The sequence below is a fragment of the Pinus tabuliformis genome, chromosome 8 (assembly GCF_031772625.1).
Source record: "Pinus tabuliformis cultivar Carrire ecotype Pingquan chromosome 8, CPIR1, whole genome shotgun sequence".
Taxonomy (NCBI): domain Eukaryota; kingdom Viridiplantae; phylum Streptophyta; class Pinopsida; order Pinales; family Pinaceae; genus Pinus; species Pinus tabuliformis.
The window spans coordinates 279,671,572-279,743,660 of NC_142294.1; the positions used below are offsets into that span (position 1 = coordinate 279,671,572).

Genomic DNA, 72,089 nt, shown 5'->3' on the forward strand with positions numbered 1-72,089 from the left:
GCATGAAAAATCTCAAATATAACAAATCTACTCATTAATTCTGGAATTTCTGCTAAAATAGTTGAGTTTGACCAGCGTTGACCAGCGACCTGTAGACTTCGAATTCAAAAGTGGATCTAGGTATTTCACCATCCTTGGACATTTAGGAACAAACCCCAGATCTTCGAATTTTCTAATATGTCATGCAACATGTCAAACCATTAAGCTATTATAGGAAGTTGCAAGAACTTGTAATTTTATGGAAATTTCATTTTTGTTCATGGACTTGTTCTTTAGAATTTCTCGTGAAATTAGTCTTTTGAAGACCAACTGTGTACACAATTAGTTTCCTTAATGATGAGTTGATCATCTAAAATTTGCAAAAAAAATTGGCATAAAGAACATAAGTATGTTCAAAAAGAAATGGCCAATTCCTTGATGATTCTTACGCATAAATTAATGCCAATTGAAACAATTTAAGGAGAATCAAAAGCGTAATTTTAGTCCAATTCCTGATGTTGATAACAGTCCATTTTCTAAAAATACCCATGAAAAATAAATTTATTCCTGTTTGCGTCAGATGGTTCATGGAATGTGCATGGAAAAAAGCTTGGCATTATAGATTTGTTGTGTTCTGCAGATTAGTGCGTCACAACAAGAATAAAAGCATAGATTTTAATGCCAACTCTAAGCATAATCCTCGAAATGTTTTTTAATTGTTTTGATTATTTGAATTTTTTCTTTGTTATGATTTTTTTTTAATTGTTTTGATATTCTTTATTTATTTATTTATTATTATTGTTTTGATTTTTTTTTGTTAATTGTTTTGATTTTTTTATTTGTTTTTAGTTATTTTTATTTTTTAATTGTTTTGATTTTTTAAAAATTGTTTTGATTTTTTTTTAACTAAAATTTGTATGGTATCGTTATAAAAGTCACACAAAATTATTTTGTATTGTTTTGATTTTTATTTATTTTTAATATTTTAATTGTTTTTTTTTATATTAAAAACACTAAAATTTATTTTGTATGGTTATTAAAAAGTAGAAATAAATAAAAACATAATAAAATCAAATATTTTAACTTTTGTGAAAAACAAAGTGCAGTGAGCACTATCCATCGATTTTTATGAATTAAAAAAGATGCCTCTATTGACTCTAGCAACTTGAGAATCAACCCATGCTCCTTCATTGCTGGCCAAGAATCCCGTCATCATTTCCACCATTGGCTTGCTAGTTGAGAAGAGACATGTCAGTGTTGGATGCATTACCTTTGGCAATGAGCATTGTAAGGGCAACCTGGTTCCCCAATAAAGGATTGCTTGCCTCTCCAACTATGTTTGGATCCGCACCTGACTTCTCTCCAGAGGAAGTCCTCCACTCCGATGACTCGTCCACAGAATGAGCTTCCAACACTAGCTCACAATCCATGGACATTGTGCCTTCTACGTATTGATCAAACACCACCTCTGTCATCATCATAATACTGATAATACTTATTTTTTAATCGATTGTAATGTCGCATATGTATTCGTCAAAATAGAATTCTAGATGAAGTGTAAAATTGATGAGCTCCTTAAGCTTTTTATCTCCAAGGAATGCTTTAAAGCTCTGATTACCAATCATTTTGCTACCTTTGTGAGCTATTTGCTGAAAATACATAATCATAGTCGGAGATAAGAATTTTTCCAAGCTGCTGAGTTAGTTTTGCAAGATCTGAGCCACCTACAACTCCCACTACTTTAACCTTACGTAATTCTTGCATAAATTCAAACATTTCTTGGGAAACGACCTTTCTTGTAGGGGTGAGTTTGCCATCCATTCGCAGAACTTGGCAATAGCAGAAGGACTTCCAGTGCTTCTAGCCACTCAGCCATATTGTTAATTGGGGGTGTCTACTCAAACTGCAAGTATGGTACATATGGTATGACTTCATCTGTTAAGAAGACCTGGAAATTATTTCAATTTGAGAGAAACCACAAACTTGGATGCACAGTGAGATTGGGTTTTGTTTCTTTATTGGGCCTGGATACTTTTTCATATGGTTTTGCAGTGACTCTATAAAAAATAATACAAGCATGCCTACCTTTCTTCAATCCATCTCCGTAGAGGTTTTAAAAAAACTAAAAGACTGAAAGAATTGGCAAGCAGATTTTTCGGGCAAGTCAAACCAGATATCCCAACTAATTAAAAGAAACATATCATAAACAAACACAGAAGATGCAGAGAATGTATGATGCCCCGATGCTAGGCTCACTCTCATCACCCAGCAATCCCAATAAATCCTTCGCCATAGAGCTCGACTAGGCAATCGAGATTTTGGAGATCACTTGAAATCAGCAGGAGATCACAGGAAATCCAAGAGCCCAATTTTTCAGTGAAAATGAGGAGTTTTCTCTGATTAAGCTCAGGGCATGCTTGAAAAATTGTGGGCAGTTGGAACCGCCATAAAAGAATTTACATCATTGGTTATTCTGGAGCTGGACATTGTTCAGATTACATAGGAATATGGATTTTGTTAAAGGGATCACGCATCATCATCAGAATTCATCTTTGAATCAAGAGAAATATAATATTGAAGAGGCCATTGTTTGTTAAAGGGATCACGCATCATCATCAGAATTCATCTTTGAATCAAGAGAAATATAATATTGAAGAGGCCATTGTTTGTTTAATGAACTTCCCATTACAGCTCCAATTCTGAAGCTCCAAAGCTAGTCTCACAAGCTGGTTGTTTCTAACTCTCAAAATTTGGCTTCACACACAAATGAATCTCTGGGTTGCATGTTCATGTTCCTAGTGAATCCAATATGATATTAGAGTTCTTACTGAGCGTAGGAACTCAATAATCCTTCACTAGCTGGAATAAGTTTCACAGTTTACTCAAGCACATTCACACCAAACATTTACTCAAGAATGAATGGAAGGGTCCCGAAGTACTGCAGTTTCCTCTCAAACCGTTAGGAATCCTTGAAAATGATTTCTGGGTTATGTAACCTATTCTGTTCTGGAAAAAACCCATGTCTTCGTTTTTTCAATTTCATGCCCGTTCGATGAAAAACGACTTTTTAAAACTAACACTTTTACAGAGGTTGCGTTTTTGTGCTACGTTTTTGTTCGAGTTTGGGCAAGTGTCTTTTGTTGGTGCTAGTGCGGTTTGATAGATCAATATTTAGATTCAAATGCTCGTGATCAAGTTGCTACCCAATCACTGGATAAAGAATTTATTCATATGGATGTTAAACCCATACAAAAGTTCAACATTGGGAGCTCGGAGATATTGTTCAACGCATATTCATATGGATGTGCCTTCCCTTTTAGCAGAGTAGAAGAGCAAGAGAGTGAGAATACAGTGCAACAGGATTTTACACAGCAATTTTGTACAGTTTCATATGGATCTGTATAGCTAAAATTGTAAAACAAAGCCATATAGGCACAGGAATATAGCAAGTCATACAGTGGTTTGCTATTATTTTTCAATTTATATGTAGGTTGTTTTCTCGATTTCCATGTAGGAAGATTTATCATTTTCTATGCAAATTTATTTTGCATTGATTTGATTTACCATGCAGTATGCTTGTTCAGCATAGTGTGGAGGTTTCCTTGTCAGATTGAGACCTGGAATCAGTCAAAGTCTATGGGAAGCACCAGTCTTATAGTAGGGAGATATGATTCAATGATGGTAAAAGTCGTACATGCAAATAAGTGAGACCCTTTCTAGTGGCCAACAGAATCTACACTACACTTTGGCAGCACAAAAGTATAGCCATTGGCATTTTCCATATATTTCCAGTTCCTTATCGGGAATATTCATTTTCATTTGTTGTTTACAAAACCCATGTTTCCCATTGATGTAATACATTATGTAATAAAACAAATTGGAAATAGCTTTGATATGATTTATGAGTATTGAAAGCATTCTCGTGTAGTTTTAATGATTTGTGCAAATTCGGAGCAAGAGTTTTTTTATTTAATTTTGAAAATAAATCAAGAGATTTTTTGATATTTCTGATCACTTGAAGTGCAGGAAGAGAGCATACTAGCCTATTGATTTGTTTTTATTTTTGTTTTTGCAGGTTAGCATGGATGAAGTGGCTTTTATTGTGCTACTGAATTTATTCATGAAAAATGATAATGATTTTTTTTTTTTGGAAAACAAGACTAAACGAAAACCATATGAGATCTCATTTTATTTTTCTATTCTATTCTATCTTAACTTGAAATTTGTTTATTTTTTATTTTCTTAGGTAAAAGAATGCTTCCAATGAAGCCATCTACAAACTAAAAATTCAAAAATGCTCACATCAAGATTTAAAATTTTTACCTTATGATTTGCAAGCATGTGAGTAACCTGTCTTATTCTTGGAGTTGGCGAAGGGTTCTTCTGAAACTAGTCTTCAATACTGTTCTTGCTCCCCAAGAAGTTCTTGTTCAACATTTCCAAGTTTCTCATCCGTAGATGAATTAGTAATAAATGGGGGTTTTAAAAAGAATAAATTTGAAACTAACTAAGTACCAAAAAAAATGCTCAAACTTGAACTCCATTATGAATATCCTATTGTCACTAGGTTTCACAAGTTAGTCCATAAAAAGAAATTGCAATAAAAATAACTTTCTAAGTTTATCTCCAAATCATCCTCCCTGGAAATGGCACCAAAATTTTTGGTCTAAAATGCGAATGCAAATTAGAGTTTCATTTACTATCAATTCGAGTAAGTAAACTTCGAGGATCATCCAATATATATGGACTTAGAGACAAACTAAACTAAGCTAGGTGAAGAAATGCCAAAGCTCCCTTACAGGAGGTCTTTCATTGGGATCTCCAACACCTATTTAGTCATTTAACAAAATGAAATCTAAAGACATTGTGACAAGTGTAAGAAATATTAAAGCTCCCTTTTAGGAGAACATTCATTAATATTTCTAATCATATTAATCAACAAACTATTTAAACTAATGAAATTAAAGCACTTAAACCTAATTCTGATTGATTGCATGAAATATTAAAGCTATCTTACAAGAGACTATTCATTTATATCTCAAGCATATCAATCAGAAACTTAAACTAATGAAATCAAACATTAAGTAACATATCAGATTCATTGAAAGAAACATTAATACTTTCTTACGAAAGGTCATTCGTTAATATTTCAAAAATATGAACCTAACAAAATTTACAATCAAACATAAAATGAAAGCTTACCAAAACAAAAGTGTAATTCTAGACAATGGGGGCCCTTCCAAGGATTCACAAGCACATCAAAAGAGAGGCAAAATGTAGAAGATCAAAGAAGCTCCATTTTATTTATCTTCAATTGCAATTTGCAATTACAAATTCTGTAGGTTTTAACCCTGTACAGAAATTACCTGCATACAAATCCTAAAACACAGAAAATAAACAATATGAGAGCATAACACATAAAACACATATACGCAGAGATTTTCCCCTAGATCCCAAAACCGGGACTACCAGCTTGATTTTTCATTATGTTCCTTTCAATGTTATAATACATATTTATACATGCCGAAGCATCCAATACCATGGACCGAAAACCATTGCGTCCAATACCATGGACCAAAAACCATCGCATCCAAAAACATGTGCAAAAATCATGCGCAAAATCATACGTGGGTCCACCCAACTTAACATAGGGTCCAAAACCAAAAGTTTCGTAGTTACAGGTACACCTCAAACCCCCTGTGACCTCCCCCCCTCTAACCCCCAGTTAAATATGTGGGCTAGTCATGGAAAGAATATAACACAACCCAACATTCTCCCACTTGTTGTTTTCTTTCCACAGGGGGCCACAAGAGAGTTTAATCATTTATCCAGCCCTGCAATGCCCATTGTTTCTCTACACCAAGAGAACTTCTTAGAGCTCACAGATTTTTTCAATGCATTTCCAGTATTCTTCAAAGTGTCCACCTTTACCAGCAACACCTTTTTGTATTCTATCATATCCCTCACAAAGTGATACTGAACATCAATGTGCTTTGTCTTTGAATGATATGCATGGTTCTTTGCCAAGAAAATTGCATGTTGGCTGTCACATTCTATCCTTATAGCTTCCTGTACTAACCCCATACTTGAACACAATCTCTGCAACCAAACTGCTTCCTTGCTTGCATGAGTGGCTGCCATGTATTCTGCCTCTATAGTTGATAGTGCCACTACATATTGTTTCTTACTCATCCAACTGACTGCACCTCCAAATAGGTTAAACACATACCCACTTGTAGATCTTCTCTGATCTATATCTCCAGCCCAGTCTTCATCAACAAAGCCACGAATATCCAACACTTTGTCCAATCTTGGTCTTCCTTGGTAGTACAAACCATAATCACTAGTGCCACGCAAATACCTGAAAACCCACTTCACTGTTGTCCAATGCTCCTTTCCTGGTTTTGACATAAACCTGCTCAATACTCCCACTGCATGTGCAATGTTTATTCTAGTATAGACCATTGCATACATCAGGCTACTGACTACACTTGCATATGGAACACGGGACATATCCTCTTCCTCTTCTTGTATCTTGGGACACTATTCAGCAGACAACCTCACACCTACAGGAATAGGAACCTTCACCACTTTACTATCCTGTATATTAAACCTCTACAGTATTGTCTCGACATACTTCATCTGGTTTAACTAGAGCTTCCTCTTTGCCCGATCTCTTTTAATTTCCATGCCCAAAATATAGTTTGCAGCACCATTATCTTTCATGTCGAATTGAGAGGACAATTGTGTCTTCAAATCCTGGATAATTTCTTTGTCATTTCCAACTAGAAACATATCATCCACATACAAGACCAGATAAATAACATGGTCACCAATTAATTTAAAATACACACAATGATCTGCGTTGCTTCTCATGAAGCCAAGTACCCGTATAAATGTATCAAATTTCTGATACCACATCGTTGGTGACTGTTTTAACCCATACAGAGACTTCTTTAACTTGCATACCAGTTCTTTCTTACCCTTCACCACGAAGCCTTCAGGTTGCTTCACGTAGATTTCCTCTTTGAGATCCCCGTGAAGAAATGTTGTCTTCACATCCATCTGTTCTACCTCAAAATCAAAAGCAGCAACAACAGATAAAAGTAATCTAATAGAAGTTACCTTGGCAACAAGAGAAAAAATATCACCAAAATCAATTCCCGGCACCTGGGAATAACCTTTTACTACCAAACGAGCTTTGTATTTCTCCACTTTTCCTTCTACATTTTTCTTCTTTTTGAACACCCATTTGCTACCAATGGGTTTCCTTCCAGTCAGCAACTCCATCAGGTCCCAAGCCATTTTGTGCAAAGATGCCATTTCATCAACCATGGCCTCTTTCCAAAGTTTTCCATCCTCTCAATCCACCGCTTCCTTCACAGTTCTGGGGTCATCATCAGTAACAAACAAAGCAAAATTTGAATAGAAAGAAAATGGACTATACCTTTCTGGCTGCCTTCTTTCTCGAACTGATCTTCTCACAGCTAGAGTTTGTGGCTCTTGATCATCTGATTCCTCCTCTGTTGTAGAGTCCAATTCTTCCTCCTTTAGCTCAAACTCTATCTTCTCAGGTTCCTTTGGTTGAACTTCATGTTTAATAACATCTTTCACCTCTCTGAACACCACATCTCGGCCGTACACAACCTTCCTTGTTACTGGGTTCCAAAGCTTATAACCCTTTAAACCATCCTTATACCCAATAAAGATTCACTTTTCATATTTTCCATCCAACTTGGTTCTTTTCTCCTTTGGAGCATGTACATATGCATCACATCCAAATACCCTTAGATGTGAAAGAGAGGGTTTCTTACCAGTACATACCTCTTGTGGAGTCTTATCCTCCAACGTTGATGAAGGTGACCTGTTGACCAGGTAACATGTAGTATCCACCACCTCTGCCCAAAATTATTGTCCTAACTTCGCACCACTGAGCATGCTTCTTGCCCTTTCCATCAACATCTTGTTCATTCTTTCTGCAACTCCATTTTGCTGAGGTGTATATGGAGTAGTCTTCTACCGTGCTATACCACACTTCTTATAGTATTCTTCAAATTCCTTACTGCAAAACTCTCCACCGTTATGTGTCCTCAGCACCTTTATCTTCTTTTCTGTTTGGTTTTCCACCAGAGCCTTAAATTCTTTAAACCTATCAAAGACTTTGGATTTATTCTTAAGGAAATATATCCATGTATTCCTTGAGAAGTCATCTATAAATGATACATATTACACAGACTTACCTAGTGATGGAACCTTCACAGGTTCAAACACATCACTATGCACAAGCTCTAATATATGTTTTGCCCTCTTACCACCAGAGGGAAAACTCACCCGATTCTGCTTCTCATATACACAATTTTCACAGAAATCAAAATCCATAGAGCTATTACTCATACATTCTACCATACCTTTACCATGAAGTATTCGAAGGCCTTTCTCTCCAATATGTCCAAGCCTTTGATGCCATAGCATGGTCTTCTCTCCAGAGACCACTAGATTTTCTGCTCCACTTTCAAGAACCACCGAACTGTTGCACCCATCAACAACAGTGCTACCTTGTAGCTTGTACAGAGTTCCAATCCTAACTCACCGCATCAATACCAGTGCTCCTCGAACCATCTTGCAGGTATCCTTCTTGAACACCTTTTTTACACCTGCATCATTCCAATTTGCTTATAGAAATCATATTTCTAGCCAATGCAGGAATATGCAAAACACTTGGAAGTTTTCTAGCCCTTCCACCTTGCAACTTCAATTTTACTTTTCCGCGACCAACAATTCTAGCCTTCCTGTCATCCCCCAAGAAGACATCACCACCATTGTATTTCTCATAATTGCAGAACCACTCTCTATGGGGAGTGAAGTAAAAGGATGCACCTGAGTCAAGCAACCATGCCTCATGATCTACATGTGTACTTGAAGAAGCCAAGTACACATCCCCACCTTCATCTGAGGTGGTTTTCCCCTCTACAGAAGGAGCCTCATCAGATCCCTTTCCTTTGTCAGGAGCTTTAGATTTACAGTCCCTTTTGTAGTGGCCTTCCTTTCTGCAATTCCAGCACACCACATTTACAGGTTTTCTTGGAGATTTAGATCTCCCTCTAGATTTAGATCTCCCACTCGATGACTTATTTTTGTTTCTGTTTTGGGACCGTCCTCATACAGAAAAGGTATCACCATTTTGGCTCTCCATATTTTTCCATCTCATCTCCTCCGTTAGCAAGGCTGGGACTATTTCATCAAACTGCAAGTCAGTTGCATTGCTACCTATTGCAATAACCAGACTATCCCACGAATCTGATAGAGAACACAACAAACTAATGCACTTATCTTCATCTGAAATTCTAATATCAACAAATGCTAACTGACTTACCACAGCATTAAATGCATTCAGATGCTCTGTCACCAAGTCTCCATCTTTCATCCTCAAGTTATACAACTTTTTCCGCAGGAACAGCTTATTCACCAGAGACTTAGATTGGTACAAAGTCCCTAACTTGTCCCACAAAGCATTTGCCGTATCTTCCCCTGATACATTCAGCAATACTGAATCTCAGACACACAATCGTATTGTGCTCTTTGCCTTCCGATCCAACTTCTTCCATTCTTCATCGGACACTCCCATTGGTTTAGTACCTGGATCTACCACGATACACTGATCTTTATACACCAACAGATCCTCCTTCTTGAGTTTCCACAACTCAAAACTCTGACCATTAAATTTCTCGATCTTTGTCTTGCCACTGCTCGCGATCTTCTTTCACCACCAAAATCGATCTTTCAGATCTCCCATTGAACAGGGTCTACCACAAGCCCGAGCGAAACCCCTCAATGACAAAGGCGTCCCCTTAAAGCCAAAATAGCTCTGATACCAAATGTAGGTTTTAACCCTGTATAGAAATTACCAGCATATGAATTCTAAAACACAGAAAATAAACAATGTGAGACAATAACACATAAAACACAATACACAGAGATTTTCCCCAAGATCCCAAAACCGAGACTACCAGCTTGATTTTTCATTGTGTTCCTTTCAATGTTATAGTACATATTTATACATGCCGAAGCATCCAATACCGTGGACCGAAAACCATTGCGTCCAAAAACATGTGCGAAAATCATGCACAAAACCATAGGTGGGTCCGCCCAACCTAACATAGGTTCCAAAACCAAAATTTTCGCTATAAAGTGGGGTTATGGGTACACCTCAAACCCCCTGTGACATCCCCCCCTCTAACCCCCGGTTAACTACGTGGACTTGTCGTGGAAAGAATATAACACACCCCAACAAGTTCTATATCCCAAGAGGTTCTAAAATCTTCATTACAATGATTCTAAATTCTAACTTCTCATTACAAACTTATAAGATCCTAAGGTACTAAATTCTAACTTCTCAATTCTCAATTCTAAATTCTAAATTACAAATGAAGGAGATAACACTCCTATTTATACAAAAGCTATGATAACAAACTCATAAATGTGGATCCACTATTCCCTCTTCAAATCCACATATCTCTCAACCATTTGTGACACATAACCCTATCTTCCATAATCTTCTCCATGAGGTCCATGATCTTATCCATGAGGTTCATGATCTTCTCAAATTCGAATTTTAACATAGGGTGCCACATAAGGATGCCTTAGAAGTTTCCTTTTTACCTACACATGTCAACAAACTCATTCCAATTGTTAGGTATACGTATAAGCATATTATTTTCTAAAGTTTAACCACAAATTCACTTAAAAATACTAAGAATTAATAATGTTTTGGAAAACACAAAGGTAACCCATATAATGATGAAAGTGAAGCAGATGTGATGACATGGTGGTGGAATAGAGGTGAGAAAATGTGTGAATGGAGTGAAAGTGGATGTATTTTAATGATAATTCTTCAGCCCAACAATGATATGATTGGAAAAAATTCATTTAGCCAGGAACATGGTTTGAGCAACATCTGTCAGACAGCTATGGGCACAAGTGTGAGATTGTTGAAAGCCTGAACATATTTCCTCCCCTTCGTCCTCCACTCTTTAGGTTGTCATATTTCCTTTGCTACAATATTTTTGCAGTAACATCATAGGCATGTTCTATTCCTCTGGTGTATCTTTGCACCTTTAGGGGCAATTTCTGGTATAATTTTCCAATATTTATCAACAGTTTGATGAAATGGAAGTATGCTAAAAATTTGGATAATCTCTAAAAATATAGGAAGCAATGTTTAATGATTCATTTTTTTGAAATTTAGGAAAGTTATTTGAAATGCCACTTTGTTGAAAATTAGGACAATGTGCTGAAATTTCAGCACACTAAAATTGAGGACAATTTGCTGAAATTTCAATAGCAAAGACCTTTTTAGTTAAGTGATTAGGAATTATGGAATAAATTAAGGTTCATGATTTGCGGACCATTAGTGATCAGTCCAAATCAATCCCCTCATTACATAATTAACATGTTCTTGATTCTTAATTAGTAATTCAAGGATATGTTAAGCACCAACTTCATTAGTCAATGAAGGACACTCTCATTTGTCAATCGTATATTAATGTTGCCCAAAGGCATGCACCAAAAAATGATTTTAACATTCATGTATCACAAAACATTTTAGTTGATGGAACACCCACCATTGTTCTATCTAAGCGCAATGTAATTTATGTTTTTCAATTGCTACTTTTTGTGATATGTTTTCTAGTGCAAAGTTAAGATAAAACTCGGCTCAATTTCTTAGGGATAAGATTACATCTATTTAGTTGTATGTATGTCCTATTGTCAAAGGTGCATGCATTAGATGTCTGCAAGGTTCCTGCCTCTTACTCATTTGGACTCACATTTTAAGTTCACATTTTGAAAATTTTGCTTGATGGTGTAATTGAGGGGCAATATTTTGTGGTGAGGATGGCATATTTGAAACCAAAAGTTAAAAACAAAACCAAGAAATCTGGGTGAGAAAAAGTAACCTACAGTACAGGGAAAAAAAGTGATGTGGGAGCATAACAACAATTTACTCTCTGACATGTTTGGTTTCAGCAACATGAAAGGCTTTGAATCTTTCAAGTTTTGGCAGACCGTCCTTTGGGTGAAACTCTGCACATTTCAACCCTAATATTGTTAATTCCGTAGCCTCAAAAAGAGGCCAATCTCTAGCATTTTTATCCAAGATCTCCTGAAATCAACCATCCTCAATGGTTGCTTCAACTACATGTGTTACATCAATGGGTGGTCTTCCCATCAACAATTGCAAAATGATTATTCCCATAGCATACAAATCAAACTTGGGGCCAAGGACACTAGTCCTTTAATACTGAGGATCAATATAAAAAAATGATCTTGCAGGGACTCTGCTATTGTACTGGTTTAGCATGGTTGTGGTCATTGCAGGCACAAGCCTAGCAAGACCTGCATCACCAATTTTATTAATGAAGTTGTGATCCAATAATATATTTGTAGGCTTCAAGTCACAGTGAACAACTGGATCTAGATTTTCATTGTGAATAAAAAGAAACACATATGCCACTTCCTATATTATTATGATCATTATTTTCCTTGTAGAGGAGATGGTCTTCTAAACGACCTACCATTTTCCATATAAAAAATCCATATACCAAACACCCATTCTCAAGTCACACTCCAAGAAAATGTACCATGTGAGGGTGATGAACTTGGCTCAAAATCGCAAGTTGAAGAACTTAGGAAAAGAAAAGCACCCAACCAAAGATATAAAAACAAAACAAGCAACCCAAGTATCAAATATCGTTTGCAGATTCATTATTGAGTTTTATATTTTAAGGGCATTAACCATAGGTAGTTTTTTCAAGAGTTAGTACCTTGTTGAGGGTCTTGTATTCCTTGAGTTGATTCCTTTTTAAGAATCTTGACTCCCACTATGGCATGTTGCAAAATGCACATGTAGGCAACACCATAACCTCCCTCTCCTCTCTTGAGTGAATTAGAGAGGAAATTTGTGGCAGTTTTAATTTTTGCTATTGAGTATATTTTGTATCCTTGATGGGTAGATGCAAGCTCTTCATGTGCTTTCTTTCTCTCTTCTGCTTTTATTGTCACTCTTAGTTCTGCATCTCTTCTTTCTTCGGACTTCTTTCTAGCAATTTGTCTAGTTGTTTCAACCATGCTAATGACCATTTCGCTCCTTTCTTTCTCTTCCACAATGATTGTTTTCGCTATCTCTTCTCTTTTCTTTGCTTCCTTGACTTTTCTCACATCTTTCATCACTTGAAGAGATAGTTCATTAGACTGTCACCGGCGTTGAGCTCCTAAAAATCATCCCTCCAATGTACTACCTAGTACCCACAACTACATATTTGATATTCAACCTACATTCAACTCGACTAGAAATTTTAAAGCATGATAGCCAGATAAAACTCACCATGATTTTCTCTTTCACTATGTCTTCCCTCTCTACAAAAAACGTGCTTAGAGTATGCTTTAGCTCATGCTTCAACCTTTCTATCCCGATCATTATGTCATGTTGAACAAATAAAGAAAGAAATAGTATTAGCTCAGCACAAACCCATTAAATGGCTCACCCTTCCAACCACATTACATTCAACGTATTGCCGGATGACATTATGATAAATAAGGTAGTAGACTTTGGACTTTTGAAATTCATTATTGATGGTGGTACCGATGAAGTTGGAAAAGTCCATGTATCCCCCCAAGGAGAGGAAACATTTTTTTTCATGTTCATTGTGAAAACTCATTTGATACATGTTCCTTAAGATAGTTTTATCTTAAGTTACTTACTGACATTCTCAATTTTTTCTTGGTTCTAAAAGTTCTGGACCTTTTTGCAACACTAATAACAAATAGACATAAAGGTGCTAAAGAAAGTTTCTTTGGATATTCCACAAAATATCTTCTGGACTACCATGTGTGTCTTTATACTAGACACTGTTGATTGCAAATGAGCATAGCCGAATTTTTAGAATTTTTCTTCAGATCAAAACTCATTGGGCCTACAACAGGAGAAAAGCATTGCGATAAACCTCAAAAATAACAATCATTTTCTTCTATAAATTTTCTAAACATTACTATTATGTTCTCTTTTCTCCTAAGAAATGATCGCATCAAATAATCCTCTCACCTTGCCCAACCTTGCATGTATGGCAAGTGCATAAGAGCTAGATCTAACAATTAGCTTTTCACAATCTTATCTTTAAGGTAATCAGATGAGGTGAACAATAAATAGGTAAAGGTTCAAGAGACTAAAATCCGTAATTTATCGATTTTGGTTATTTTTGGGTTATGATGATATGTTAGCATTGTATAAGCCTAATAATAGCAGTTGACTTGGTTTTAGGTGTCATGCATACAACATGGGAAAATGAGCTTACATCTCGTCATTGGAACAAGTTGTTCAAATGCCCATTTCCCATATTACTCAATTTCAAAACTAAATGTATATAACATCAAAATACATTCATGTAATATCAATTTTGAGCATTGAAAACATCAATAAGAGCACTATTTCCCATAGCTAACCAATCTCATAGGAAAATCCACACAAACAGGAATTTGACTTGGTTTCGGGTGCCAATTACAATAACGTGGCCAAAAATGAACTTACACATGGCTATTTCAACAAGCCGTTCACATGCCGATTTTCGAGATTACTCAATTTCAAAACTAAATATATACAATATCAAAATTCATTCAGTAAATAGCGATTTTGAGAATTGAAATAAACAATAAGAGAAATACTTGTCATAGCTAACCAATATCATAGATAAATCCAGTGAAATAGATGCAACTAGGACCTCTCGTAAGCTAAAGAAGAAGTGGGCAATTTGTTGGATCACTTTCTAACTTCACAAAATAGTAAAAGCATTCTCTTCTAGTAACTTCACTAATTTTCACGTACTTACATGAATATGAAGCAAGCACAGTGAATTTAATTAAGTTACTCAATTATTCATCCAATAGAATATAAGAATTGAAGAACCACATCTTTAACCACTCCATATAAAAAATTTAGCTCTTACTTCTTTACTTTATACAACACTTTTGACTCCAATAGTCATTTTTTGTAGCTTCAATTGTTACAAAATTTTATTAAATGCCCATCGATATTAAAATTTGTTCAAACATATGTCAAACTTCACAGTGTGTTAATATCAATGTAAATCATTTCTTTCTGGATGGAAATAGAGATCTGCGTATCTTATATTTTTCTCTCTTTCTTTTTTTCATATTAACACGCATTCTACTTTTAAAAGGGTAGATTCATCAACTCTTTGGTTCTCTTCTTAATCTTCACATAAATACAAAACTCTGTTTCACCCTCATTCTTTTTTTCATATTAACATGCATTATTCTTTTAAAAGAGGAGATTCATCAACTCTTTGGTTCTCTTATTAATCTTCACATAAATACACAACTGATTGTTTATTTATTAGATGCTTATCAACCTAGATTTTGCTATGTTGGGATGCTAATTTAAATATATGAACATGGATTGTATATACGATTATTTAGGCTTTACTGTGAATAGATATGACATTTACACAACATATATCTAAAAACTAATATTTCGATGGTAGCTTGGAAATGACTCTACTCTTGCATTTGCAAGCGCTAAAGGGGAATGAATCAAGGAAAGGTAAGTGATAATGAATAAATACTAAGGGTGCACACATTTGTATTTCAGGTACTCACTACCTTATTTATTTTATTTTATTTCAGTAAGTAGCTCTTTAGGAAATGGTTTAGCAATGGTATAAAAGTTGCCTAACAGGAATTTATTATTTTATTCTTAACAAGAAGAAGGATTGGGGGTTTGATGTGCCTCTAAGAGATGATTAATTGCCCAGAAAAAAGCTAGTGATAGGGACTTCCCTACAACTTCAGCTTTCTATGAAGTCGATCAAAATAGTTCATTATCTGAATTAAATTCATTGGATATGAAGCTTCCTTAGGAACTAGATCACCACAAATTTGTATACCAATTGCAGCAATTCTCGGTCTGCAAACATGAGATGGAACCAACTCGAATTGTGAAAGCCAGTAATGGTGGAGATAACTTCGTAGGTCACCAATATGTTGAGATTTGACCTATATCATGTTGCCAGGAACTGTGCCAATTTTCCATCTTTTGCGAAACCTTCATCAAGATAGGATTGTTAATCAATTGTAGATTCAAATGCATATACATTCTTACAATTTTTTGTTATCGAGGAAGCCAATTCCTATTATACAATGGTATTGAAATTGTGGAGCTAACCACTGGATATGAATTTAATCTTCCACCATTTAATGTGATTCAATCTTTGGATTTATATGTTAGAGAGAAAACTCTCTTGTAGGATGGAGAAATATTAAACATTTTTATTTTTCCTAATAATATGTCCTAAAATGAAGTTCCAAGTGAGGATCTTGAATTTTTAAATTCAATGACATGAATGTATTTTCAGCAAATCTAAGTGTGTTGCCTTATTATTTTCAATATTTCTATCCAGAATTGTTAAGTTTTGGAAATTGTTTTTTCATTTAGATTTAAAATGACTTTGTTGTTAGCTTTAAAATAATGGAATTTTTTTTTTTTTTGTTTTTGTTTTTGTTTTTCCATAAAGAGCAAAGGTTTAAGGTAGTCAAAATCACTATCTGGGAAATTTGAATGTTGAAACCACTTTAAAAGAACATTTAAAATGATTTTGTTTATTTTTTAAAAATAATTTCTCATATTGTCTCTACAGAGACAATAGTTGGGATCATGGACATATAATCTCTATAGAGACAATATGTTTTTAATCTCAGCTACTCTCCCTAAAGAGACAAAAATGTAATTGTCTCTAAAGAGAAAAAATAAAAGTGTCTCTACAAAGACAAATGAAATTTTCTCTAGAGAGGAAAATGAAATTGTCTCTTAAGAGACAATAATTCTCGTGTCTTTAAAGAGACAATAATAATATGTTTTCTATATTGTCTTTATAGAGACAATTTTTTAAGACAATAATACTGAGAGACCAGCTTAAATACAATATTTAAGACAATACACAAGTTTCCTTTTGTGTCAAGCTAAGACAATTGAATCGAAAATTGTCTTAAATATTGTCTTAAAACCCCCCTACATGCAGTAGTGCTAAAATTCTCTGATTTCCTCGACTCATCCATCTTGTAGCATACTCACCTATGTTATGATTAATGGGGTTGTTGGTGTAAATGCATGTTAACATAGCATAAAACACAATTAGCTTTAGTTAGCTTTAGTGGTTGCATGCAACTAAGTTTAACTTAGTTGTCTTATTTATTGATTCTTTTATCAGTAGTAAATATACAAAATTCAATCTCTCTTTCAGTTTTTCTCAATTCTTGCAAGTTTATGCACTTATTATCCATATAGGTACTTAGTTGTCGATGGTCTAACAATTTAACAAAAGGAACCATAAATACTAGTCAAATAATGATTTGAAGAGAATCCATTCTTTCACTCAAGTGGGAAACTAAATCAGAAATACAACGCAATGGTTGGGACAAGGTTAGAGTCATCACTTGCACATTTATTTGTGAAGAAATATCTTGATGAATTATTCTAACTAAAGGAACCTTGGATTCAAAGGTGTAAAAGGGAGTATGAGAATTCTTGGAGATTGCCCTTTTATTAAGTTTCGTGCTAAAGAACATGCATGTGCCTTATCGATTTGAAGACAAGAGGTCGGTCATACTTATCCATATCATTCTCAAACAAATAATTTAGGTAATCTACCCTGAATTCATCAGGTTCATACTATCACAATTTTCTACAATGCATTGTGTCAGGTTTTCTATTACACCAAAATTCTGAGGCTCCTAGGCGTAGTAAATTTCAAAATCATTATTATTATTATTATTGAGTGGTTCTGAGGTGGATCCCGGAGTGGTTACTTCACGTGATCAATTCTCAATGAAGTGAGTGTGAAAATCCAACAACCCACTCAAAATAAAATCGAGGAATTGACTTGGGCCAAACCTTTGATATTATGTTATTTTTTTCATTACACCAAAACCTGCAGGTTTAGTAAACTTCCAAACAATTATCATTACCTTTTTTGGGTGGTCCCATGGTGGATCCCACAGTAGCAGTTAATCCACGTGATCCATTCCCAATAAATTAAGTATTAAAAGCCAACACATTGCAGTTTTAAAAATTGTGTGAAAAAATTTCTAATAGGGGACCTTATCATCTCTGGTTGTGATTAGATGATTGGTTGATCCAGCCATACAATGAAAAATCAAAAGTGCAACTTCATGGGAGCACACCTTCTTTTTTAACATAAAAAATAGAAACATGCAAATGTGCACATAGGTAAGTGAATTGTATAGGCACATAAAAACACTGAACCTCGATTTTGAAGTTAAGGATGGTCTCAATATGAAAATCAACGATGGTCAATCATGTTTATTTTAGTGTTTATAATATTTGTCTTAAGTTTTATATACACCGGGTTTATAATATTAGTCCCTTTCCTTTAATATTATTCCCTTGGGGTTTTAGTATTAATCCCTTATGTTTATTATTCCTTTGGGTTTATAATATCAATCCCTTGGGTTTATTATTCCATTAGGTTTACAATATCATTCATGGTCAACCATGGTTGAATGTCGCATTGTGACAAGGATTGTCTTACCATGAAAATAAACTATGTTTGTTTTAGTGTTTGTAATATTTATATTAGGGTTTACCAATGTTGGTTTTATAATATTAAATGGTTGGGTTTATTAGGTCCTTGGGTTTATAATATTCATAATCCCTTTGGTTTATTAATCCCTTGAGTTTAAAATGTTAATTCTTATGGTTTATTAATTCAAGCATGTTTATTTTAGTATTTTTAATATTTATCTTAGGGTTTGTATACCTTTGGTATATAGTATTAGCCGCTTTTGTTTAGTATTATTCCCTTAGGTTCATAATCCCTTGTGGTTCTAGTATTAATCCCTTGGGTTTATTGTTCCCTTATGTTTATAATAACAATCTCTTGGGCTTATTATTTCCCAGTCAACCATGGTCCAACATGGAATTGTGATAAGCATTGTCTCAATATGAAAATCAACGATGGTCATTCATGTTTATTTTGGTGTTTATAATATTTATCTTAGGGTTTATATACGTTGGGTTTATACTATTAGTCCCTTGGGTTTAATATTATTCCCTTGGGTTCATAATCCCTTGGGGTATTAGTATTAATCCCTTGGGTTTATTATTCCTTTGGGTTTATAGTATGAATCCCCTAGGCTTATTATTCCTTTAGGTTTATAATATCAATCATGATCAACCATTGTCAATCATAGTCAACCATGTTCAGCCATGGTCTAATGTCACATGTGACAAGGATTCTCTCACCATGAAAATAAACCATGTTTATTTTAGTGTTTGTAATATTTATATTATGGTTTACCAATGTTGGGTTTATAATATTAGTCTCTTGGGTTTAATATTATTGCCTTGGGTGATAATCCCTTAGGGTTTTAGTATTAATCCCTTGGGTTTATAATATGAATCATGGTTAGCTTTATTAATCGCTTGTGTTTGTAATATCGATCCCTTGCACTTCTTGATCCCTTAGGTTTTTACTATTTATCCCTTGGGTTCACTAATTCTTTGGGTTTATAATATTAAACAGTTGGGTTTATAATATTAATAATCCCTTTGGTTTATTACTCCCTTGAGTTTAAAATATTAATTATTAGGGTTTATTAGGTAAGCCATGTTTATTTTAGTATTTTTAATATTTATCTTAGGGTTTGTATACCTTGGCTTTATAATATTAGTCCCTTTTGTTTAATATTATTCCCTTGGGGTTTTAGTATTAATCCCTTGGGTTTATCTTTCCCTTGGGTTCATAACATCAATCCCTTAGGTTTATTTTATAATATCAATCATGGTCAACCATGGTCAACCATAACCAACCATGGTCAACAGTGGGCAATGATGGTCCGATCTTGCATTATGGAAAAAATTGTCTCCACTTAGGGTTTATATACCTTGGGTTTATAATATTAGTCCCTTGGGTTTAATATTATTCCCTCGGGTTCATAATCCCTTGGGGTTTTAGTATTAATCCCTTGGGTTCATTGTTCCTTTGGGTTTAAATATCAATCGCTTGTGTTTATTATTCCTTAGTCAACCATGGTTTATTATGATGTCAACCACGGGCCAACATGGACTTGTGATAAGGATTTTCTCAATATGAAAATCAACGATGGTCAATCATGTTTATTTTAGTGTTTATAATATTTATATCTTAGAGTTTATATAAGTTGGGTTTATAATATTAGTCCATTGGGTTTAATATTATTCCCTTGTGTTTATTATTCCCTTATCACAATTCTAATTATTATTGGAACATGATTGTTATTATAAGTTATTATTATTATTCTAATAATAATAAATATATTATATTATTATAATAATAATACAATATAATTGTTATTATTATTATTATTTTATATTATTATTATAACAATTTAATAATAATTATAATATATTATTATAATATTAATGTAATAACATATATAAATATATAAAAATATAGTTGTTATTATTTATATAGTTACTATTAATCATACACTATGTTTAAAAAATAAATATAATAATTAAAAAATAAATATAATAATTATTAATGTGGTTGATATAAGTCTATTCTTTTATGTTAACCATATTGAAAAATGTAGTTATATATATGTTTCATATATAATTATAGGCTTATATGAAATACATTCCAATTTGATTATGGTGATAACAACATTATCATCTCTCTTGTTGTGATTACATGATTGGTGGATCCAGCCGTACAATGAAAAATCAAAAGTGCAGCGTCATGGGAGTGCACCTTCTTTATTAACATCAAAAACAGAAACACGCAAATGTGGACATAGTTAAGTGAATCGTAGAGGCACGGACAGACACCGAACCTCGGTTTTGAAGTCACTGGGAGTGGCGAATCCTCCATGTATAATAAGAAAATATACGAAACAAAGCCATCTATCAGGTTACGGTTTTACCTCCTAATTTTCTTAGATAATTTGTTTCTGCATATTATATGAACAAATCAAATATTCCAAAAACAGATCTATACAAAATTTATCAAAATTGACATAAACATTAACAATTACGGAACGTTGGAGATAATTTCGAGGTAATCTGACAGTTTCCATACTCTGAATGCTCCGGCCAACCTACCAATCTTCTCAATCTTGTCAACACTCGTATTGTAAGCCAACCAATCAGCCAATAAAGTCATATCTATATTGAAACCCGTAGAAGATATTCTTTTCAATTTCAGGATGGACGTCATGATTATTCGAGCATCCTATTAGTACATGGATTGGATCTCAATTATATGTTTCGTGACTTAGGTACCACATCTGAAAAAGGCTCAGGGTTGATCGAACAGAGGCCAGATATTATTATCGAGAAGCCGCATTTCTTATCTTTATTCTGGGCCCATCGCGGTTATTGGAAAGGAGCTCCCCGCTTTTGTGTAGAGAGAATGTAGAAATGCTCCGTTAACTCCGCCCACTCGACAATGTCAATTCAAACGGTCCCTGCAACGGAAAGGAAGAGATGCGATGACAGTAGTCTAAGCGCTTTTGGATTTTCTCCATAATATAGTCAGATAGAAGGAAAATCATACTTTTCATATAATTTATTTGAAAGTTAAAAATATAATTTAAGTATTGTGATATGATAAAAGATGATGATTAAGTGACATAACCTCTGGAATTATAATCAGGTGCCGGATGATTTGAACTGTTTATGGTTATTGGAAGCTGGAAGCTGCTAAAAAGTGGTAGAGGTGTTGATAAGACACAATTTAACAATATAATAGATATTTTGAAATTATATTTTATCGATATTTTAATCCAAATTTAACAATATTATAGAAATTTTGAAATTATATATAATATATATTTTGAAAGTATATTTTATAGCTATTTTGAAGTCGTTGAAGTGTTAATAGCTAATATTAACAATATAACAAATATTTTAAAATTATAAGATGTAAAAGTGTTTTTGTATATATAATGATTTATAATTAAAGTTAAGAAAATTTTAAGAAATAAAATTATTTTTATTAAGTTTTAAAATATTTAATTAATTTAATTTTTTAAAATACTTTAATATTTTATTGTTAATTTTTAATAATTAAAATTTTAATGTTTAATGAAGATTTTAAATGTTTTTAATTTTGAAATTTTATTGTTAATATAAATTTTAAATATAATTTATAAATAATATATATGGTAAGGCATTTCTCTTTGAAAAGAACTTTCTCTGCTATTTTTGTCCTAATCTGTGTTATTCGATCTTTCGACGATTAGATCATTCTTACTCCTTGCATGGATAGGTCACAGTTGCAACTAGCTCCTAGGATTCCAAATTTCATGTCCATCCAGTTACCAACTCCACAAACGACTTTACAAAGTACTCCAACTTTACAAAGTACTCTTGCAAATGGCTCTTGCAAATGGCTCTTGCAAATACATGCCATTGCTTGCCTGCGTCTTACAACACTCACCTCTATTAGGGCGACATTTTCGAGGATCTAATTGTTTCCATTTCAGGGCACCTCTGCAAATCAGGATACTCTTTCCTTACAACTAAAAGCGGGGAACCACCACTCACACTGATTCACCAAATCGGAACGAAGCTCTAGAGGTTTTCAAAGATGTCAGGTAGTTTCGATTTGAAGGCACCTCTACATATTAGTATACCCTCTTCCACGAACTACATGGTTTCAAAGATGTCGCGCAGTTTCGATTTGAGGGCACCTCTGCAGATCAGGATAACCTCTTCCACGAACTCCGCTCCCACTATAGCTTCGACCCACCAATCTTAGACAATTGGATTGTTATAAACTATCGACCTGAAACCCATCACCGCAGACAAAACTACTGAAAAAATCATAACCGTGAGCGCAACACAACCCTCCATCACCACTGTTACGGAGCTACCGAGCATTGATGTTAAAAACTAGACGGATAAGCCTAGGCCCTAGTCCTGAGTATGATAAACCCTCGTTTAGTTCCACGTGGTGTATTTTCACTCGTTCTAAGCATGATAAGCCCCTCCATGATGGTGAGCTGAGCTGTATTTACTACGTCTGCTTTTATTCAGTTACAAAGAAAGAGGTTGCTAGCCTTATCTGTGTCTCTTATTATTCAGTCGGGTGCTTCAAACTCTTGGATAAGGTAAAGAAATAAATACCGCTGAGGATTTTGATCTTTCAGTTTAGGTTTTCATTTCAGATAAGAATCGAACCTGCAACTCGAATTGAAATCATTTTCCTTTTGTGTGAAAAAAAATGTAGGCTTTAATAAGAAAAACCCTTTGTTTTGTGCGTATTTTAGCTAGCTAGGGTGTGTAATACAGAAAAGTCGACATAGAAGACCAAGTCTCTCAACGTCTTATGGTTAACAAACCCACGGAGAAACCATAGTTGTAAAATAGAATGTCACCTAGCACCAATATTACTCTAGAAGATCAATAAATAGGAACTCTTGGAGAAGATCAAGAAATAGACCGGCTAAGGACTTTGATCTTTTGGTTTAGGTTTTCATTTTGGAGTAGTCTACCTAGGCTGTAGAATGGCCCGTTTTCCAGCACCGGTCGGAAAATCGTCCGACTCCGGCTACCGGTAAACTCTCCATCCTCCACCACCATCTCCTAGCTCCGCCACCCTCTTTCTCCGCCACCCTCCCCTGACATTCCCTGACAAAAAAATCTGACATTCCCTGACAAAAAAATCTGAATGCCGCTTGACATCCCTGACCGATCAGCGACGAGCTGGAATTCATGCGGGGAGTATTATGGCCGGTTCGAAATGGTCACCCGCGCGCGATTCTGTTATCTCACATTTCTCGGTCCATTCTGGTCGAGTGTTCGAACCTCAAACAAGGAGATTTAGGCTTCGAATTTGTGGTGGTCTGTTCTGAGATTCAGATTTGCTCGGCAGAGGGTTTTGGCTCTTCCACATACCAATTAGCTGTTTTGAGCGTAAGCGAGAATGGCGGGGGCAGGCAAGTATGCATTTTCGGCTCTCTTGGCCGTTGTGATGATAATGGTGGGAGCGAGAGTAGCAGCAGCAGCAGAGGTGACCGCAGCATCTCCCAGTCCAACAATGGAGGCAAATGCTGCTTCCATGGCCTTCGTTCCCTCTCTATTCTTTGCAATCATGGCCTCATTCATCCCCTTCTTGGTCTCTCGATTTTACTGAGATCTCTTGCGGTTGCTCTTTGGTCCATTTTTTAGGATCAGCGAGGGTCGGCTTTTATTATCAACTTATATATATTTTTGATATTTATACGGCAGTATAGGTACAGGTTTAGTGGAGGTTATTCTTTTCTGGACGAGTGCCAGAGTATTTTGTATCTGGAGGTTTTCTTACTTCATTGTTTATCCATTTAGGAAATAAAGGGATCTCTTCACAGCCCTTTCTATTGAATATGATTTTGAGTTAATAAATTTTGTTTGATAATCTTGGACTTAGCAGGTTACAATGGCTTCGCAGATTTTGCGTTTCTCTGTTGTTTGAGAATCGTGTACTACCGTAGTACACCATATTTATTCTTTAAGGAGCGTATATTATTATGTCAGTTACGGTGTGTTTGTATACATATGTATATATGTCAGACGATAAAAATATGCAGGATATACATCCCTTTCATCATACACATCTCTTACCCTTTTTTGAATGCTTGCCTTACTTTCTACACTTTTCATGATGAATAAATTTTGATATCAATAAGCCATGGTAAGCTTTCCAGCTCTGTATGACCATGAATTCTTTTCCTAATGCATTATAGTATCTTTCCATCTGTGCATATGATCATCATTTAAAATTTTCGATGTGCAGAGTGCACAGATCATCATTTAAAATTTTCGATGTGCAGAGTCATTCGTATTAGGATAAAACAGTACAAAGCATTTGATACCCTGGCATGCGAAAATTTTAAAGTGCTACTCATTTCTCGAATCCGAACAAAAGGGCACACAACATTCTATACCGGACATGGTATCTTTCCGGTTCATGATCATTTAAAATCGAGAAGCATAAACGGGTTACATTTTCCCACAAATTGTGACATGATGGTTTTTTAGTCCGTTTCCATAAGATTTTGATGATGGTGCTGAATTGGTTAACATTTTTGATGGTGTTACAGCCAGTTTTAAAATGAAGTGCCAAATTCTAAAGAGAAATTAGCAGGGAAATTGTGGAATTGTGGCCTCTTAAAGACAAAAATTTCCTAATTCTGATGAGAAATGAAGAGCCAAAATCGAATGAGAATTTAGCAGGGAAATAATTCTGATGAGAAATTAAGAGTTAAATTCTAATGAGAAATTAGGAGGGAAATTGTGAAATTCCAATGCGGAGAGTTTCATTTAAGGATAAAACAGTACAAAACATTTTATACCCTGAAATACAAAAACTTTCATGTGACAGATTACTTTCTTGGCCTATCTTGTAAAAAGGGTACGAAGCATTTTATAGTGGATAAAAAAAATAAAATAAAAAAGTGTTTACCAAGATGGAAGAAAAAAAGGAAAAAAAATATTTATGGAAGGTGGAAGAAAAATATTTATCAAGGTGGAAGAATTGCACTGATGGTTAAAAGTGTTTTAGGCAAAAGATATAAAAGGTTTTTGCATCAACAGTGTTTGAATCATGTTTGTGATGATGGAAGTGGATTCAATCATGTTTTTTTTTATGATGGAAGTAGATTCAGCGCTATCAAAACCCTCCAGGGCACCAAAAACTTTTAAGCTGTCAAAACTTTTAAGCTTGACAGCTGTAACCTGGATTTACAAAAATCTTTGCCGGATTTTATTAAAATCTTGCTAGAATTTTCATCATTTTCAGCCCAAAAAAGCAGCCTTGTTAGACCACTGGATAACGAGGTCAAGGAGGAATTGCTTTGATGGCCAAAAATGACTGGAAATTGGGCAAAAAAATTTCAAAAAATCTTATACCCAAATGTTTGAATGAATTATTTTTGATGATGGAAATGGATTCAGCACCATCTAAAAATTTTGGCACACCCAAAATCAACTTTTGGCATACCCAAAATCTTGAAGTTTAAGAACTATACCTTGGATGTGCCAATTTCTCTTTCATCTATGTGCCAAATTCAAAAAATTCTTTTGAAGTTTAACAACTATAACTTCAATGTGCCAAATTCTTTTTCATATGCTAAATTCGTTTACTTACATATCCCGTCACGCATTTTATACCGGATAAAAAATGGTATACAAGTACATTTGTCCACAACTATAACTTTTAATTGTTTTTAATGGATGGATAAATTTCAAATTTTCTCTCCATCAAAACGGATGCATGGATGACTTTAATGAAGGGAACTTACATTTGTGGACTGTTGCCAATGTTGTGTTGCATATTCTTTTAAGTTGTGGACTGTTGCCAATGATGTTTTGCATCTTCTTTAAGTTGTGGACTGCATCTTCTTTAAGTTGTGGATTGTTGGCTTTAAGTTAGGGTGTACTTGGAGAGCTAATGTTATGAAATTAATTTTAATTAACGGAATTTATAATTGTGAATAGTGGTGAATGATATTCTTTATGAGGTGAATGATATTCTTTGTCTGTTTTATATTGAAAATTTGGAGAGGTAATGTTATGGATGTTTTAATCTTGTGAAATTAAGGTGAATGAAGGGAAATTGCAATTATATTGGTGAATGGTGTTTTTTTAGTATGTTGATGATTTAGAAAGTTAATGTAATGGTGAATTGAGTTAATCAAATGACATTAATCATTTAAAATGATTGATGTGCATAGTGTATTTTTGAAGATGTTTTAAGTATTTTGTATCTAGACTCTATAAATTTAGGGAAACATCCAAGGGAAAACATGGACAATGGAAACATCTAATCAATATGTAAGGAAAACATGGACAATGTTGAAAGATAAAATGAATTTATTTTTTACAAATAAAAACAAGTTGTCATGTTGCATGAAACTTGTGGCCCATGGGAGCTTATCACAAAGAAGAATAAAGTTTGAGATAATGGTTGTGGAAGTTTATCAAAATCAAGGGCCTATCAAAAAGAAGAATAAAGTTCCAAATAATGCTTGTGGAAGTTTTTCAAAATCAAGGGCCAAGCAAATATGCTTTCTTTAACTCTATGTAAGTGTTCCACAATTTAGAATCAATACAACTATGTAAATTGCTTAGAAGCCAACCCCTATACCTTATTCAATGACATCTTTTAGACTTGGTATTGAAAAGGTTCAACTGGCCGATACCTTTGGAACCTCTTGGGGTAATTCCATTTTTCATGAGCATTGAACAATTGGGCTGTACAAGCTTACTTTTAAGTAAAAAATCTTCATAAGTATTAAACCATTTGTAACAACCTTTTTTGGTTGTCCCCTCGTGTAAATATTTTCATGTGTGATTGAAATTAATTGTGATAAATGTAAAAGTGACTAGATTGAGAAGAGGACATAGATTCAAAGCTTGAGAGAAGTTGCTTAGGAATTGCATGAGGAAATAACCAAGCTAAGAAGTTTTTGTTTAATGGCCACCCCTATTCATGTTGAATTAAAAACAAGTTGGTATAGACATTTAAATGGAGCAAAAAAACAAACTAGCTTGCTCTCCATTGCACCGAGCTAATAAGAGCGAGCCATAAACATTGGTAGGAGGAACAAGTGGGCCTCGCCCGAAGTTTCTATCCTGGTGATTTGTTGTAACACTTCTTTTTATTGTACCAGCAACTATTGAGCGAGCTGATGAGGCAACAATGAATGTGATAACCCACAACAAATTAGAGGACGTTGTGTTGCAATTGGATCATCCAGAAGGGCTTTAGGCTAAAGGTTCGAAGAACAAACAATTAAAAGAAGGCCAAACTTTGAGACCCAGGTGTCATTATGCACGATCATGGGGACAGTTCCAAGGCATCAAGTATAAAGGAGCCAAGAAATGTGAGCAGCATTATTGGAAGGTAGAAGAGGTCGAGTATTTAAGAAGGGCATTAACGTACGAAAAGAATGCTAATAATTGGGGGCAGTGCCGCTAAGGCCAGTCTAGAAGTATACAAGGGTTGTGAAGGTCCTGTGTTAGAAAAGAATAACAAGGCTCGAAACACTTTTGGCTCCTCCCACTTTAATTCAAAGCCTCCCACTGTTATATATAAAGGGATTTATATCCCGAGGGTTGAAGGAAGCACATTTTTAGTCATAACTGGGACTGTGGGTAGCAGGCTCAAAATTGGGCTTACATCACCATACTTCTACTGGTAAGTCCCCATTTGAAACTTGTTTTGGATATTTGTTGCCTTCACCTTTGGATATTGCATATGGACAACAAGGAGGGGCATGGGATGATCTTGAAGTTATAGTTGTTAAACTTCAAAAGAATTTTTTGAATTTGGCACATAGATGAAAGAGAAATTGGCACATCCAAGGTATAGTTCTTAAACTTCAAGATTTTGGGTATGCCAAAAGTTGATTTTGGGTGTGCCAAAATTTTTAGATGGTGCTGAATCCATTTCCATCATCAAAAATAATTCATTCAAACATTTGGGTATAAGATTTTTTGAAATTTTTTTGCCCAATTTCTAGTCATTTTTGGCCATCAAAGCAATTCCTCCTCGACCTCGTTATCCAGTGGTCTAACAAGGCTGCTTTTTTGGGCTGAAAATGATGAAAATTCTAGCAAGATTTTAATAAAATCCGGCAAAGATTTTTGTAAATCCAGGTTACAGCTGTCAAGCTTAAAAGTTTTGACAGCTTAAAAGTTTTTGGTGCCCTGGAGGGTTTTGATAGCGCTGAATCTACTTCCATCATAAAAAAAAAAACCTGATTGAATCCACTTCCATCATCACAAACATGATTCAAACACTGTTGATGCAAAAACCTTTTATATCTTTTGCCTAAAACACTTTTAACCATCAGTGCAATTCTTCCACCTTGATAAATATTTTTCTTCCACCTTCCATAAATATTTTTTTTCATTTTTTTCTTCCATCTTGGTAAACACTTTTTTATTTTATTTTTTTTATCCACTATAAAATGCTTCGTACCTTTTTACAAGATAGGCCAAGAAAGTAATCTGTCACATGAAAGTTTTTGTATTTCAGGGTATAAAATGTTTTGTACTGTTTTATCCTTAAATGAAACTCTCCGCATTGGAATTTCACAATTTCCCTCCTAATTTCTCATTAGAATTTAACTCTTAATTTCTCATCAGAATTATTTCCCTGCTAAATTCTCATTCGATTTTGGCTCTTCATTTCTCATCAGAATTAGGAAATTTTTGTCTTTAAGAGGCCACAATTCCACAATTTCCCTGCTAATTTCTCTTTAGAATTTGGCACTTCATTTTAAAACTGACTGTAACACCATCAAAAATGTTAACCAATTCAGCACCATCATCAGAAATCTTATGGAAACGGACTAAAAAACCATCATGTCACAATTTGTGGGAAAATGTAACCCGTTTATGCTTCTCGATTTTAAATGATCATGAACCGGAAAGATACCATGTCTGGTATAGAATGCTGTGTGCCCTTTTGTTCGGATTCGAGAAATGAGTAGCACTTTAAAATTTTCGCATGCCAGGGTATCAAATGCTTTGTACTGTTTTATCCTAATACGAATGACTCTGCACATCGAAAATTTTAAATGATGATCTGTGCACTCTGCACATCGAAATTTTTAAATGATGATCATATGCACAGATGGAAAGATACTATAATGCATTAGGAAAAGAATTCATGGTCATACAGAGCTGGAAAGCTTACCATGGCTTATTGATATCAAAATTTATTCATCATGAAAAGTGTAGAAAGCAAGACAAGCATTCAAAAAAGGGTAAGAGATGTGTACGATGAAAGGGATGTATATCCTGCATATTTTTATCGTCTGACATATATACATATGTATACAAACACACCGTAACTGACATATTAATATACGCTCCTTAAAGAATAAATATGGTGTACTACGGTAGTACACGATTCTCAAACAACAGAGAAACGCAAAATCTGCGAAGCCATTGTAACCTGCTAAGTCCAAGATTATCAAACAAAATTTATTAACTCAAAATCATATTCAATAGAAAGGGCTGTGAAGAGATCCCTTTATTTCCTAAATGGATAAACAATGAAGTAAGAAAACCTCCAGATACAAAATACTCTGGCACTCGTCCAGAAAAGAATAACCTCCACTAAACCTATACCTATACTGCCGTATAAATATCAGAAAATATATATAAGTTGATAATAAAAGCCGACCCTCGCTGATCCTAAAAAATGGACCAAAGAGCAACCGCAAGAGATCTCAGTAAAATCGAGAGACCAAGAAGGGGATGAATGAGGCCATGATTGCGAAGAATAGAGAGGGAACGAAGGCCATGGAAGCAGCACCTGCCTCCATTGTTGGACTGGGAGATGCTGCGGTCACCTCTGCTGCTGCTGCTACTCCCGCTCCCACCATTATCATCACAACGGCCAAGAGAGCCGAAAATGCGTACTTGCCTGCCCCCGCCATTCTCGCTTACGCTCAAAACAGCTAATTGGTATGTGGAAGAGCCAAAACCCTCTGCCGAGCAAATCTGAATCTCAGAACAGACCACCACAAATTCGAAGCCTAAATCTCCTTGTTTGAGGTTCGAACACTCGACCAGAATGGACCGAGAAATGTGAGATAACAGAATCGCGCGCGGGTGACCATTTCGAACCGGCCATAATACTCCCCGCATGAATTCCAGCTCGTCGCTGATCGGTCAGGCATGTCAGGCGGCATTCAGATTTTTTTGTCAGGGAATGTCAGGGCTGTCAGGGGAGGGTGGCGGAGAAAGAGGGTGGCAGAGCTAGGAGATGGTGGTGGAGGATGGAGAGTTTACCGGTAGCTGGAGCCGGACGATTTTCCGGTCGGTGCCGGAAAACGGGTCATTCTACCGCCTAGATAGACTACTCCTTTCATTTTAGGTAACAATCAAACCTGCAACAGGAATTGAAATAATTTTCTTTTCTATTTATACAACTTAACTGATTTGGGATATTTTTAGGTATTGGGGTGAAAACGTCAAACTGATGATTAAACAAACTTTCAAAATTTGAGTTAGGCATCCTACTGTGGGCTGGGCTAAACTACCTGCAAAACCCTCTTCTCTTCATTCTTGTTGTTGTCATTTCTCATCCAAACCCTTCTCGAGTGAATTAATGGTAGTGCGAAAATTATATAAATTGTTCTCAAGAAAAGTTCTTTATATGTTCTCCTCACTCCTTATTCTTGCATAGTATCACCTAATATTCAACAATGTACAAAATACAACATAAGCTAGTTCAAGTTGAAGAGCTTAATTTACACATTGTATAGTATCACCTAATATTCAACAATGTACAAAATACAACATAAGCTAGTTCAAGTTGAAGAGCTTAATTTACACATTGTAGAGCTTGGATCATGTACTAATTCTCATCCCAAGCAAACTACTATATTCAAGTATTTTCCTTTTTACCACTAAAAAGCCCATGTGCTTTACGGATACAGTCATAGAGGGAAGATGTTTATCACAAGTGTGGATCTCTCTCAAATAGTATTTGGGATACCTATATTTTTCAAGTGCGATAGATTCATAACAATGTGCTTGGGGTTTAACTTGTATTTTTAATATTTGTATATATGTTTTTAGTTAGATACCTGAACTAATGAACCCAATTTTTAAAATTGATTGAAAACAATATAACATAATGGGTTTTTTAATTTTTTTCTATTATGAAGAACAAAACTAAACCACTTTTGTTGACAAATTGATGGATTTCTAGAGATATGCTTATTTATGGCGTCATGAGATGATAGCGTTGGAAGAGGCATGGTTTCATGCAATTGCTCGATTTTTGAGGCTATGGACTCTGTAATCAGCTAGGTAGTTCTACTTCCTTATGAATGGAAGGTGATTACATGGTTCTTAACTATGCTTCAAATGTATTCCTTAGGTCACAATGGTACCTTTTCCTGAGAGGCATGGAAGGTGTCAGTTGCATGTCCTTGAGTCCTATTCTAGAGTATGGGCATGTATTGTAGACATGCATGTCTTATGCTTGAGTCTTACTAACTAGTCAAAGTGGAGATTAACTATCCAACTGTGACAGAAAACAAATTCTTAAAGATGTCACATGACCTTTTACAATAGAGACAATGTAAACTTTATCTTCATAGATAAATTACATGTTAAGCTACATCATAAAAAACGTTTTCATTGACATTCACCAATTATGACACCCAAATCATTGATAAGATAACTCCTTACTTAAAATTTTTTAACATGGAGTTTTTCAAATAAATCAGAAATAGTTGAGATAATAAGCAACATAAGCAGTATTTTGTTTGATGATTACTTGTTGGATTTTTTTGATTTTTTGATTGGTTAAGACTTCAGTACTTCTTGTCCTCGACCTTTCATAAATATTTAAGAAAACATTTGGAAATCATAAACCCTTATTTAAGCAGAGTAACTCCTCAATTGAAAGTCTCTTCGCCTCATAAACATATATTTCTAATGAGAGATTTATTTATTCTCAAGCAACAATGTTACTAACGAGGCTTGTTGCATACCCATACCCAATGTCCATCCTTGGTGGCCTTTGAATTGTTGTACAAATCATCATTGTAGGAATTATTGATAATCGGGAGTTTGTAGATTTTTTTGGGAAAATTGTTGGCAGAGTAACTCCTCAATTCAAAATATCTTCACCTTAGAAACATATATTTCTACTAGATATTGCTTTACTCTCAAAGAACATTGTTATTAATGAGGCTTGTTGCATACCCAAGTTCCAACCTTGGTGGGTTTTTAATTGTTGTACAGATCATCATTGTAGGACTTGCTTATAATGGGGCATACCCAAGTTCCAACCTTGGTGGGTTTTTAATTGTTGTATAGATCATCATTGTAGGACTTGCTGATAATGGGGAGTTTGTGGATTTTTTTAGGAAAATCGCTGACATAGTTTTCTTTCTCTTATACAAGTATTCTTGGAGTTCTATTTGCCATTTTCACTTGTTTTTATTTTTATTCCTACATTTAGTTATTCCACTTCAAAAGATGTACACACACCACTTCGAACCTGCAACTCTAATTGAAATAATTTTCCTTTCTATTTATGCAACTTCACTGATTTGGGATATTTTTAGGTTTTGCGGTCAAAATCTTAAAACATTGATGAGATAACTCCTTAACATGGAGTTTGTCAAATAAGTCAGAAACAGTTGAGATAATAAACAACATAAGCCCAATTTTGATTGACAATTACTCGTTGGAGTTATTTGATTTTGTTATTGTTTGGGACTTGAGTGTTTTAAATAGTTTGTATCCTGACTTTTCTTCATCGACCATGCCTATGTATTCAAGAAAACCTTTGAAAATCATAAACCCTTATTTAAGCAAAGTAACTCCTCAATTCAAAATCTCTTCATAAACATATATTTCTAACGAGATATTACTTTATTCTCAAGCAACAATGTTATTAAAGAGGTTTGTTGCATACCCATACCGAAGGTCCATCCTTGGCAAGTTTTGAATTGCTATATATATCGTCATTGTAGGACTTACTCATAAGAGGGAGTTTGTGTATTTTTTAGGAAAATCGCAGGCATAGTAACTCCTAAGTTCAAAACATATTTGAACTAGAAACATATATTTGTAATAAGAGATTACTTTATTCTCAAACAATAGCGTTATTATAGTGTTATTATAGAGGCTTGTTTCATACCCAAGTTCCATCCTTGGTGGGTTTTGAATTGCTGTAGTGATCATTGTTGTAGGACTTGCTGATAATGAGGAGTATGTAGAATTTTTTTTGGGAAAATCGCTGACAAAGTTTTCTTTTTCTTAAACAAGTATTCTTCGATCTTTGTTTGCCCATTTTGACTTGTTTCTATTTTTATTTCTACTTTCATTTATGCCACCTCAAAAGATGTGCACACAATTGGTGACAAGTCAATTGTAATTGTTTCAAATCTCATGCATATTCCTAATATATTTACACCACAATATCATGTTGTTGTAAGAAATCCACGAAGATAGTGTTGGGTAGTTGAACGAACGTCCTCCATTAGGTTTTCCAACAACTCGCAATTGCTTCGAGCTTTTCCAATATCTGGCACATTCTCTCCACCGACATATGGGGACTGACATCTGAGGTTGTGATCAACTGACATCTGGGGCCGTTATGAATAGACTCTTGGAGGAAAATTACACTCTAGCATGATCAATCAGCCTAGTGATTTTTCCTGAAATAAATACTCTTTATCTAAAGTTGATCTTTCGTAAGGACGTGGCAGAAGAAGATTATATCATTATATCTTGAGCTTCTGTTAATCACTCCAATTTCTTCTGTTTGGTAGGAGGTGACTTGGAGTACTTGTGCACACAGAAGTTTGAGAACAAAAATAACAACAATGCGATCATGTAGCAGAAACGTGTATGCAAATGAAAAAACAGTTAACTCGTTAGTCCATCTAGGTCTAGTCTGCAGATGCAGAGTTCCACAGCAGAAAAGAAGATACCTTGTGGAGAAATCTTGGATATGGAGCATGTGTTTTAATACAATTATAGTAAGCTTGAACCACATTCAGACCAAATTGTAGCATTTGTATTTGCGTAAGATACCTTAGACAAAACAGGAAAAATAAAAAATTTATATTAATTTTAGTGTTCTAAATGGTGCAAACCCGAGATACTCTGTTGACCGAAAGCTGATTGCGGTAACTCTTATAAGACTATTGTCGATTATTGAGAAAAGTAATAGAAAAATGTTTAGCTTTCAGAACTTACCTTCCCCAAAAGAGGTATTTTCGTCGTAGTTTCTCTCTGCCCCTTAGAATTGAGGAAAGAAAATAATATAAGTACAAAATTACATGTATTGTTGAGTTCATTGTTACATCGAAGTATGTTACACAGGCCAAAATGAAAACTAGGAGTTAAAGGAAGCTAAAACAATATTGGTTTTGCATCTATTAAAAGAAAGTCGCTGCTAAAGGTTTGACTGGTTGGTAAAGAGTTTGTAATGACATTCGTCCCATTGGATTCAATTGCCCCAAGAGCGTGGCATGTTTCATGCCATAAAATAGCAGTGTCATGGTTGTTAAATAAATTAACAATAGTTGGAGCCTTCAAATGAAACATAATCATCCACCAACAAAAATTAAGAGAAAAGTATTAAATGGTGATATGGCAAGTCCCAAGAAATTAGCATCCCCTCCCGGTGCATGATGGGAAATGATCCGCCAAATAATATCTCTAGAAACATGGTGATACACATAAATAATAGTTATTTGATTAACATTTCGCTTTAAGACCATTATTATTTGGAAACAAAAAACTCAATCCATAACGAGTACATTTAAATATTTGAGATGCTCAGAATGTTATTTGATTAACATTTCTCTTTAAGACCATTATTATTTGGAAACAAAAAACTCAATCCATAACGAGTACATTTAAATATTTGAGATGCTCAGAATGTTTTCAATATTCTATTGAAATTAAATTTATCTAGAAAGTACTAAACAAAAAATGGAGAACAGGAATAGCCAAGTTGATTCAATGACAAAGGACTGCAATCCAGATTAGCAATATCCGGGACTTACAATAATCTCACCATGTCCATGAGCTTAAAAAGTTTGGAGATGTAGAAAAGGTAAATGAAGTAGGCAATTTGAAAATTCAAAATCAGATATTTGCAGCAAAGAACATTTACAAATTAGTGAACCAGGCATAGACTTCATGAAAAAATTTGTAAGAGATACAAATAATGACTAATGGAATTCTAGAAAAATGATTAGCATTACAATACAAGCAATATTAGAAAACATGAGACTAGTGAGAAGAGGATTCGGTGGAAGGGAAACAACAAACCAACTAGGACCAAAAACTATAGGGTTAGAATATGAGCTCATGGTTATGAAGGTAGTGAGCAATTTCATTTGCACCTAGAATCTAAATGCCACTAAACACTTGAAAGGCGAATTGAAGCATGAGCATGCTAAGCGAACCTGCTTTCTCTGATCTGCACCTTTACTGTCTCTATCCCGGCTTTCTTTAATAGGATTGATAAGATTTAAGGATGGTGAAAGAGAGGTGGCTTATATTTGTACTGCATTGCAGGGCTAAATATCAGAATGTTTTCAATAAGGAACCTAGTGCATATGCTATCTTATGCAAAGACAATCTCAATTTAATGACCACATAACCAATTTTGTATCATACTGCACTCATGAATATCTGTATGCCTTTTCTCCAAGTCAACTAGGGCTTGTGTGATTGGTAAAGGGAGAGATGACATTATTGCCCCACCAAGGTGGCCATTGCCATATGAACAATTTTGTACAATATTGCACTCAATAATATTTTTGAGGGGCTTGTCTTGTTGGGATTACAGAAAGGGGGGTTGATGTTATTAGCTCCACCATGGTTTGATTCACCAAGGGGTATGGTGTACTCCCATGGGCCATCTAGCTAGCACAAGGGTGCGAGGGGGTCACTTAGGACATTGGAAACTGTGGGAAAACTAAGAAAAAACAGATGCCTCCAATCACATTTTCTCAAAGCATCCACGTCCAGTAAAGATTTAAAAAATTACATGAAACACTATGATCTTTTATAACACTGGAATGGTCCTTTACCAATTTGATATTATTTTCTCACAGCATCCACCCAAGTAAAAATTTAAAAAATTGCATGAAACACTACGAAATTTTATAATACTAACAATGTCCTTTGCCAATTTAATATTATGTGTCCCTCAAAAACATCCTACAATTAATTGCTACAGGAAAATGCGAAACCATAAGATCGCTATCAATTTGATTAGAAGAACCCTACAAAAGAATGAGGAACCATAAGATCGCTTTGAGTGCTACTAGACAAAACTAACACTAAAATCCGCAAGCTAACACTAAAATCCGCAATAAGGTTTTTAGGAAATGTGTCAATACTAAATTTCTCAAAGCTAACACTAAAATATGCAATAATGTTTTTAAGAAATGTGTGTATATTAAAAGTCAATTCCAAGTAATATGTGTTATTGAAAATTTTGAGAGATAAAATAGCTTTAAAAATTGTTATATATCGAAGATACTGGTTAATAAAAGGAATATGGGTTTATTGATATTTTATAAGAATATATACAAGATGATCAATTTTGTGTATTTAAAAAATCGAAATGATTGAAATTTTTACTTATTTTGTTTTTTAATAAAAAATGTATTATTTACCACTGAGACATCTACTTTGCAATATAACCATCATTATTTGATTGTGATGATGACAAGGGATTTGGCTCCATCAATTTTCAATATTTTTGTTTTTTAAATAGTGATTTTTTAAAAACTATATTTTTTTGGGTTTTAAATTTGCTATTAATATATAAATATTTAGTAATTTTTTTATCCCAAAAATTATTAAAAAAAAAAAAAAAAAACCTATAAAATTATTAAAAAATCAAGTATTTTTATCGTGAATATGATTAAATATTTTATATTAGCATAATTAAAACTGATAAGATTCTTTCAAAAATAAATTACATTTAACAATTTTTCATTACAAACAACTAATAATATTAAAAAAAATAAATTACATTTAACAATTTTTCATTACAAAGAACTAATAATATTAAACATAATGTTTGATATTAAACGATATTTGTAAACTTTAAAATAAATTTCTATACAATTTTCAAAAAGATTCCAACCCCTCACCTAAATATAAATACAAAGATTAACACCAACATTATAAATTTACAGATCTATTAACTCATTTTTGTAACACGTTTCCTCAGTAGATCCCTTGAGATAAATACTTCTTCTATTACCTACACCAGAGGCCAATTCATTATATCAACAAACCCGTAATTATGAATGCCACATGTTAGCTTCAAATTTACAAACCCTAAGCTTACTGCAGCAGCTGGACAACAAGGATTTGGTATCTGTGCCTCTCAATTAAACGCGGGATTAATGGGGACTCCGGTATCTCTGCTGAGAGAGGACTGATTTTCAGGTTTTACATGATCGCTCAGGTCGGTACTTATGCGACAATCAATTTCGCTACCTTTCCCTTAGGACAGTTATAGAGAGAGGAGAGGGTCAACGGCGTCTTGTATTCCCTTTCTACTGCCGATAGATCCAGGTTATGAACGGGGGCTCCGATTCGGCCATCGGAAAAGCGAGCTACTTAGACCCATGGCAATTATAGAGAAAACCATCCCTCATCCAGGTTATGAAAGGGCGTTCCCCCTTCGCCACCGGAAACGCGACCTACTTAAACCCATAGCAATTATAGAGAAAACAATCCGTGACGCATCTACCTTGAACCAATTCTTTCACAGAAGAATCTTCAACCCTTAATTATGAAGGGCACGTGTTAGGCTAAAATGTAAGCGTGTGTAAAATGGCCCCGTAAGTTTTTCAGAAAATTAGGAAGTTTTGGTTATAGAGGTTAAGTTTTAGGATTTTGTTAAATTTTATGTCTTGGGTGTTTTTCTAGAATGCTGAAACTATTTTTATAAAATATATATATATATATATATATATATATATTTAAAGAAATTCTATTGTGACTTTGGTAGACAACCCCAGATCTATACACACTTCTACTTATAATTAGACTTAAATTAACCATTATTAACGCACCTCTTCAAAACCGGTATATTAAGACTTATATAGCATGAACATGTCCTATATAGGATCGATAGTGGCTAGACTGATACATCTTCCAATATGGCCGAAACATCCGTGTGATCCATCGTTTCGAGGCTAGCCTGTAACTGACAGTGGAGCTTTGACAGGTGCAGAGATGAAATAACCTTCCATATCGAGCTTGAGGTTGGGGATGTATCGTTGGGAAGCGAATGATGTTGACAGGAGCAGAAGAGCATCACAATCACCAAATATGACAATATATTAAACTTTCTACCGTGGTTATTGATCGCCATGCAAAATTATCTTATCATACAATTACTGATTTAATCAACCGTAAGATTTGTATTTAGAAATCTACATCAACCATACATAGCTTATGCTACAAGTACTGATTAATAAGTCTGAGATTTCTATTTAAAAATCTATTCCAAACATGGATAGCTTATGAGAAGCCATGAATGAATGAAGTGCAAGATTTGTATTTAAAATTTACTCCAAACATACATAGGTTATCAGAAGTCCTGAATCAATGAACTGAAATTTATATTGTAAAATGAGAGCATCATTATTAGAAGGTTTTGGGTTTTTTAAAAGAAATTTGTCATATTTTTTCAATAATATTTTAAGTTTTGATTATTGAAAATGATGTTTTGAATATGTATATGAATTCATTGTATTCCCACTGCTTTTATATATATATATATTCAAGACTCTCCAACTTTAAAATATTTAAATTCTACACATATCAAATTAAAATTTCGTTGAACGAAAAAACTACCAAACATGATGCTGCGAAAACATCAGATAACAATACAACTTAATAATCTCTTCTTAACAATGCATTTATAGATAAACACACGTCGCAGTGACAACTTCTACATATATAAAATTAAAATTTAGTTGTCCGTAAAACTACCAAACTTGATGCTGCAAAAACATGAGACTGTAAAACTTAATAATCTAGTCTTAACACTATATATATAGATAAACACACGTCGCAGTGACAATTCCTTGCGTTTTTCACCAGCGATATAATTTTATTCCATCTTAATTTACAGTGACTTGTGACATTAATTAAATAAAACTCAAGGATTTCTTTTTTATGACAATGATGTGTTTAATTTTGGTAACCACAAGTTGATATGCTTTCAAACTGTCAGGAACAATGCGGCCCTTTCCATTAATAGTATGCTCGAACACAGGCTGTCAGGTGCCCTTCCGCTATAATCTGGTCGAATAACATATCATTTAACCCCAAACTCTAAGTCAATGATTTCCCTGGACTCCTCACAAGCTCTCGCTGAATGAATCTGTACTCCCCAGGCGTCCGATTGGCTGGGCATAATGTGACTCGCCACCATTTTACAGCCAGGGTCAAGAACATAATGCCTACAAGTAGGGCACAAAGAATGAGATCGAAGCCATTTATCTACACATTCCATGTGAAAGCCATGGTTGCAGATAGGCAAGACTCTCAGAACTTCTCCTTCCACGAATTCTGCCAAGCAAATAGCGCAATCGGTTGCAAGCCTTGACATCGATTTGCCATAGATGATACAGGGGAGTGCTTCTATGGATTTCGCCTTCATACCGGTATTAGCTCGTCTAGTGGCCATGTAATCGTGGCATGGCCTCCAAATGTAGTTCCATGGAACGATTATAGCAAGTCCCGCGAGCAATATCACTGTGCACAGCAATGCAAGAAGAACAACTATCATATGTTCAGTCATATGGGGCCTAATCACCGCTTGCGGACTTTCGTATGACAGCGCCGCTGGCGATAGCATATCGGTGGCCACGTCTAAAACCATTCTTCCCTCGGTAATCGAAAGAGCACCAAAATCCTTCAAAGCCTCTTACTTAATGGACCATAAAAGACTTGTCAGATAACGATTTCATAGAGTGCTCATTTTCTCACTCCAATTGGAAACGAAATTCAGAAATACAATACAGTGATCGGGACAGGGACAGAATCAGAGTCAGTGCTTGCCTCTTACAATACAGTGATCGGCACAGGGACAGAATCAGAGTCAGTGCTTGCCTCTTTCTTTGGGATGAAAGATCTTTAAGTAGGCTGGGATATAGGAACGCTGGATTGAAATCTGTAAAAGCGAGTTTGATAATCCTTGAAGATCGCCATCTTATTAAATTTCATGCTAAAGAGCATCCACGCACCTCATCTAATCGAAGCGAATGCATCAACCATACTTGTCCATTTCATTCTTAGACAAAAGAATATAGCCTACAGGTAATCTAGTCTGAGCCCGTCCCGTCCATACAACCACAATCTTCTCAATCTTCTACGGTGCATTGCGGTTCTCAAAAGTGACTGCACGTGGCAAAACATTATAAGGGAAAAATAGTTAGTGGGCGTGGGTTGATCCAGCAGTACAATGATATATGAAAAGTGCAGCCTCACGGGAGCGTACCTTCGTTTTTAATATGAAAGATAGAAACACTCAAATATGCACATGGGTGAGTGAATGGCAGAGGCTTAGAGGCATCCCACGGACATAAACCTTCAGATATTAATTATTGCCTGGGTGCTTTTTAGTCTTACCTATTGAATGTTATTTTTATTTTCATGCAAAAAGAACCAATATAAAAAAGATACTAAACCAATAATAAACCAATGATATTTCTCCGAATATTATTTTTATTCTCATCCAAAGACCAATATAAAAACGACATTAAACCAATGATTAGTTCAATATAAATTTCCGTGAAGTGACTGACATTATGGATTCCGCTACCTATAAGATGGCAAAATGCGAAGCCACCTTCTCAATCTTATCAACATGCCTAGTATAAGCCGATAAATCGGCCAATAAAGTTAAATCTATATCGAAATCCATTTAAAATAGGAAACAGATGGCACACTTTAGTAGTTATTGATGACAGAGAATGCAGAAATGATCCGTTGAAATCTGCACAACTCAGTGATGTCAATTTAAACGGTCCGTGCAATGACAGGGAAGAGATCGGTTAAGCAGTCGGCTAGATAGGGTACATTTTAGTCAGCTTTGGAATTTCTCCAAGCAGTTTTCTATAACGCGACTTTTTGAAAGTTTTTCAGGCGGGTTTTTCTGGTTGAAATCCGGCAGGAATTTATTGGAATCGCAAGTTTGATAGCTAGTTTCTGCACAATGAAAGCGTCCCAGGGTTTTTGAAGGTGCTGAATCCAGATATGGAGTTAAAAAACCATTTTAACTGCAAGAAATCAAGATTTAACCTCAATTTCTTCCGCCCGATTCCGTCACCGGAATCTCCAAAAAGTCGCATTATAGACAACTCCTTTCTCCAAAACCTAATTAGAATCCAGGAAGTAGAGTTAGCTTTTCAGTGGGTTTTGTTTAATTATTGAATTTCAAAAGGCATGAATTAATTATGAAATTTGAATAAGAGTAAAATAGTAAACATTGTAGTTTAGTTTAAATATAGTAAAATTATAATTTTAACTTATGAAAATTAATAATAAAATATATATATATAGATATATTTTCCTCCATAAACTCAAACATGAACCAAAGCTAAATGCCAACGAAAATGAACACTAAACTATGAGATTGAAGAAGAATTTTGGGAGTTGGGAGAGGCTGCCAGGTGGTAAAAGTTGATAATGCTGTGATTAGCCAAATCTGCCCAAGCAAAGCCCGTAGAGAAACACCATGTAATTATATTTCTAAAATGTGGTTTGTATATGGTAATTGCGTTGAAATCAAATTTTCATTAATTTATTTTTTTATGTAATTTTTAATATGATTTTGTAATAAATATATATTAAATTAAATACTTAAAATTGAGTTAAAAACATTTTAAATTTTTAAATTATATTTTAATTTTATAATTAATTAAAAAATTAATATAATTAGAATATTATACTTTTATATTTAATTAAAAAAAATTAATGGAAAAAGAAAAATATCATATTAAAAAAATGAATATGATTAAATTTCACGTGGTTTGAATATCTCTTTTCAAAAATTAAAAATATAATTATTTCTCAGATTTCTCTGCAAACTCCATAAATGCAATGATAAACAAGTTGCATCCAGGGTTGGAATTTGACGGGCATTTTGCCCGTCATAAGTCATTTTGAACGTATTTTACGTTTAAAATTTTTAAACAAACGTTTCTTATGATGGGTTTTGAAATGTACAGAACGTTTTTTTGACGGGTTAATTTTTTGGGAAAACGTTATTACTACTTTATTTTAAACAGCGAAAAAAGGCACTAACACTTTTCATATAGGTGAATCACAATTGAATAGCGAAAAGGCACTCACACTTTTCATATGGGTGAATCACAATTTATCAAGGTTCGTGCACCAACACGTTTCATATGGGTGACTCACAATTTCTCAGGTTTCGTTGGTCAGTTAGTTTGTCTTTTATTATAGGTAAGTGTGTCACAAGGCCCCACAAATTTTATTAGACAATTTTCTATTTTATATATTTTAAATATGTAAGAATAGTGAGTTTAGAAATGAGGACGTCCCAATGGCTGCAACTTTGCCTGAGAGATATGTTAGGTAGGTAAAGAAGAGGACATTAAATTGGAAAGGATGACCTCTTGTTGCAAAGGAGCGTTGAGTGCCACGTAGCCACTTAAGCATTGCAAAGAGAGTAATGGCAGTTATTCTCAGTGGGCCTTTTTACTACATTGTGGCTTGTCTACTTGTTCATTTATGTGCACATTTTTAAAATTGTTTTTTCTTTGAAAAAAAGGGATTGGTATATGATTATCTTATTATGTATTTATCTATATAATTTATCTACATGTTTGGATAGTTTTCATAGTTTAATGATATACATTTTTATGTTGTTGTTTTGTTTATTTGAAATTCTAGTGAGATTTTTATATTAATTTAATAGGTTTTAGGAAGATTTTAGGGCATAGATTGCAATGCAATATAATAGGGTGGAGTGTGTTTCGACTTTGATAATGTGTAGGTCCATGTCTTCTACGCCTTCAACAACTATTGCATTAACAATTGGATGTTACGTGGCACTTATGACTTTTGTTAGAGTGCAACCTTTGCTACCTTTAATCCATGTAGGTATTATTTTTTAAGTATTTTACCATTTAAAAAATAAGTTTATCAGTGTAAATGTTTGAAATATATTTAAATATTTTATTTTTAAGAATATGTTTATCACTCTAAAAATGTGTTTGTTATTTGTTATTACTAATTTAGTATTGCAAGGATCTATTTTAAGTTGTGAGTTGGAAAACCATTTTCCTCTTATACAAACTCTCACAACTTAATTTTATAAGTTTGTTTTGGGTTTTGTTTTTCTCAAAAAGCCTTTTCCCTACAAATTTTTCATGAGTATTAACCAACTTAACTTGCTTCCATGGACAATTTTTTTAATTAACATTTATAATAATTTATTATTTGAGAAATAATAGGAACAATGACTAGATAAAATTCATTTGATCTAACTATTAATAAGTTTTAAGTTTAGACAGTTATTAAGCTTCAGTTTAGAGGGTTATTAAACAGAAAGTTTTGTGAGGCAATTCTAAAATGAATGCAAAGGAGAAAGAGAGTTGCCATTAGTTTAACATTCTAAGTTGAAGAGTAAGAATTTTTCAAGTGAAATATTAACAATTTTTAAATTTTCATTTATTTTTTCAATTCTACAAAATCAACATTATATTTACTTTTTTCACAGAATGTGGACTATAGCATGTGGCTTTTCCAATTTTTGACTTTTGCACCAGGAAATTCTATTGTGCTATCTTAATGCATGGATAGAAGAGTACACCTTGGTACTTGTTCACTTGGAAACAAAGCCAAAATTCCTACAATTGAAAATTCCTGCAAAATTCCTAAGAACTTACCACCATCAATGAAGTAAACATATCTAAGACATGACGTCTATCAACCATATTTTAAAATTTTGAAGATGGTTGATGTCTATCAAGCTTATTTTAAAATTTTGAGGATGGTTGTGAACCCAATCGCATAAAAACATGCTTAAAAATGGTATTTGATTATTTATGACTAACCACCTATAAGGCCCCAAAAAATAAAAATTGTCATGTGAAAGATATACACAAGCCATATATTGTCTTGTTGTTTCTCACTAATAATAAGTAAAATAAATAGTGTGGATTATATTGAGCTGGTTATACATGTCTGATGGAGTAATTGTTTTTAATGTGTTGAGAATATGTTACTGGCCAACACTCATCTATGAAAACTTTCTGAAATATTAAAACACTTAATACAATATGTTGATTTTATTACAAACCCATACCCCACTTGATTTAATGTGATTATGATGGGGGAGAGGATGGGGAGCCTAGATGATAGCCTCATGTAAAATCTACAGTCCTTGAGATGGAAATTTCCTCTCGGATAACTTTTCTGTTCACATTAGTGGAAAAAATCCATTTGTTTTCATTGAAATTGTAACATTTAACAGTGTAATCAAAACCCAAATGGAAAATTGAAAATATTGCAATATGAGCACATTGATTATAATAATGGCAGGTCTGATGTGAGTGGAATAGATTTCCATATTTGCACATAATTGTAATATCTTGTGTTTTGGAGAAGAAATTATATCGTATCAAAAACTGAGTAAAACAAACTTTAGGGTTTAACAAGTTATTAGCTTATTTTGGTCATAATTTTTTTCTTATGATAAATATGTGAAAAAACTGAACATATGTGTGTTATTGAAGGGTAACTTTTTAGTTAAAGTTTTATTGGTGAGAAGTTAATTTATTATCAAAACATTGCAGTTGAAGGGCAAAATTTTAAACATAACGTTCCTTGAAGGGAAACATAAGACCCAAAACGTCAAAAAAAAATTGTTTAACGGAAAGAGAAAAATCCAAATTCCAACCCTGGTTGCATCTAATCCTATCTGCACAGATCAAAAGCGCAAAACAGAAACTTATATCCAAGATAACGTGAATATAGGCGCGGTGCGAGATATCAATAGCATGCACACTAACGTGAATATAGGCACGGCGCAAGACATCAATACCCTTCACGCTAATGTGAATATAGGCGTTGCGCAGGACATCAATAGACAGCGCGTTGATGGGCGTGAATATAGGCGCTGTGCGGAACATCAATAGCCAGCGCTCTGATGGACTTGGGGCGACACATCAATAGCCTTGATGCTAATGTGAATATAGGCCCACCGCGAAACATCAATACTATGGATTGATGGCTTACTCTCAGAGTTAATTTTGCGAGTGTTAGATAATATTGTTTTAAATTGATAGTTTAGTCTTAATTGACATTGTTTTAAGTGGTCATTCCATTGTCTTAAAATATCTGTCTTAAACTATTTTTGTATTAAATATAAGGTTTATTTTGTAGATATTTTTGTCTTAAATTGTTTTTGTTTTAAAAAAATTCTCTCATATTTATTTATTTTGTGTTTTTAAAAGTTCTCTCCTATTTTTTGTGTGAAACTCTTTCAGAGGGAAGGATGTTTGTTGACTTCTTATTGAGGGCCTAGATTGATTTTAAGGGAATATGCTCAACATATTGTTAGTCTATGCTCATCATATGCTTAGTCTTAATGCTAATGCTTATCACCTGTTGTAGTGTATTATAGAGTTTGTTAGATTACATTGATTTTTAATAAATTTGAAAAATTAGATTTGTGTCATATGGTTCTCTTCTCACCAAATTCTCTAATAAGTTCCTCCATGATAAGTTCCTCATTATTAAGTATTGGGGTTTTCCCAGTGCATTATATTAGATATCTTTTTGGGATTCAACTGCTTTAAGTAAGTCATTCATCTACGATAATTTCCATGAGAGGTAGTCGTAAGTGACTAATTCTTCATGATTTTTGAATAGTCCACTTAGCACTCATTGCATCTACTACGATTTCCATGAGAGGTAGTCGTAAGTGACTAATTTCTCATGCTTTTTGAATAGTCAACTTAGCATTTCCATGAAAGGTACTAATTTCTCATGATCTTTGAATAGTCCACTTAGCACTTATTGCATCAGGTGATGCTCACAGGGGTGAAGAAATGGGATTGAAACTAGTGAAATAAATCACATGGCATCAATCATCACTTCCAGGGCTTCCACTCGGTAACTAGGACTTCCCAGGAGGTCACCCAACCCAGGTCGCCTTTGGCTCAAGCGCGGTTAACTATGGAGTTTTCTCCACAATCAAGCACACTTAGCTTGCTACCCCATTTGCAAAACTTTAGCAAGCATTGCGCCTCATGAACCATTCAAGCAAAGTGCTCCCAAATTATATTCATGTCAAGTGGCTCCCCACCCACAATTTTCTTAAGGATTTGATTATTCTAATTCTAATAAATTCCTCATTATTTTTTATAGCATTCATTTGTATATAATAAAATATATAACAATGTATTTTCCTAAGTTTTCACTATAGTGCAAATAAATTCCATTTATTATGGTGTTCAGATCTCCCTTAACAATTTTAAGAATGTGGGCTATAAGTTGTGAATGCGATGTATTATTCCATTAATAACAAAGTTTTCCATACTATATATAACAACTTCTTTTCCTATAATCATGGCAACAACTCACTTCTCTCTGCTTGAATTTCATATTGGACCACAAGGCCTACCTATGAGCCCTTGACTCTCAAGAGAAAAATGTGTCGTAGATCAATTATATGTCTATGGTTTAAATGTTAATGATTTGAAGGAGTGCTTTATAAAAGATTGCATTACTTTTAAAATACAAGTACATAAAAGTAGCTAACATATGAATTTTTTCTCTAAAATTAATAATAATAATAATATAATTACTATGATAATAGTACTAATATACTAATAATAATAATGATTTAATATTATAATAATAATAAAAATAATAATAATAATATAATTATTATTACTATTTAATATAATATTAATTATTATTAATATGGTTCTTATATTTATATTAATATTATTGATCATTTATATATGTGTTTCATGTTTCATATGGGCTTAAGTGTGTTTATCAACCACATTTATTAATGTGGTTGTGCTAGTATTTAAAACAATAACGGAAAAGATGGGTTGAGCAGTTGCCTAAACAGAGTATATTTTAGTCTTTTTATGTTTTCTTAGAAATCTAATTAGAAACAAGGCAGTATAGCTAGTGTTCTATGGTGTTTTGTTTAATTATTGAACTATTGAACTTCATAGGTATGAATTAACCACCACATTTGACCAAAAACTTGATTGTAGATATTGTAGCTTAGTTTAAATATAGCTAAGTTAAAGTAAAACACAATAAGAACACAAAGATAAATATGTCTACAAATATAAAATGGAAAAAAATTCCAATTTTATAAAGAATACTTACCATTTTTTCTACATATTCAAATATGAGGTTAAAATAAATTCCAAACCATGTCAAGCCATTCATAAATACATGATTTATTTCTTTAAATTTACAAAATATAAGATCAATTTTCATCTGAGGTACTCCAAATAAAACTTGACAACATATCTTGTTGAATGAAAATACAAATTTCTTATTAGTGCTTCACGTTGGAAGTATCTAAACTTTGAAACTTGACAACATATCTTGTTGAATGAAAATACAAATTTCTTATTAGTGCTTCACGTTGGAAGTATCTAAACTTTGACCAAAAATTTTCAATGGTTATATATCTATTTAATATATTAATAATTCACATTTATTATAATAATTAACTTCTCAATTTTAAAAAATAAAAATAAAATTAAAGCAGAGCAGTAAACAAAACCTTTGCTATGAATGACTACGATAATTGACACTTAAGATTAAAAATAAATAAATTGAAACGAAAACAGGGAAAAAAATATTTCAGCAAAAAAAATATTTTTCATAATGGATTATGTTTATTTTTTTTATTACAATCTAATAGTAAGAATACAATTTAATATGTAACCCGTGAAATTTTCTAAAAAATATGTAGAATTACATAGAATAGTTTGTAATTGCTCATAATTATGTTTTACATTAGTTTTTAATGTTAATCAAACCTTTCTGTTTCAACTCAATGATGTCAATATAATTGAAAAGTTCGTCTATCATATTTTAGTTTAGGATTTGATGGTTAGACAGCATTTTTTTTAATTTAATTTAAATAATATATATATAATTATAATTTTAATAAATAAATGTAAATAGGAAATTTAAATATTAAGTAATAAAATTTTTATATTTAGTTTATAGATAATGAAATTGTATAATTATATTCGTGTTTTAAGGATTTTTGATGAAAAAAGTTTTGAGAAAGAGAAATCCCATCTCCTTAATGTCTTTGTTAAGAATGGTTGTAGTAAGCTTCTACGTCAGAAGTTTTTCCTTAAAGCTTCCAAAATTTGGTATTGAAAAAAGAACCTAAAAAGTGAGTCCCCGGGGTCCATTTACCTTTTGTTCAAGGGACCACTCATAAGATTGTGACGATTCTTAAGAAGCATAATGTTCCCTCGACCTTCAGACCCCTTAACACCATAGATCCCTTCATTTTGCAAAGGATCCTATCGACCCTAAGGACATGAAGGGTGTCTATACTATTCCTTGTTCATGTGGGACACCCTATATTGGTGAGATTGGACGCTCTATTAATCAAAGGATTAATGAGGAGAACCAAGTCTTCCGCACTAGCAGAGCATGCAGAGAAGACCAAACATCTTGTTTGTATTGAGGACGCCAGTGTTATTGCTAAAGTTCCGAAGTTCCATCACCGATAAATTTAGGTAAGCCATTGAGATTGAAAGAAGGCCAAGCAATCCCAACAAAGATGATAGTTAGAAGATCAATAGTTGCTGGATCCCTGCCCTGTTTCCTAGTAGTTTCTTCCCCTTCCTCCCCTCCCTCTATTAGTAACTTTTTCTAGATTTCTAATAATAATTTTTCCCTTGTTATCCTTTAACCTGCTTTCTTTAGCTTTCTTTAGCCATAATTATTTGGTCCTCTCCCTTGGTTTCTTATTTTTAAGGGATAGTCATATTCATAACTAGATTAAATTATCGAGATATTTAAATAACAAGTTTATGTTCCATTAGACAACCTCACTAATAAATTTATATTAATCAGATACCCATCCTTTAATAGTAATACTATTATTATAACACTATTATATTATAATAAAATAAATTATTTCATTTACTAATTCTCCCTGGAGCTATTAATATATATTCCTAGTAGATAACTTTACTAATAAATTGATATTATTTAGTTACTCTAACCATTAATAATAAGAATAATAATACTATTACTATAACAAGAATATAATAATAACTAATAACTAATAGTATATTACTGTTAATATATTGATATTAGTTTAGTTAATATTATCCTTACAATTACTAATATACATAGATCTATTAAATTTGTAATTAATTACGAGTAATATTAAGATTAATATTATAACGTTGTTATAATACTATTATTATTAATATAGTTTATATTAAATCCTTTCAATTACTTTCACCAGATCTATTATTATATGTTAATGTTTCTATCCTTTTATTATAAACTCATATCTGGTAAATTTTTCACTTAAAATAATACATGATAGGTATTAAAATACTATTTGTTTTATCATATTAATATTCCTATATTTAAACAATTTGATTTGACAAATCTAGCAGTTTCTTAATCAATTTTAATTGTTTATCATGTCTCACTTAATATAATTGTTTTTTAGCCAAACCTAGCCATTGGAATGTTAGCTATTCATATTTAATTTGCAGCCATAATCGGATTCTTCAACTTGTCATGACGATGAACCGCACTCCTTTGTTTGAAATGCGTAGACAAATGTACTATCATGTGATTTACGCCAAAAAACTTTTCATAAACATGATATAGATCACAAAAGCTTCAATTCAACAATAATATCATTATAAGATTTTAAAGTAATTATATTAAGAAGTTATTTATAAAAAAAAATATTGTTATGTCACAAACCATTTATGGTAATCATTTCTAATATACTGTAATATTATTTTAAAATTACTATATGTAAATTTTATATATAAACAATATTATTTGGTTTTTATTTTCAATAATTATATTGAAAATGTGGTATATTTTATAAGGAAAAATTATTGTTATAATATATGAACAATTTACTATAACATATGCATTTTCCAACATATATAAAATTTTTCATGAGATTTATTAATAAGTATTAAATTATGTCACTCTGTTGTTTATTTTAAAAGATTATATTTCTATATATATATAAAAGATTATATTTCTATATATATATTTCAATTGAACTAAAAATATAAGATTATTTACAAATATTAATTTATAAAGATAATACTATAGAAGCATATAAATTTTTGGAAAAGTAAAAAAAATTGAAACTCAATTTTTTTTTTAAGTCTATATATGCACACCATACTAATTTAAATATTTTAAATATAAATCATTCTTAAATTAAATTTTAGATAATTTTCTAATACACAATAATTTAGTAATTAAACTTTTTTATATTAATTTTAAGTTTAATATTCATAATATAATAAACTTTAATATAAGGGACTTCGGCCAAAATTTTGCTCATCTGCTGTCTTAGGCCATATGTAATTATCTGCAGGCTTCGGCCATATGTTGATTTTCCCTCTGAAAAAAACTTTAATATAAAGATTTTTCATCTGGTTAATAAATTTCAATAATTATTTAAAATATATATATATATATATTTGATTAAATTTATTATACAAATAATAATAAATATGAGAATACGATCACTGGTTCATTGCGAGTGAGGGAAAAGAGCGGAGTGAAGCAAAACTATCAATATATTTATTATACAAATAAAAATAAATTTGAGAATACGATCGTTGGTTCATTGCGAGTCAGGGAAAAGCTAATTCAGAGTGGAGTGATGCGAAACTTTCAATATATTTATTATACAAATACAAATAAATATCAGAATGGGATCATTGGTTCATTGCGAGTCAGGGAAGAGCTAATTCAGAATGGAGTGAAAAGCTATGTCAGAATGGAGTGAAGCAAGACAGAATGTTGACTCCATTCTAACCTCCGACCTCATAGTCCAACCCACCTCCAAATTCGCATAGTTAGGTAGTTAGCCAGCGTAGCTGGGTGCCATAGGAGTCGGGGTGCATAGCTGAGGCTACAGGGAAGAGACAAGGCCGACATCCGACGTCATAGCTGAGTTTGACCTCAAAATTGCCACAGCAGGGCCACGAAGAGTTAGGGATAATAGACACTTGTAATATTTTAATGGTTATTGTGTCATGTTTTTTTTGTCTCTAGTGCTTTTTTTTCTTGGAAATAATGGAAATTCAGGTTATATTTTGTTAATTTGGTAAGATTTTTTCTAAATATTAGTTATAGTTGTTAATTTAATGGTATTGAATCTATTTCTACCAGCAAAACATAATTCAAATATTGATACTACATGATCTTCTGAATTTTTTTTTCCGAAATTCCAATCACTTTTGATCCTGCAAACCATTCCTCCACTTACACTCAGTTTTTTTAAAAAAAAATTTGTTCACATTTCAGCTAATTTATTTCGGTTTTTTTTTTTATTTTTTTGTTCACATTTCAGCTAATTTATTTCACTGCCCTTACGGAAGTAACTAAGACCGTGGTTTTATTTTGTTAATATTTTGTTTTGCACGAGTGTGAGTTACATATTTTTATATTACTTTTAGTTTATTAGTCTAAAATGCATTCTTATTCAGCTTGAGAGGCTCCATAGACGAATTTTTTTAAACAATTATTATAACGTTTCAAACACGATGATGTCTGGTTCAAGTTAAATCTTAATTTTACTCTATAGAGTTTGTTGTTAATTTCACCTTACCTTTTAAGATTCGTTGCTTAATCTGCAAAGCTTTTTTGAAATTTTAATCGCTTACAAGTTGTAAGTCATTCTCCTGGTAAGTCGCATGTGCCTCTCCTCATTTAAACCAACTGCCTACAACACAGGTCATGCAGGATTATCCCTGCAGGTGTTACTAATTGTTCGCTTGATATTCCTTTCATTTTATTATTTAGCATCGGTAAATTTTTTTTAATGTTTTGTTTACCACACGCCTAAAAATAGATAGTCTTCTTACTCTTCGCGGCTCCATCCATGTAAATGACCATAAATTGTCCAGTGCAAATTGTCTACATCATAATAAAGTGATAATTTATTACTCTTGGTTATCATAAACCTATGAGTGAACAAAACTAAATACTGGTGTTGCATAGTAAAATACGAATTCAACGTTTGCACCAAAGCTTCAATTTGGTTGATTGTTAATAAGTTTGTTTGGATAGTAAATGACTTTGAGAATAAAAATATGCGAGTAATGTTGAAAATAATAATCTCAATCACTGCAATAAAGAGTATGAAGGCAGCCATATTTGTGATAGGTATTTTTGTAAGTTGCATTTCTGTTTGAAGATGGAAAGACTCCAATTATTTGGAAACTCAGCAAAGGCATTTAAAGCATCTAATGTACTTTGGTAAATAGATATGCGTAAGCATTCATTGCATTCATTCAACGACTATTGCCCACACTCTAGATCCCAAGTCTCTCAGGAGCAAATGGTGGAGAAAATTTTGGTACTCTAGATCCCAAGTCTCTCAGGAGAAAATGGTGGAGAAAATTTTGGTGGGAGGTGAAAACAACAGTTACAATATTTTGATTGTGTTATTGCATGTGAAATTTTAGTTTTTACATGGTGGATGAGCCCCAACCTCATGTCAATGTATTTTCATGTTTTAGAATTTAATATAAGTTTTTATTGTGTTGCTCCAAATCTACTTTGTTATTTTTGTTGTGAGGGAATATTATTCATTAAGTCTCTGAAATATCCAGGTTCGTGAAATCCAATTCTGTGAAATACCTCTATCAGTGGGCGAAGGTAGCTGGGTGAAATCAACTTAGTAGCTTCGCCACAGTCGAGGTTCGTGAAATCCAAGTTTTTGAAATACCTCTGTCGTGGGCGGGGCGAAATTAGCTTTGCGATGGGCGAAGCTCGCTGCGCCAAAGTAGCTTCGCCATAGTCATAGCGCTCTACCCCTCCAAGAAAATTAAATTTCCTAAATATTTCTAATGTCTTATGAGAGCAGGTTAAATATTGTTAGTGTAAAAACAAGTGTTTTTACTAGCAGTAAGAATTGTTTTGAGGGTAGATTGTTTTTAGAATATTTGGGCAGATTGCTTTTAGAATATTTACCAGCACTTAGAAAGTTTTTTTTTATGCTCAGAAATGACAACATCAAGCACAAGCTTGATTAATTCTCAAACACCTCAGTTTAATGACAAAAATTATGATTATTGGGCTGTTACAATGAAGGCCCTGTTTTCTTCTCAAGACATTTGGTATTTCGTGGAGAATGGTTTTCAAGAACCAGTAGATGCAACATCATACAATGCCTTACCTCAACAAGTAAAAGGTTTGTTAAGGGACAACAGGAAGAAGGATTCAAAAGTCATGTTTTTTATTTTCGAAGTAGTTCATGAAAGTATTTTCCCAAGGGTTGCAGTAGCAACGAAATCCAAGGAAGCATGGAACACCCTCTAGACAGCCTACCAAGGCATGGAAAAAGTCAAGACAGCAACGCTGCAAATGTTGAGGAGATATTTTGAAACACTTTGTATGAAAGAGTCTCAGAATATAGACTCGTTTTTTACACATGTAAGTGGGTTGGTTACTCAAATCAGGTCTCATGGTGAGACAATTGAGGAAAGAAGAATAGTTGGAAAGTTTTGAGAAGTTTGCCAGCAAGGTTTGAGGCCATTGTTGTGGCCATAGAAGAGACAAAGGATCTCTCACAGTTCTCAGTGGATGAGCTTAATGCATCACTGATTTCTCATGAACATAGACTTAATAGAGCAGCAAGTTCCTCATTGGAGCATGCCTAAAAGACACAAGTATCATTTAGTCAAGGTCAAGGCAGAGGAAGATCATATGCTAGAGGAAGAGGAAGAAGTCCACACAGAAGTGGAAGAAGCAGCCATTCAAGCTCAAATGGAAGAGGAAACAATCAAAATCCAAGTCAAGGCCCAAGCCAAAATCAAGCACAAGGTCGGAGGTATGATACATCTCAAGTTCAATGTCATTACTATAATAAGTATGGTCATTCTGCAAATGAATGTAGAAAGAAGCAATATGATATTAGCAACAAACCAAGTGTAAATTTCACAAGAGAAAATCAGAACCATGATAGCATGTTTTTAGCTTGTAATGTCGCACAAGAAAAACAGAGGGATATTTGGTATCTAGATTCAGGGTGTAGCAACCACATGTCAGGAAACATAGAAATTTTTTCTAATCTAGATGAAAGTGTGAAATCTAAAGTGACATTATTGGCTAATTGCAAAGTCTCTGTCATGGGAAAAGGAAGAGCTAATATTCTAACAAAGAAGGGGGAGAAGAAATACATCTCAGATGTTTACTTTGTCCCCGATCTGAAGCATAATGTCATGAGCGTTGGACAACTCATGAAGAAAGGTTACAATGTCTTCTTCAAAAATGATATGTGCACAATTTTGGATAGGCCTCCAAGAAGACCGTTGATTGAAAAGGTTTAGATGAAAAACAATATAATTTTTTCCCAAAAAATAATATTAGATTTGCAGAAAGAAGGTGCAGAAGCACAACTGTCTATGAACTCACAAGAAGATGGAAGAAAAGTGGCAGCTGTCACACAAGTAAACTTTTAAGCAGAGGTAAAAGATGAAAATCGGTTATGGCACTCGAGATTTGGACATCTCAACTTTGGAGGTTTGAACTTGTTGCATAGGAAAGACGTGGTGAAGGGTTTACCACTCATAGAAAAACCAGACAGCATATGTGAAGGATGTATCTTGGGCCAGCAACATAGAGAGACATTTCCAGCAGGAAAGTCAATGAGGGCAAAGGCACCTTTAGACATTGTATACTCAGATTTATGTGGACTAGTGCAGACAACATCAATTGGTGGCAGCCACTATGTATTGACCTTCATAGATGCCTACACAAGGAAGACATCGATCTATCTCCTAAAAACGAAAAGTGAAGTGTTTGAGCGCTTTCGCCAATACAAGGCTCTTCTTGAGAAGAAAAGTGGACACTGCATCAAAGTCCTCAGGACTGGCAGAGGTGGTCAATATATCTCAAATGACTTCCTTTGATTTTACAGGGAGCATGGAATTCACAAGCAATTTACAACAAGATATAAACTGCAGCAAAATGGTGTGGCGAAAAGAAAGAAAGGGACCATTATGGAAATGGAAAGGAGTATGTTGAAGGTAAAGCATTTGGCAAATGACAATTGGGTTGAAGTTGTCGCTTGTGCAACATATATCTTCAATAGATGTCCAACCAAAAGTGTTCAGAACATTGTTCCTGAAGAGGCATGGAGTGGAAGAAAACAAAATGTCACTCACATTAGAGTTTTTGAATGTGTGTCATATGCACATGTCTAAGATGAGTTGTGGAAGAAGTTACACAAAAAGGGGGAGAAATGTATATTTGTTGGATACAGCGATGAATCCAAGGGATACAAGCTCTACAATCCATCAACCAAGAAGGTCATAATCAACAGATAGGTGCAGTTCATAGAAGAGGAAGCATGGGATGGAATTTTAGAGAAGACTGTCAATTTCAAAGCATGTATACTACATGAGGACTGAGAGGAATTAACAACAGCAAGTAATTCCCCAACAGTGACTCCCTCTACTCCTATTCAAGCACAACAAAGTAAGTAACAAGCAACACCATTAAAAAATAATAGGATAGTTTCGCGTAGACAAGCAAGTGCTTCTCCAAGAACATGGTGAAGTGCGATACCAAGTGACATGTCAAGCCCATCTTCAGCAAGCACAAGAAGACCAAAGTTCAGAAATTTAAATGAAATTTATGAGCAACATGAAGTTGATAGTAGCATAGGTCTGAATTCCTTATTTACATTATTTTGTCATGTAGATGACCCAACCCACTTTGAAGATGTAGTCAAAGAAGAAGTGTATGTTGCACAACTGCCTGGTTATGAGATTGAAGGCCAAGAAGACAAAGTATATCGGTTGAGGAAAGCTATTTATTGGTTGAAGAAAACAGTGCACGCAAGGTACAGAAGGATAGATGCTTACTTGTTGGACAATGGTTTAAACAAATGTGATGGTGAGCCTAATATCTACATCAAAGAGAGTGAAGATAAGAGTCTCATTGTCGTCTTATATGTAGATGATTTGATTTTTACAGGCAGTGATGATTTCCTCATCATCGATTTCAAACAAGTCATGAAGAGTGAATTTCAGATGACTGACTTGGGATTGCTAAGATATTTTTTGGGCATAGAAGTGAAGCAAACAGAAAATGGAATTTTTATCTCTCAAGAAATGTATGTGGCAGAAATTTTGGAGAGGTTTAAAATGCAGAATAGTAAGACTGCAGCAACTCCAAGTGTCATAGGGTTGAAGTTGAGCAAAGAATATTGGATTAGCAATGTCAATCTGAAATTACACAAAAGCATGATAAGAAGCTTGATGTATTTGACTGCCACTAGGTTGGATATAATGTATGCAGCAAGTTTGGTGTCAAGGTTCATGGAGACACCCAAGCACACACATTGGCAAGCAGTGAAAAGGATTCTAAGGTATGTCAATGGGACAAAATAGTATATTATTTAGTACACAACAACAAGTGATTTCAAGCTGGTTGGTTACACTGATAGTGATTGGGAAGGCAGTGTCGATGACAGAAAGCGCACATCAGCATATGTTTTTCATTTGGGTTCTGGAGCCATTTCACGGGCCTCCAAGAAGTAGCCAATGGTGTCACTGTTAACAACATAAGTTGAATATGTCACAACAACAATAGCAGCATGTCAGGAAGTTTGGATGAGAAGGATGTTGAGGGATCTTCGTCATGACCAAGAGGGAGGGACAACTATTTTCTGCAACAACACCTTAGCAATTGCATTGTCAAAGAATTTTGTCTTCCACAAGAAGACCAAACATATTGATGCTAAATTTCATTTTATTAGAGAGTTTATTAACAATTATGAAATTGTGTTGCAACACTGTAGGTCACAGGAACAATTTGCTAATATTTTCACAAAGCCATTGGCAGGTGAAAGTTTTGTTTATGTCAGAAACTATTTGGGAATTGTCAATAGCGACAATTTTGATTAAGGGGGAGTGTTGGAAATAATAATCCCAATCACCGCAATAAACAACTTGATAGCAGCCATACTTGTCAAACGTATTTTTGCAGGTTCTGTCTCTGTTTGAAGATGGAAGGACTGAAGGCAGGCGCGAACCATTCTGAAACTCAAAAAAGGCATTTAAAGCATCTAATGTACTTTGGTAAATAGATATGGGAAAGAATTCATTCAACGACTATTGCCTGCACTACAAAAACACCTGGGTGATTCTGATCACACTCAACAACAACATCATATTAATTATTTTTCTCTGTCATGAATTAAATGTAAAATCGTATGTTGAGTTAAATATGAATGTAAAATTTATTTTGATAGGTTAGAGAGTAATATAGTTGGAGAGAAAGAGAGCGTAAGTCTCTCAAGAGAAAATGGTGGAGCAAATTTTTGTGGGCGCGTGAAAACAACAGTTACAGTATTTTACTGTGTGTTATTCCACGTGAAATTTTAGTTTTTACTTGGTGAATGGGCCGCAACCTCATGTGAATGTATTTTCATGTTTTAGAATTTAATACTAAGTTTTTATTTTGTTGCTCCAAACCTAGAATTTTTTTGTCATGAGTGAATACTATTCATTAAGTCTCTAAAATATCTCCGCGAAATCTAGGTCCGCGAAATCCAAGTCTGTGAAATAGCTTTGCCGTGCACGAAGGTACCTACATGAAATTAGCTCCATGGTGCATGAAGCTAGCTGCACGAAAGTAGATTCAAGAGAGTCATAGCTCTCTTCCCCTTCGTGAAAATTAAATTTCCTAAATATTTCTAACAAGTAAATTTAATCGGTTACATCAGGGTGAGGAGAGAGGACCCAAAGTAGTGGGGAAAATAAGAAATGATACCGACTCAACTTATGGAAAGGAGCCTGAGGTTGCTTTCGTTAGAAATTGTAGCATGTTAGAGTGCTAAATTTAGGAGAGTTATTTAATTGAGTCAAGTATAGTTAATTTATATTTTGTGAAAAGTTGAATTTACAGTTTGTTTGGATGCGAAGTTATTGTAAATTAAATTTGTGGGATCAATACAAGAGAAACTAAACATATGGTTTGTGTTTGTCAAATTGTGTTTCTTCTCAACTAATCATATAGTTTGTTCTTTTCAAATTGTGTTTCTTCTCATCTTTGAATGTGTGATTTCATTCTCCATTAGTAATATATTTGTATTCTCTCTCTTTATCTCATACAATTGTGTTGTCTTTGTTAATGTTTTACTGCTCTATACTCGGCTTTTGCAGTCCTGAGCTCAGTCCCAATAAGCCTAACTACCAAAGAAGTATTGGTTCTATATGTAAATGAAGTACATTACTTGGTGAATGGCACACTGGATGCTTTTTTCTATTACATGGTCCTTTACGGTAATCAAACCAGTCTCGGGCCTTAGAGGAATTTGCAGAGAATTTGACAAATGAAGCATTGTCCTCTGCATCTTCAATAATTGTTCCAGGTGGAAATAAGCCAAGTTAATCCTCAAAATTTAGGAGCATGGTAGGATTGACCTGTTTATCCAGTGATGGGTAAAAATTGGAAACCAAGTAAGATGTTTTAGTTGGAATGGTTTTATCTTAATCATTGGTGTGTATTTTATGATGAAACATATATATATATATATATATATATATATATATATATATATATATATATATATGTATGTATGTATGTATGTATGTATGTATGTATGTATGTATGTATGTATGTATACATACATACATACATACATACATACATATCTATATATATATATATATATATATATATATATATATATATATATATCTATATATATATATATATATATATGACGTGAAATATGTTAAATTTCCCTTCTTTTAATTAGTTTGTTAACTTTGGATATTTTAGAAGGGAAAAAGGAAAGATATCATTTGTTATATAAATTTGTAAGGAGAGGATTTGGCTATAAAGGTGCAATATTTTTTTTTTTTGTGAAATATTATTTTGAAAGAGGAGTTTTATTTTTTGGTCGATTAATTTTATTAAGACTCAAGACATTAGATACATATGGAGAAGTTTAATGCTGTGAATTTTTCCCTATGGAAATCAAAGAAGGAGGATATTGAAAGAAACCGTCATCAATGACGGATGAAGAGTGGAATAAGCTAGGTAGAAAGACAATTGCAACAATCTGCCAATATCTAGCAAAGAATGTGAATTTCAGTGTGTCCGCATAAAAGACAACAAAAGGATTATGGAGGAAGCTCCATGATCTATATGAGAAGAACACGACATCAAACAAAGTATTCTTCATGAAGAATCTTTATAATCTCAAAATGAAGGAGGGTTCTTTAGTTACTGAGCACTTGAATGAATTTAATATTATACTAATCTACTTGCCTCTATTAAAATCATTCTAGATGATGAAATTAGAGGCATTTTGTTATTTTGTTCTATGCCAGACAGCTAGGATAATTTAATTGTAGTTATGAGCACTTTAGCAACTTCACGCACCTGAATTTTGATGATGTCAGCAACAATTTAATGAATGAGGAGTTGCGATGCAAGTCAATTGCCGAAAATCAAGGAGGAGAAGATCTAGCTCTAGCTGATCGTGGTAGGATAATTGATCAAGGTCTACAAGGGAAATCAAGATCGAGAGGCCAATCAAAATCAAGGAGGAGTAGGATCATCTTCTTTCATTGTGGCAAGCGTGGGCACATGATGAAAGAATGTGGATTCTGGAAGAAAGGACAAAAGGATCAGAGACCGCTGAGTACAAATCACAAGCCATTCAGCAAAAACGAAGGTGAGACTACTTCTGTAACCACATATGGTGATGTGTTGTTTATTGTTTCATTAGAGGATGCATGTATATATACATCTACCAGTAGCTTTGATTCGATCCTTCAATCTGGGGCATCTCACCATGTAACCTCATGTAAAGATAATTTTGTTGCATATAATCCTAGTGATTATGGTAGAGTCCATTTGGGGAATAATGATTTTTGTAGTATTGTTGGAGTGGGAGATGTCCAAATCAAGATGAAGGATGGAGAAGACATATTTTTGAAATAGGTCAGGCATGTACCAGAAATCTGCACGAGTTTGATCTCTATGGGATGACTGTATGATGGAGGCTATTCCATAAGCTTTGGAAAAGGAGGCTGGAGATTTAGCAACGGAGTATTGGTCATGACCAAAGTACCCAATATAAGAAGATTATATACATTGAAGGCATTGATAGAAAAAAATAGATTTGATTGTTGTCACAAAAGAAGGAAATGCAGTACATTTTTTGCATAAGCGCTTGGGTCACATGAGTGAGAAGGGCTTAAAAATCCTTGTTGGTAAAACTTTATTCCCAGTTTCAAATCCTACAATCTTGATCTTTGTGAGCATTGTATATATGGTACACAAAGAAGGGTTTCATTCCTTGGAGGTGGCCATGAAAGAAAGAAAAATGTGTTAGAATTGATACACTCAGACATGTTTGGGTCTGTTAACATCAAATAATTAGGAGGAGTATCATATTTTTTCACATTTATAGGTGATGCATATAGGAAGGTTTGGGTGTATCCTATGAAAAGTAAAAGTTAAGTGTTTGGAATATTTCAAAAATTATAGGCTGCTGTTGAAAGAGAGACTAACAAATTGCTCAAATGTTTGATAATAGATAATGGTGGCGAATATTGTTCAAATGCATTCAATGAATATTGTAACAGGTTTGACATAAAGCATGAGAAGGCTGTACCTGGTACTCCTGAACAAAATGGTGATGCAGAAAGGATGAATCATACCATTATGGAGAAGGTGTGAAGTATGTTGTCGAATTCTGGTTCAGAGAAGAAGTTTGGGCTGAAGCAGTCAGGACCGCCTGCTACCTCATAAATATATCTCCAAATACAACCTTGGATGGTGGTATCCTTGAAGATGTTTGGACTAGTAAGAAGTTGAATTATTCTCACTTGATTTTTTTTTGATGTGAAGCATTTGTACATATTCCCAAAGAAAATAGAACTATGTTAGATGATAAATCTATGAAATACATTTCTCTGGGTTATCCGGATGAAGAATTTGGTTATCGTCTATGGGATCGAGTCAAAAATAAAATTATTAGAAGCAGGGATGTTATATTTAATGAGTCAAAAATGTTTAAGAGAACTGTAGGTGAGCTAGAGGTCAAGAAAGTTATTGAGAGGTTTTAAGATCAACATGAAGATATCCCACCAATGTAAGAAAATGGACAACAAATTCAGAAGAAGGAAGAAAAACAAATGGAAAACGAAGAACACTAAGAAGAAGGAATCTTGTAGGAACCTTTATAGGAGATTCAACCTATAATGCACCAACATAGTCTGTTCGTAATCTTCTAGGCCTCATAGGCCTTCACAAAGGTATCCTCCTTCAAACTATATTTTATTGACTAGTGAAGGTGAACCTAATTGTTTTCAAGAAGCTTGCAAAGTTCACCACAGAAAAGAATGGAAAAAAGCGATGGAGGGAGAAATTAACTTTTTGATGGAAAATAAAACTTGGGAGTTGGTAAATCTCCCAAAAGGAAGAAAGGTTCTACAAAACAAATAGGTTTATAGGATTAAGCACGAAGATGACGAAAAGAAGGAGAGGTATAAAGAAAGGCTGGTGGTGAAAGGATTTACCCAAAAAGAAGGTATTGACTTCACTAAATTTTTCTCATTTGTTAAAATGTCATCCATTAGATTCATTATTGGTCTTGTTGTTGCTTTAGATTTAGAATGTGAACAATTAGATTGAAAAATTACTTTCCTTCATGGTGAATTGGAGGAAGAAATTTATATGGAGCAGCGAGAAGGCTTCATTGAAAAAGGAAAATAAGACCTTATTTGTAGGTTGAAGAAGAGTCTCTATGGGTTGAAACAAACTCCTCGAAAATTGTTCATGAAATTTGATTCATTCATGTTGGAACATGGTTTTCATAGGTAGGAAGCTCACCATTGTGTCTATATCAAGAGGTATGATCAAGGAAAGTATACCATATTATTTTTATATGTGGATGACATGTTGATTGTTGGGCATCACAAGAATGAGATCAATAGGTTGAAAAAATATTTGGGCATCAAATTTGCAATGAAGGATTTGGGATCAGCACAATGGATACTGGGCATGAGGATTATGCGTGACAAGAAAAACAAAAGGTTGTGGCTATCACAAGAAAAATATATCAAGGAGGTGCTTGACAGGTTTAATATGAAGGATGTCAAGCCAGTTGGTACACCCGTTGTAGCCACTTCAAGCTGAGTACTGAGTTATGTCCTAGTGATGACAAGGAGAAGGAAGAGATGACTAGGATTCCTTATGCTTCAGCAGTTGGTAGCTTGATGTATGCCATAGTATGACTACAACACAACGGGAGGTTTTAAGACAATATTTAAGAAAATTTTTGAGTAAATTGTCATAACTTAAGACAAAAGAAAACTTGTGTATTGTCTCAAATATTGTCTTTAAGCGGGTGTCTCAAATTAAATTATCTTAAAAATAAATTGTCTTAAAATATTGTCTCTATAAAGACAATATATAACACAAACCTTTCTATCTCCCCAGAGACAATTTCATTTTCATTTTTGTCTCTTCAAAGACAATTTCACATTTGTCTCTTTAGAGACAATATAAAATAATGAATCTAGAAAAATATCTCACCATTGGAATAAACCAACATTAAAATTATTTAATTAAAAATAAACTACAATATCATTGATTAATTTATATAAGGACATAGTGGAATCGAACCACCAACCTTCTACTTATAAAGAAGGTACTCTTCCATTGAGCTAGCATCCTTTAAAGATTCACAATAAAAATGGCAATAAAAATAATAGGTATTAAAAATAAATTGGTTAAACAAAATAATAATACAATTAAAATTAACTTAGAGGAAAATTCAACTAAAAAATAACCACGCAAGAAAAAATTAAGAAATTAATAAAATAATGTCATGTAGACAATTTTTTAATATTTCATTTTTATTATTTTACTTTTACCAAAATCAGCCAAATAAATGTCACTTTTATCAAAATAACTATATATATATATATAAATTAGTTTATTAACACAAGATTTAATAAAATTTGGTAATTCAAAATTTAATATATTGTTTCAAATTTATTATATAAATTCCTAAATATAAGGAATGAATTTAGTGATTGATAAAAAATGATTAAAATTAGTAACATGTGTTTTAACAATATTTCTTTTTTCAATATAAAAACAATTATGCACAAAAAATAACATCATCAAATAAATTTTTCCAAATATTTGAATTGAAAATATTTATTAACAAAAATTACTTGCCTTTTCTCATTTTTTTAACTAATAGCTAATAAACAAGTTAATTTTTTTTTAAGATAGTCATCACAAACCCTCTCCCCGTTTTTTTCCATATGTAATGAGGCTAATTGAGATTCCTTTTGTGGTGCAATATGAGGGTCTCCTACATTATATAACCATTTATCTTAATATATATTATTTATATCATGTTGTATATATAATTTTCAACTATTATTATTATTCAGAATAAGTTTACATGATTAAAACAAGAATTAAGTTTTACAAATAATAATACTTATCTAAATTAATAATAATTCAATTCTAATTTCCATTGCCTGTTAGAGAGTCCCTTTGAAAGTCTCTCATATTCCTCCGATTTTGGTTCAAAATTCCTTGAAAAGCGGTAACTCTTGAAAAAAAAAATCTTAAAATGAAAAGTGGTAAATCTCTTTACAAAAATCTCATATTCCTCTGATTTTGGTTCAAATTTCCTTGCTTCCTCTGTGTAGAACCCATAATAGTGAAGTGTCATAGAATCACCTGTACATTGAAAATTATAAAGTGAGAGAAGCATCATAAATTTTGAAATATTAAAAAATAGTGAAAAGCTGTAAATTTTGAAAACAAATCTTAAAACGAAAAGTGGTAAATCTCTTTAAAAAAAATCTCATACTCCTTCAAAGTGGATTCTAGTTCAAAATTCCTTTCTTCCTCTGTGTAAAATCCAGAATAGCCAAGTGTCATAGAATCCATAATAGCCAAGTGAGAGAAGCATCATAGACATTGAAATCTTGAAAAAAAATTCTTAAAACGAAAGGCGGTAAATCTCTTAAAAATAACTTCACATATTCTTTTGATTCTCCGTGTAGAATCTAGAATAGCCTAGTGCCGTAGAATCGCCTGTAATTTGAAAATTATAAAGCGAGAGAAGCATCATAAGTTTTGAAATCTTAAAAAATAGTGAAAGCCATAAATCTTCAAAAAAAAATCTTAAAATGAAAAGCCCTAAGTCTCTTAAAAAGAAAATTCTCATATTCCTCCGATTCTGATTCAAAATTCCTTGCTTCATTTGTATAGAATCCAAAATAGCCAAGTGCTTTGAAATTATAAAGTGAGAGAAGAATCATAAATTTTGAAGCCTTAAAAAACCTTGAAAAGTGCTAAATCTTGAAAAAACAATGGAAATGAAAGTTTTTGAAAAAAGATAAATATTTAAAATTTTAAAAATATTACTAATTTTATGAATTATGTTTCTATATATTTGTATATAGAAAAATATATTATTAATATTATATAAAATATTATATTATTGATAAATTTCTAAAACATAAAAAGAAAGAAAGAAAGTGTATCAAAGTTAGATGTAATTTCTCAATAAATGGGAATAGAAAGTGGCAGTTTTATGAAAAAAGATAATATTTAAAATATTTCTAGTTTTATGAATAATGTTTCTAAATGTTTGTGCATAGAAAAATATATTTTTAATATTCGAGGAGTTAGAAATTTTAATTTTTTTTCTCTAATTAATGATCAAACCATAATTTACCCTTCCTTGGATATTAATTTTATTTGATAAATATTTAAGATTTTAAAAATATTACTAATTTTGTGAATTATGTTTCTAAATATTTGTGGATAGAAAAATATATTATTAATATTATATAAAATATTATATTAATAATAAATTTGTAAAACATTAAAATAAAGAAAGAAAGAGTATGAAAATTAAATGTAAAATCTCAATAAATGGAAATGAAAAGTGGTAGTTTTCTTAAACGTGAAAAAACATAATATTTAAAATATTTCTAATTTTATGAATTATGTTTCTAAATGTTTGTGCATATAAAAATATATTATTAATATTAGATGAGTTCAAAATTTTAATTTTTTTTTCTCTAATTAATAATCAACCCATGACTTGTCCAGCTAGGGTAGCTCAAGTGGCGATGGCCGTGGAAATGAAGTCTCACCGAACCAGAGATCTTCGGTTCGAGTCTTGTGCTACCCTCCCATCATAGCGGGGTGAATAACGGATATGTAAACATGAAAATCATAGTCGTGCCAATCTTAACAAAAAAAATAAAAAATCAACCCATGATTTACTCTTCCTTAAATTATAATTTAATTTTTAATATTTAATATAGTTTTATGTCATTTCAACACCATTCATGTTTAACGTAGGTAAACCATATTATTAAAAAATTCAACTATACCCAAATTAGATAATTAAAATTTTCCATGTCATATTAGGTACCTGTATCTCTTTTTAATTTTAAAAGATTTTGATTGGATTACATATTATGACATGAAAATTCAATGTTAAGTTTTTAAAATCAAATTTCCTCTAATGAAAATAAAATATCAATAACTCACAATTTTTATTAATTTTAGTTCATTTATAATTACAATACAATTTTTAATTAAATAGTTAAAATAAAAATACATCCAAATTAAAATCACAACTAAAATTATATCAAAATCACTCTCTATACAAATTAAAAAAAAAACACTTTACAAAGCTGTCACAAATCTTAGTAAATTGAAAATGATAATTTTGAATGGAATGGTTGAAAACGCAATAGCAATATTTACATTAATGTCGGACCCAAAATAACAAAATAATAAAATCCGTTGCAACACAAATATGATAATAACTTTTCCATTTTAAGATATTTTAAATCTCATAATTTCGGTGTATCTTTGGCTCACCTGATCCTACGTCGATTTTTTCCTTCAACCTGGTTTCTTCGATTTTGCATTATGACCATAGCTCATTGAATGGAGTAGCTTCCTTTTTCCCATAGAAGCTTAATGTGAAGTTGCTCCATTCCTTTAGTAGTGCATTGAGCACTATGATAGTCATTTCCTTGTCAGACATTATCTCTCCCAACTCATGGAGTTGGTGCCTTATTTCTAACACCGTCATAAAGTAGAGGTCATTCCTTCTTCTTTTGATATCATCATCTTGTAGAGTTCTTTCCTTAGCGAGATCACTTCTCCTACAGGGCTTCCAGAGAATAATTCTACAGGTTTGTCATATGTTTATTTTGATGTTTCTAGTTTTGAGACATAGGGATGAGGGGATCCTTGATGGATTCTATGAGAATCCTTTGAGCCCTTACTCCCCCTTTCATGTACTTTTTAAGAGATTGAGATTCTTCCTTTGGATTTTTTTTTTTATTGAGCCCTTAACATGTTCCACAACTTCATTTTATATCAAGATTAAATCTATCCTCTTCTTCCATGCAAGAAATATTGATGACCCAACCAACCTATTGCTCTCCTTGCAAAAATTGATTTTGATAGATTCATATGTGGGAATAAGCATAATTTCCTTTGAAGATACTCCTCGACAAAAATATCTTCAATCTGCTTCCTTCTTGCTTTTGATGATGATATGATAATAGAATATTTCTTATTGAAGAATATGTATTCCTTCAAATAGTGATCCTTGTCTTAGAGGGAGATCACCTTGACTTCTTGATGATGTTAACAACTTCTTTATTTCTTCTTTTGGATGAGTAAAATGGGGTTAGCATCAAAAGGCTACCTTCCAAATAATTTAAGGAGAGTAGGTCATATTTAGAGGAGGCCAACTCAAGGAACCATAAGCAAGAAAAGGGGGAAATTATCTAAACAATATGGTTAGAGTACGCATCAAAATCCCCATCCTTGAATGAAATGGTGGTTTAGACAGGGCTTATGAGAGAATATGGGATGGAGGGTAGATTAGCATGGTCAGAAAATGAGAGAAGGGTTTTATATACTAAAGGAATATGGGATGGAGGTTATGTCTGAGTTCAGTGAGGCTTTTAGCTTGTTTGAGAGCAATGGAGGTGGATGTATCACAACAAGGGAGCTTGGGATAGTAATGCATTCTTTAGGTCGAAACCCCAATGTATATTGGAAGTGGTCCAAATTTTTTATATTCAATAATCTAGTACCAAATACAATCAACCACAAAAGATTAGTTCTAATCTGCCTGTAAATGCAGCATATTAAATACACCATTCCAAATTTATTTTTTTCAGGAGAATCAAAGAAATAGATGAGTTTGGTCATCCATCGCCTCCATATAGAGTAAATAACAACCAGACCCACTCTTTCCTTTATGACACAAATTCTCCCATGCCAAGATGAAGCTGGAAAGATACATTTAATGATATTATTAGGCAAAGAAAAAATATGAAGCCCATATACAGAGATGCTCTGAAGGACTGCTTGAACTCTACTGAACTTGCCTCCTAGGGAGAGCCACCTGTGTGCCCATCATAAGAGTCTACAATGGATTTTCTCTATATGTCAACTCCAATCCTTAATTCCGTAACAATTAGGTTGGAGCATGGATCTAAGATATTTAAAATTTTCATCTAATGCAGTGCAGATAATACCAAAAATATGATAAATTTCTAGTACCAATGCATCATCTAGGTAGGCAGAAATCATATGAAATTTAATATTATTCATGAGTAGTCCAGAGACTGATCAAAAGAGGTCAATCTACCCAAGAGTAATACATCATCGAAAAAAATCAAAGGAGTAATTGTGACTTGTCTACCTACACACTTGCATCCAAAATTATATTTAATCCATCTACCTCCACATCTGCAACCAAAATTTCCACCCTTGTGAATTTTGTGACTAATTCTTCCGCAATCCAATCTTTTATCCTCAATGTATACTTTTGGCAAAAGTTGTCATAGATATTTTGAAGTAGGCATATTGTCTACTAACGAATATTTTGTAATTTTCCTCTACCATCCTTGTAGAAATTATGGTGTAGATTTTCAGCTACTCATGAAGTTTTAATCAAAATCACAAAAGACAAACCTACTCTACTTCTCTGCGGAAGTTAGTTCATAACTTAGAACAAAAATTTCATACATGCAATAAGAAATAACACAAATGACACAAAATTTTTCCAAGGGAAAGTAATATGCTAAAAATACCAATGTCTTCTTACATTAATATGATGAATAGAAATGCCCACGGGGCTTTGGATTGATGGTGAATGGGTGTGCTGTTAAGACACTCCTTGTGATAGGTCACCGGTTCAAATCCCCTGTGGGTACTTAGGTTAGTCTTAACTAGAAAAAAAAAAAAAATATGATGAATAGAAATGTATTACAATTGCTTTTCTCAACTGAGAACAATCTGCAAGTGAATAACCTGTCCCTCTGCTCACTAAGAAGCTCTGAAGTAGATCTAGTAAATTTCTACCTCTTCTTGAGCCCATATTTCCTTGCACAATTCCTTAAGAAATTAAGCCCCTATTATTTAGGAAATTTTATAAAATGGATTGTGCAATTCCCAAGGTTCGTCATCTCATTGCATGCAACACCCGTACACTCAAGACTATTCTACAATTGATGCTACACTTCCTTGGAATCTCCACCACAACTGGGAAAATCAAATTCTCCATGCACTAGATATTTTGGGTTGATTGATCAGTTAACTGGATGATCAATGAGTTTGACTAAATTCCCACTACACAATTGGCCTTCCACTAGTTCCTCAAGTAGTTGGAACTAGTTTAACTAAAAATAACTTGAGATAACTCACTTTGATTGCTACAAATTAGCAATGATACATCCTTAATTGAACTCTAATTGCTCTAGCTTAAATTTATTGAGTAAACCGGGTGACACAAGCCATCTCACACAATTCAACTGCATACAAGTTGTCCGTTGATGTGGAAATTCATATTTTCTCTACTTAACCAAGGAAATATCAAATTGAAAATTGATTACTGCATTTTTGAAGACTCCTTCTATGCAGAAAAAGGATTATCAAACACCCCTATCTTGCACCTATGGAACTTGAACTTACTCTTGATAAAGATTTTTTCAAAATGTCAACCTCTTGCTCCTTTGTCGGAATGGAGTGTAGCAACATCATCTGCCTCTAGACATAGTCCCGTAAATGGTGATACTAGATATCTATATTCTTGGATCGGTCATGAGATACATGATTCTCAGAGAGAATGATGCAACTCTGATTATCATAATTGGATCCAACATCTAACCAAATAGTCCAATAAGTATCTTTCTCATCCATATCACCTCAGATGTTGCTTGAATTGTAGCCTTGTATTATGCTTATGTCTAGCTGAGCACCACATATCTTTGCTTCCTATTGTACCAAGAAACAACGGTGGACGCAACACTAAAAATTCCAATTGATGTACTCTTTCGGTCTGATGGACTTCATGCCCAATATTCATCTATGAAGTTGCACAACTTCAGTCCCTTTGCTTGTTTGTACCATAGTCCAAACTGGGTAGTGCCTCTAAGGTACCGTAAAACATGCTTAGTTGCCTTCCAAAATAGTTTGGTTTACCTAACCATAGCTTGGCTTATCTGGTTGGCTTCACAACACATATCTAGTCATGTTTTCAGAAGATACATGAGTGGACCCACTAGTTTCCGATAAATGGTAGCATCCATTTCACCTGAAGTGGCATCATCCTTCCTCTTGTTGTTCACTAGAGGTGTCTCCATGGGTTTACAACTCTCCATGTAGAATCTCTGCAGTATCTCATTTGCATACTTTCCTTGAGAGATAAATAATTCCACATCACCTTGCCATACTTCCAACCCAAGAAAATAGAGCATGAGACCCATGTCTTTTATTTCAATTTACTTTACAAGGTCCTCCTTGCAAGATATTATCAACTACTCACTAGTAGTTAAAATAAAATTATCAACATATACGACAATAATAAGAAATTTACCTTCTATCCAGATGTGATGAGGTTTACATCCGCTTCACTTATGGTGAAGCCCAAACCAGTGAATTGATCTAATGGATGTGTACCTTGCTACAAGATAAAAGGTCTCCTCATAGTCAATTCCCTCAACTTCAAAGTACCCCTTGGCCACAAATTTGGCCTTATACTTCTCTATGTTTCCGTCTATTTCCTGCTTCACCTTGAAGATCCATTTCAAACCCATTGTTGATTTATATGCTAGTCTTGGGACCTTTTCCAAAACATTTTTATTTAAAATGGATTTTTATTCCTCCACCATTCCAACAACCCATACAGGTTTCTCTATTTATTCCTCAAAATAGGATTCCTCAATCTATATAAGCTCAATCATAAGAGCCATGTAGCCAATGTACCTCTCAGGTAACCTCCTTTTCTTACACAAATTTCAAGGATATCCCACATTCTCCCTCGCATCCTGCACAATTCAATCAACTTCCTTAGTTCTTTTTCTACCTTCTCCAGAGGTTCTACTTTAGTGAATGTCTCCACTCTCTGATCCACAATTTTTTGGGTTGTCTACAACTTCCTGAGGTTCATGTTTTGGAGATAAACTCTCATCTTTTGGTGGGATATAAAGCTCCCTCTCATGAAAGCACCACATAGATTTCTCCTCATCAAAATTTACATGCCTTCGCACAACTATAATTATGAGTGATGGAAAGTACACATGTTAGGTATGGGGAGTTTCTATGTAACCCACAAATACCCTCAATTTTGTGGTGGACTAAAGCTTATTCGTTGATTCTTTGGAGACATCACAGTAAACAAAGGCTCCAAAAATCTTGAAGCCTGACACATCTGACTTTCTTCTCGAGAATTCCTCCTCCAGTGTAATAATGCCAAGAATCCATTGAGGACTTCGTTTCTCCAAACAGACTTTTGTATTGCATGCCTCAACCCACAAATGCAGAGGTAGGCTTTGGTCATGCAACATCACCCTCGTTGCTCCCAAAATGCTACAGTTTTCTCACCCACCCCATTCTAATGTGGGTTGTTGGGTGTTGCCAACTCTCATCAAATGCCTTCTTTTGCACATAAATTTTTAAATTCATTCAACACATACTCACTTCCATTATTTCTCTTTAGAGCCTTGACCTTCTTGTTGGTTTCTTTCTCAACTAGTGGCTTGAATTCTACGAATTTGGAGAATGTCTCATCTTTCTTCCGCATGAAGACATCCAACACTTATGTGAGAAGTCGTCAATAAAATGACAAAATATTTTTGTTTTGTAGTGGAGGTTATCGAGAAAGGTCCACAGACATCAGAGTTGACCCTTTCTTGGAATACATGAGCTT

At 33.5% G+C, this 72,089-nt stretch overlaps 4 protein-coding genes across 4 annotated transcripts; 1 reads left to right on the forward strand and 3 right to left on the reverse strand.

Moving 5' to 3' along the window:
- Positions 1-23,975: 23,975 nt before the first annotated feature.
- On the forward strand, positions 23,976-24,446 carry LOC149235209 (uncharacterized). The gene has a single exon (XM_089461306.1). The coding sequence runs from the start codon at positions 23,976-23,978 to the stop codon at positions 24,183-24,185; it is 210 nt and encodes a 69-aa protein (XP_089317432.1). The 3' UTR covers positions 24,186-24,446.
- A 5,565-nt stretch (positions 24,447-30,011) lies between these two features.
- On the reverse strand, positions 30,012-30,643 carry LOC149235210 (uncharacterized). The gene has a single exon (XM_089461307.1). It carries the CDS (start codon positions 30,481-30,483, stop codon positions 30,274-30,276), a length of 210 nt encoding a protein of 69 aa, XP_089317433.1. The 5' UTR covers positions 30,484-30,643; the 3' UTR covers positions 30,012-30,273.
- Positions 30,644-34,318: 3,675 nt separating this feature from the next.
- On the reverse strand, positions 34,319-35,657 carry LOC149235211 (uncharacterized; the record flags this gene model as incomplete). The annotated part of the gene is made up of 5 exons (XM_089368488.1): positions 34,319-34,421; positions 34,505-34,609; positions 34,775-34,892; positions 35,193-35,311; positions 35,605-35,657. Coding segments are annotated over 5 exons (498 nt in total), but the record flags the coding sequence as incomplete, so codon positions are not given.
- Positions 35,658-39,842: 4,185 nt separating this feature from the next.
- LOC149235212 (putative E3 ubiquitin-protein ligase ATL44) lies at positions 39,843-40,486 on the reverse strand. The gene has a single exon (XM_089461308.1). It carries the CDS (start codon positions 40,449-40,451, stop codon positions 39,885-39,887), a length of 567 nt encoding a protein of 188 aa, XP_089317434.1. The 5' UTR covers positions 40,452-40,486; the 3' UTR covers positions 39,843-39,884.
- Between the last annotated feature and the right edge of the window lie 31,603 nt (positions 40,487-72,089).

Bases quoted from the DNA above. Each gene is read 5' to 3' on its own strand.
- LOC149235209 (XM_089461306.1), top strand. From the start codon at position 23,976: ATGGCGGGGGCAGGCAAGTATGCATTTTCGGCTCTCTTGGCCGTTGTG.
- LOC149235212 (XM_089461308.1), bottom strand. From the start codon at position 40,451: ATGGTTTTAGACGTGGCCACCGATATGCTATCGCCAGCGGCGCTGTCA.
- LOC149235210 (XM_089461307.1), bottom strand. From the start codon at position 30,483: ATGGCGGGGGCAGGCAAGTACGCATTTTCGGCTCTCTTGGCCGTTGTG.